The sequence below is a fragment of the Sceloporus occidentalis genome, unplaced genomic scaffold (assembly GCF_023333645.1).
Source record: "Sceloporus occidentalis isolate IW3139 unplaced genomic scaffold, rSceOcc1.0.p SCAF_86, whole genome shotgun sequence".
Lineage (NCBI taxonomy): Eukaryota > Metazoa > Chordata > Lepidosauria > Squamata > Phrynosomatidae > Sceloporus > Sceloporus occidentalis.
Window position 1 is genome coordinate 2,219,578 of NW_028317066.1, and position 72,089 is coordinate 2,291,666.

At 44.6% G+C, this 72,089-nt stretch overlaps 1 protein-coding gene across 1 annotated transcript; it reads right to left on the minus strand.

Annotated features, from left to right (window-relative positions):
- Window positions 1-12,745: 12,745 nt before the first annotated feature.
- On the minus strand, window positions 12,746-53,485 carry LOC149285004 (uncharacterized). The gene is made up of 4 exons (XM_089495922.1): window positions 53,432-53,485; window positions 51,586-51,957; window positions 23,750-23,754; window positions 12,746-13,781 (listed from the first exon to the last, which is right to left on the minus strand). The coding sequence occupies exons 1-4, from the start codon at window positions 53,483-53,485 to the stop codon at window positions 12,809-12,811; spliced, it is 1,404 nt and encodes a 467-aa protein (XP_089352048.1). The 3' UTR covers window positions 12,746-12,808.
- Window positions 53,486-72,089: the final 18,604 nt, after the last annotated feature.

The following is a 72,089-nucleotide window of genomic DNA, read 5'->3' on the forward strand; positions in this document are numbered from 1 at the left end:
TTTAGGCAGTATGTTCATTTTAACTGCCGCGATCCTTCCCAACAGGGACAGGTTGAGTTTAGCCCATCTATTGAGACCTTGTTTGATATCACCCCATATTTTCTTGTGGTTGTTTTTAAAGAGGTTATCGCTTTTTAGAGGTGAACTCAACACCTAGATATCTGACCCTTTTCCCTACTTTAAAGCCAGTCTCCTCTTGTAGATTTTCCTGATCATTCTTTTGTTAAATTCATTGGTAAAATGTTTGTCTTATCCCTGTTAATCCAGAAACCTGAATGCTGTCCATATTCCTTTAATTTATAAAGCAGGGGATTAACACTTTCTATTGGGTCAGATAAGTAAATCACCACATCATCCGTGTATAGTTTAAGTCTGTACTCTTCCTGTTTTATTTTCAGGCCTTTAGTCTTCTTATGTTCTTTAATGCTAGGACTCAGAGTCTCTAAAGGGGCCATAAATAACAAAGGTGAGAGGGGTATCTCTCATTATAGGTAACGCCTTCGCTTTCCCCCCATTAATAATAAGTCTTGCTGTTTGTTTTCTATAGATTGCATCTATCCAGCTTATAAAGTTATCTCCTAGAACCATGTTTCTTAAGGTTTCCAGCATGAAGTTCCAATTAACTTCATCAAACGCCTTTTCGGCCTCAAGAAAAATCATAGCTGCTTTTTAATCTGTTTTCTTCTCATAGAAGTCTATAATATCCAGTAAATTCCTCGTGTTGTTTCTAAGGTGCCTTTTTGGGAGGAAGCCCGTTTGGTCTCCGTTTATGATATTTTGTAGGGTTTTTAAAAATCTTTCTAAGACCATTGCACAGATTTTATCATCGTTGTTAAGGAGAGAAATCGGTCTGAAATTTTTGACCTCCAGCACTTCTTTGCTTTCTTTAGGAATCAAAGGCGGGTTACATACCGCCATTTGGGACGTCCCCAGGACATCCCAGTTTAAAAAGGGGGCATCTCTTCTAGATGCCCCTACTCCTGTTACGGACTCTGTCTGTAACAAATGGCAGCGGCCGTTCCACACAGCCGCCGCCATCTTGACGTAGCGGACGCTGTGTGTCTGCACGTCACGCAGTGCTTATGACATTTTTGGACATTTTGGAGCTTCTTTTTTGCTCCGCAAGGGAGTCACACAGTTTGGCTGCTGCGGCTCCCTCGCGGAGCAAACAACAGCGGCGGTCTGTAAAGCACCAAAGTCTCATTTAGTCTTCATATCAGTTCCTTAGGTTTATTCTTCAAAGACAATAAAATTGGATTGTGATCCAATAGGATTTTTGGTAAGGTTTCTACTGCTTCCACCATTGTGCTAATAGTTGGGGAAGTCAAGAACATATCTATTCTCCACCAGGATTGATGGGTGTTTGAAAAGAACGTGAATCCCTTAGACAGACCCTACTTCATTCTCCAGTATCTTCTAACATGAAGGCTTCTTTTAATTCAAAGAAAGATTCCGGCAATTTCCCTTTCTTATATAAGTATATTTTGTTGTCTGCTTTTTTATCTATCTGCGGGCATATCACCCCACCCCAATCTCACATCATTAAGGTCCTATAGCAAATATGGTCTGGCATTTGTTTTTTCCGTTTTCCAAAAAACAGGCCATTATTTCCTAAGGGTACATAAACTCCCACCATTAGGATCCTTTGGTCTTGTAAAGTAACTTCTACACCAACCAAGTATCCATTGGGGTCTGAGAATACCTCTTTAGATTCTCATTTATCCTTTACATATATCTCTACACCTTTTTTCCTCTTTTTTGAGGCTGCTATGTATTCTTTCCCCAATTTGGCATTTTCCAACAATCTTATATCCTCTTCCTTTATATGGGTTTCCTGAAGGCAAATGACATCAAGTCTCTGTTTCCCTCAATAATGGAAAAGTTTACCTCGTCATTTTGGGCTGTTAATTCCTTTAACATTCGATGATAGGAGGTCCGTCTTTTTCCGTTTCATCTTCATATTCTCCATCTATATCGTCCTCTCTTGTGTTTGGATCTGGTTTCCTAAGCAATTCTCCTTCTTCTGTTTCTTCTTCTAAGCTCTCTTCCTCCTTATCCTCTTATCCTTTTCTGGGGTTGTTTCTTTCTTCTTTCTGACTGTCTCCGTTATTAAGTTCTTTTTCATTCTCATGTAGAAAATGTCTTTCTTTTTGTACCGAGTTGATTTGGTATCTTTTTTGCTTGAATTTAAAAGATAGGCCCTGAGTTAGTTCCCATTTGTAGTAGATCCCATTGCTGCGCAAAACCTTAGTCAGTGGTCCATATTCCTTCCTCTTCCTTAACACTTTCCCAGAGATATCTTTAAACAATAAAATTTCATTTTCTTCAGTTCTGAATCTTGTATGAAATTGTTGTTGAAGAATTGCTTCTTTCATTTGAGTCCTAACAAAATAAATCACGATATCTCTGGGCAGTCTCTTCTGTTTTGCGACCCAGGAGCTTACTCTAAACATCTTCTCCACCTCAAGGAGAAAAGTTTCATTATCTAGGTCCATAAATTCAGCCAAGGCTGGTACTATCCTTTTATATAGATCTTCGTCCTTCTGTTCAGGAAGACCTCTTATTCTAAGACATCTCTCCCTAAATCTTTGCTCTAATTTAATTCTTTCTGCTGTATCTTCAGTATGTTCTTTTGTTAATCTCTCTATCTCTTTTCCCAATTTTTTATTTTCTTCCTCCAGGAATGTCACTCTTTCCCTGGTTTGTGTTAATTCTGATGTTATCTTTTCCAGAGAGTATTTATGTTAAGCAACGGGATGGACATTAAACCAACAGAATCCCCACACTTTCCCTAGTCTTTAAGCTGAGGCAAATACATTTGATGTGGTCCATCTTATGGATAGGTATCCTGGCCAAAGCAAGATTGTCTTCGTGGACCAAAGTGACGTCCCTTTACCTGCTCAAAGACTGAGAACTCGGCTGGTAAGGCCTGATCCCAGGTGGCTGAGCTATCATCACCCAGCCAGGTCTCCATGAAACAAGCCAGGTCAGTCTCTTCATCCAGTAGGAGATCATGGACTATGTGCGTTTTATTTTGGACTGACCTGGCATTCCACAAGAGAAGGGAAAGGTTCTGTGGCTGGTTTGGTATGCTCTCCAGCTCTTTTGGGATAGCTGGGTGAATGGAAGGGGAGAGAGATATCTGTCAGGGTCCTAATTGCAGCCCCTCTTGCAACACAAAAGGCAGTACTTTGAAAAAGGAACAGCTTGTATTGAAAAAAAAGATACATGCAATAGAAGTGACTTTTTTTGTTAGGAATGAAAGAAAGTATGTATATACATTTCACTTTTATAACCATATCAATTAACCCCATCCTATAACCAATAAAGCTAATTAATTAGATAGCCCTTCATCCGGGATTCTGGCAGTGTTTCTAAAAACAATTAAGCTCTCATGTGCCTTTTCTCAACCACTGCACCTGTGGCCTTGTACCACAGAACTCAGCGACACAATAGTTTTAATTAACATTATGGCTTAACAATAGATATATGAAACCCCATCAATCCCAATCTAATATGATACCATATGAAAATATAATAAGCATAAACCCATGACAACATATTACAATATAAAAATACCAATAACTCTCTATGTTCCCCCTCCTTTTCCAGAGACCAGTCTTTTAAACTCCAGCTTCTGTTAGAAGGGTGATTCCCACACTTTCCAATCCTAGCAAACAAGAACATACTTTTAGCCATGATCGCTCTACCTCTTTCTAGTATCTTCTATTAAAGCACATATTCAAACATATTATTTCAACCCACCATAAATCCCATTTATCTTAACTCTAATTTAATCCTAAACCCTTATGGCATGAATCCCTATATTAATAAATGCATGAATAAAGGGATTCGTGACATATAGCAACCTCAGGCTGGTGCTCCTTGCCTGCAGCAATGAGATGGGACCATTGTGAATTTAGGCTAATGCTACTTACCTGAACGTTTGAGACTTGACCATTGCAACCTGAGGCTGATGCTTCTTGCCTGAAGGATTGAAACTGGCCCATTGTGATCTCAGGCTGATTCTCGTTGCCTGAGAGACTGAGTCTGGCCTATTGTGACTTCAGTCTGATGCTCCTTGGATGAAGGATTGAGACGGTACTATTGTGACTTCAGTCTGAGCAGGTGCCTTCTTCAGAGGAACTAGGGCCAAGCCCAAGACTGGGAAACCCCCTGAAGCTCACAGCACCCAGGCCACCACTGGAGGATTTGGGTTTCCGGCCCCAAACTGGGGAAAGGAAGGCTGTCAGGGGGGGAAAGTGACAGCCTGGGACCTGGCAGTGGGGGAGTCGCTTGATAGCCGCCCCAGCAAAGAAGAACCCCAGGTAGAAGTTTATTGAATGGAGGAATACAGAAAGGAATTAAAGGACCGTATGAAGGGGATGGTGTCCAAGTTAAAGATGTAAGACAAATGTGTGAGTTGTGACTTAAACCCAGAGCTGAAGAACCAAAGAACCAAGGAATGGTGTTTTAAAACAAGCTAAAGAACTAAACAAGATGGTTCTGCGCAGAGCATTGATGTGAAGGAGGGATTTGGCAACTGAGATGAGGAAAGGCTGAGGAATTTGGAAGCTGAAGCCGGGTGTTGTTCAGGTGTGTCGAACTATGACCTGGAAGGTGCTTTTTCTCCTGAGTCGCAATAAAGAGGAACTGACAGGACAACGGACTAATTTGAACAGAACGACCTGCCTTTGAACAGCTGTCTCCTCCCGAAAAGAAGAAGTTGAGTAATGGGCTGCAATATTGCCAGACTTCAGCAGCCAAAAGCCAGAGAGAAGAAAAGTACAGTGGTACCCCGGGATACGAATGCGCCGCCTTACGAAATTTCCGGGTTACGAAAAAAATATATTTAAAAAAACTGTTCCGCGTTACGAATGTTTTTTCGGGTTACGAAAAAACTTTTGGTGCTTTTCGGCGCTATTTCGCACCAAATCGCGGCTTTTCCCCATTAGCGCCTATGGGTTTTTCGGATTACGAAGCCTTTCGGGTTACGAAAGCGGCGGCGGAACGAATTATTTTCGTAACCCGGGGTACCACTGTATAAGGATCCTTGGCTTTCACCCTAATTTTGTTGGCACCAACCACGCAGCAACGATGTCATCCCCAGCCTTTGAGGACAAATGATCTATGTCCGGTGGAAGGAAAGTGTGTGTGAGTATTGTATGGATGTGTGAGTGAATGAAAGAGCTCTTGATAATCAATGCTTGTATTATGTTTGTGATTTAATAAATGTTACATGTATAGTGTTTAAACCCAAATTTGGTGTCTCACTATCTGTGTTAGCCCTGCTCTGAACAAGTCCACAGAAAGAGAAATTTTCATTACACGCTCTCAGGTTAAACAGGTTTCCCTTACAAACTTGGGCATAACAAAGATGTGCAGGAGGAAGATGTCAGAGGCGAACTGGGGGCAGCTGATGCTCCTTGCCTGAAGCATTGAGACTGTCCCATTGTGACTTCAGTCTGATGCTCCTTGCCTGAAGCATTGAGACTGTCCCATTGCGGTTTCCAAATCCTTCACCATTTTAGTCGCCCTCCTTTGGACGTGCTCCAGTTTCTCAACATCCTTTTTGAATTGGGACACCCAAACTGGACACAATATTCCAGGTAAGGCCTGACCAGAGCAGAATAGAGTGTCACTATTACTTCCCTTGATCTAGACACCATACTTCTATTGATACAGCCTTAAATCGCATTGGCCTTTTTAGCTGCTGCATTGCACTGTTGACTCATGTTCAACTTGTGCCTACTTGATTCTTAGATCCCTTTCACATGTAGTTTCATTCAGCCAGGTGTCCCCCATCCTATATCTGTGCATTTCATTTTTCCTCCCTTAATGCAGTACCTTACATTTCTCTGTGTTGAATTTCATTTTGTTAGGTTTGGACCAGCTTCTTAGTCTATTCAGGTCATTTTGAATTTTGATCCTGTCCTCTGGGGTATTAGCTACTCCTCCTAATTTGGTATCATCTGCAAATTTGATAAGCATGTCCCCAATTCTGTCCTCCAAGTCATTGATAAAGATGTTGAATAGCATATAAAACAAAAACATGAAACAAGTTAGACAAGGCAACTGTTACATGGATTTGTAACTGATTGACCGGCCGAACCCAAAGGGTGCTCAAGAATGACTCCTTTTCATCCTGGAGAGAAGTGACCAGTGGGGTTCTGTCCGGGGCCCAGTGCTTGTTTAATTTGGTTAACTGCTATTAGTGAATTGCCAAGAGTGGCCACCAGGTGGCGATCCAGAATAGAAGTTGGTGAGAAGCCCAAAGAGGCTGCAGTGCCCTGAGTATCCACCAGAGGGCAGCGTTGTATTAGGAATGTTCTTTATTGATTAAAACATTAGTCTATGGGGACTAATGTGATTTTCCATTGGCTCCCCATTCCTGAGGGGGTGTGGCCTCCTTCCCATTACCTGGACTTTCCTCCACTCCCATTGGCTGCCTATTCCCCACGAAAGGTTTCAGCCTTATCCCAGCAACAATGGAGCGAACAACGCACCCCCCTGGTTGCCCTGAAAGTGAAAGGAGCACCGGAAGGAAATGGGGGGAATTGCAGCGCTGCATCATGGGAAATTTGCAACCGGGGGGTTTGCGGTGGTGAAACAGAGCAGAAGCGAAGCTACATTCCACACCAGACCAATTCGGAGTGGAATCGGAGTGAGCTTGGAAGAGATTTCTGTGCATTCGCTTGTTACCGATTTCAGCAAAATGAGGGGTCACTTTGGAATCACTTCGGAAGCCCCACGGAAGGAGCCCCATAGAAAGGAATCGCGTGTGATAACACAAAACGTTGTCGCCTGAATTCGCATCATTGGACCCGCAGTGGCTTCGGATCTGAGCTGCATAGAGCTGCAAAAACCTCCGTGTGATAAACACAGTCTTTGAGATTTCACAAGGCTCTGTGGTTTTGGGAACAAGACACTAATTATCATTGTTGATAATAATAATAATAATAATAATAATAATAATAATAATCATCATCTCATTCTCCCTCATAAAGGGACACAACTGGAATTACAAGTTTAAGACAATAAACTCTCTTTCCCTGGAGTTTGCACCCATTGCTCCGTCTCCCGGTCTCCTCTGCTGGGAGGAGGGAGAGCGTGGAATTCTGGGAAAGGATGGCGGTTGGCTTGGAGCCTGAATAGGGTTCTAGAAGGCTGGTGGCTTTTGCCGTTGGCTGCTTAGGAAGAAGAAGAGCTCCTTCTGGGATTCCTTGGCAGGGAAGGAAAGGTGGGGGCCTCGAGAGGGTGATGGGGGACCCCCAAATTTGGGTCTTCTGTGAGAAGGATGGCTAAAGGGAAGAGCCCCCATTTTGGAGCCAAGGATGGGGTCTGGAGGGTCTTCTGTAGGGAGGCAGCCTTTGGGGGCTGGAAGCAAGGAAGCCCCCCTCCTCTTCCCCTCTTCTCCAGCTGCCAGGCCTCCTCTCCTCTCTTGGGAGTCTCTGTGGGGCCCTGAGATTTTGGAGAGGGATCCAAGAGAATCAAAGGGAGGCTGGTACGAAACAACCTCAGAATATGATCAAGACTGCAAGGTTCTTTCTGAGGAAGGAGAGGCAAACTAGGAGAGGCTGCAGCTGTTTGCTTTTGCCTGAGCCTCTGGGAAGGGCCCCTCTTCTCCTTTCTCCTTGGCTGTCTTCATGGAGGGCAGACTCCTTTTGCCCTTTGGACTCAGTTTGCAGCAATGGCAGTGAGCTCAAGAGAAGGGGAGAAATGGCAGCAGGAGGAGGAAACTGTGGCCTTTGAAGAGCAGCTGAAAAGGTGGGAGGGCACAGGATGAACAAGGGGAGGGTCCCTGCCAAAGTGGGAGAGATGGAGGGTATGCAGAAGGACCTGGGCCTGGAAATGGAGGAGGAGAAGGGGGCTTGCAAAATGACCTCCATGGATGAGGAAGCTGCCCAAGTCCATGGCATACAATGGTCCAGTGAAATGATGTCCATGATATAGGAGCCAGTGTGGCCTAGTGGTTTGAGCATAGTGGAACTACAACTCTGGAGATCAGTGTTTGAATCCCATCTCCAACATAGAAACTCTCTGGGTGACTGGGCAAGCCACACTCTCTCAGCCTTAGGGGAAGGCAATGGGAAACATTAAATATAGACATTTAAATATTGCAATTGCTATGGTTGTTGTTATTGCTGTCTATCTATACATTATGATTTTATGTAGATTATTGGAAGAAAAAAATTAAAAATAGACCCATTAAAATCAATCAGACCCATGAGTCCTACCCAGCCCTCCTCCTATTGACATCTTTGGGAGTGATAAAGGCTGGGGCCAACCCTAGGACTCCAATCCTAGCCCCATTTTCTGGAAATTAAGGGGATGTACAGGCCGCCCCTTTTAGCGCCAGATCAGGGCCACGACAAACACGCTACTTTTTGCAGCTCCTTTTTCCACTATGATAAAGCTACGCTGTGGCCCTGATGTGGCCTTTCCGTGGGGCAAAAAGGAGCTCCTTTCTGCGCCAGGGAAAAAGTGCCATATCTGCCAATGGTGTGGCTTTTCTCCACTCCTTTTCTGCATCATCAGGATGTAGCGCCAGAAGAACACTGTGATGTCACCTGTGATATGGTGCAATGTGCAGCATCACACATGCGGGAAGAGTCAGGGAGTGCGCTGTGCAGACTCCATCTTCCCCCTCATGCCAGCCAACGATGCTGGTCTCTACGCCCCGAAAGGCCCAGTGAACTGTCTTAGTCTTTCAGTATTCACAATATTCTCTCTCTGAGGGTTTGGAGGCAAGACTAATAATAGTAATAATAATAATATCAATAATTAATATCCTGCTTTCCAATGGATTTATTTTGAATTTTAGGGAAGGTTCAGGCTTGATTTGCCCTTAGCGCTGTTGAATTGTATTTTCTGTGGTCCATGAAAGATTGCATAAATGTGTGCACATAAAAACACTTTGTATTTTCTGCAGGTGTGGAAAGAACCAAGGTGCTTCCAAAGGAAGGGAGAGAAGAGAAACAACCCTCAATTCCTCCTTTGTGGAAGAAACTGGAGGAAAGAAGACCTCCAGACAGGTTAGTGTCCAGACCTCCTTTTTTGTGGTGGAGCCATTGGGAATTTGACTGACTAGGATGCAGTGGGGGTGTTATTTACAATCCTCTGTCTTTCAGCAAAGGGTGCTTTCTATTGCAGATCACCTTTTGAGATGTGACAGTGTTCTTCACAGAGGAGGAATGGCCACTCTTGAGTCCAAAGCAGGAATTTCTGTACAAAGAGGTGATGATGGAAACCTATGAAAATGTGTCCTCTGTGGGTAAGGACACATCACCCTTCCTATAGAATGGGGGCAAGTGCTCTAGAACACTACATTGCATGCAACACTGGTCCGAATTCAATTTTTATAGCAACATCCTGTGAAATCATGGAATTTGTAGTCTGTAGTTTCTGGAACTGCCCACATTACACCGGATCTTAAATCCCTCCATTGGCTGCCCATTAGTGTCTGGGCAAGATACAAGGTGTTGGTTGTAACCTTTAAAGCCCTACATGGCTTGGGTCCTGACTACTTGCAGGAGTGCCTTCTTCCACACAATCCTCCCTTCACTGGAAAAAGTCTCCTAAAGCCTAAGAAGACTAGATTGGCTACAACAACCCAGAGGACCTTTTATTCTGCCACTCCTAGGCTTTGGAATGACCTGCCAGAAGAGATCCATCACATCTCCACCTTAGAAGCCTTTAAAAAGGCTGTTAAGACAGATCTCTTTCAGCAGGCCTTTCCAGATTAGGGCTTTTCACTGTCACTGACACTTTTATTGCTACCAATACCTTGGCTACCTTGCATAGATAGAGGTTCTCCCCTCAGCCTCTCCACCCTCATTTTAGCCCATTTTTCCTTTTTCTTATCTGTATTGTAATTTATCTTACTTAGAGCCGATATAGACAGGCCAAAATAAAGCTGCTTCTGGTCACTTTGGAGGTATGCTATTTAAATGATGCATGTGTCCTAAGAGGCCAGAAGCCATGACAAAGCCACACTACAATCCTAAGGACAGGAGCGCAGCTTTGGTGCAGCTTCTGGCCTCTTAAAATGCATGTGTCATCTGAACAGTAATAATAATAATAAGAAGAAGAACAAAAATAAGAACAAGTGTGATGTATGTTTGAATTGTAATTTTATTGATTGTATGGTGGAATTTGAACATTATTTACAGTTTGACCTCAGTATCTGCTGAGGTTTGGTTTCAGGACCCCACTTAGTAACCAAAATCCCTGGATGTTCAAGTCCTATTACAAACAATGGGGTTGTAGTATGATGTGCCTTGCATAAAATGGCAAAATCAAGGCTGGCTTTTGGGGGATATATTGAGATGCAGAATCTGTGGATACTGAGAGCTGATTGTGAAATGTTAAAAAGCAGTTGAAATCATCCTATTAAGAGAAATGCAACCCATGTCATTGGACTCATGGAGAAGTGGTCAGATGGAACCAAGGAGAATGTGTTTCTTTGGTTGGTTTCCCTGGAAGCAACTGAGAATCTTGGCCAAGGTGGGAGTTGAGTCAGTTGAGGCTGAGAGAAGGAGGAGAGAACTCAGGAGAAGAGCATTTCTCTGGGTTAGTTTGCCTGTTTCCTATTTTGTGTTAGTGTTTTGAGTACTGTCTTTCTTACAGTGGAACCTACTCCTGCTTTGTGAAGGCATCACAAGTTGGACTGGTTGATCTCACCTGAAAGCATCCTTCTTATTAATTCCTATTGTATGATCTTTGAACTGTATGGTTGTGTTATTTACTACATTTCATCCCACCTTTCTCCCATGGGTGGGTCTCAAGGTGGCTTAGAATACAAAATGTAGAATCAACAAAAGCATCTTTGGGTCTCCATTAGTCCAAAATGACTTGGAGACACACCAGCACCACCAGCAGCAGCACCACAACAAGGCAATGTCACACCTTCTTCCCCTCCTTTCTTTCAATGGTCAGATCCCTGATTTTGTCACATCCCTAATTTTGCTTTAGGACTAATCTGCCCAGTTTTCTTCTTTCACTGGCCAAAGACAGTGAGGCCAAAGTTGGAGATAAAGGGAACCCACCACAGGGCCCTGTCTACGTTGCAGATGGGAGTGAGCCCATAGCCATTGCGGAACAGGAGGAAGAAGAGGAGGAAGAGTATATAACCAGGAAACATTTGACATTGTACGTTTTCTGCCACTCTTATCATGCTGAAAACATGCAGAAAAGAGTATCTATTGAACTCTTCTCCTGCATCACATTTTAGATGAGCTGATTTTCCTCTTTACTTAGCTGTCCAAAGCAATAGGCAAGTTAAAAAAATTCCTCCCACCTTCCCTCCAACCCTTCACTTTCACATGGCTCCTCTCTGTTTGTTCCCCTCTTCAGTGCAAAGAGAAGATGCAGCCAGTCAGGAAGGCCATACAAGATCTGGACAACCCAGGCAAGGGGCACTTGGTGGAAGAACTGGAGAATCTTATGCTCAGCTGTCTGTTGAGATAGGCGACCACATCGGCGAGTGCTTGAAAGCTTATTCCAACAAGCAGGAAACTATACTTTGGCGAAGGTAAGCCTCAGCTACTTTCCTGCCAGGCCTTTTACCATGGAATCCAATGACCCCGACGGAAAACCCAGGACAGGGCTATAGAAAGGGAGCTTGTTTGGCTCTCGGTGGCTCCCCTTGAGGTCCAATGGACACGGCAGATTGCAGTCTGGAACATAGTTGAATGCAGGAGCAATCATGGGTCTTGGCTTCCATGTCGACCTGTTCTCAGTTTTAATACCCTCTCAGATGCTGAGTTTGAGGGATATGGTTCAGCACCGTCAATAGTTGCCTTAAAATCTGAGACTGCGCATGCGCACATACATCCAAAGGCCCCTTTTGATCATGTGCAGGGATCACCAGGGCCTTACTGCTGCTGCTGTTTACTCCACTGGCAGCCTTTGAGGGAAGGGAAGGAGCGCGCCGGGGGTTCAGCAGCCTCCCCTTCCTTCCTTCCTTCCTTCCTTCCTTCCTTCCTTATTCCTCCCTCCTTTCCTTCTTTTGAGGAGATTTTGAAGAGGCCACAGTGGTGCCCAGGAAAGGCAAGAAAGGAAGACTCTGCTTTGGAAATAGCTTCTCTGTGTATACTGTATGTATATAGATATAGATATATATAGATGTATGTGTGTTTGCCTCTGCTGTTCTTATGGCTGGGAATGTTGCTGAGGACTGAGGGGAGAAGAAAGGGTCAGTTTTGTGCAAATTCACAACTTCTGGGCATCAAAGAGTCCAATGTGTTGAAATAACAAAGACCTTTATTGAAAACACAGCCAGAAATTCAGTGTTTAAGCCAGAACTCCCTCCCCAAACCAAAGAATATACTGAAACTCCAAAACCTAAAACTCCACCTTCTACCAAACCTAGCCCCCACCTACAATTACCATCATCTATCCCCCACTATTAACCAGCCCCACTTTGCCATCCTTCTCACACGCACAATCTCTCCCCGCCCCAGACATTCGAAGAAGCCAGTTCTCTTTCTGTTGCTACCGGTCCCCAACTTTATTCAGCCAACATCCCACAAATTCTGAATTGCTATCATTGCTATTCTAGCTAGCTGCAATAAATCCCAGTCCCCCATCTAACTTACCTAAACCACAGCCCATAATCCCCAGCCAAATTTATAACCCAAAGCGATTATCTATACTAGTAGCAATGAAAACCTAAACTTAGCAAAATATAACATAAACAGACATATGGACATAAAAACCGTACAAATAAAATCATGAGGGCCTTTTCTTAGCACTGCTGGATTGAAAAAAGATTTTTGTATTCCTTCTTTACAAAAATAAAGTTCGTTCACTGCTTGGATTTGTGTGGCTTCTCTCCTGCATAGCCTCTCTGGTGATTGAATAGGCCTGACCTCCAAGAAAAGGATTTTCCACAATGCTGGCATTTGTAAGGCTTCTCTCCTGAGTGGATTCTCTGGTGTGTCAGTAGGTGGGACTGCCGAGAAAAACAGTTCCCACAATGCTGGCATTTGTATGGCTTCTCTCCTGAGTGGATTCTCTGGTGTGTCAGTAGGTGGGACTGCCGAGAAAAACAGTTCCCACAATGCTGGCATTTGTAAGGCTTTTCTCCTGAGTGGATTCTCTGGTGTGTCAGTAGGTGGGACTGCCGAGAAAAACAGTTCCCACAATGCTGGCATTTGTATGGCTTCTCTCCTGTGTGGATTCTCTGGTGTGTCAGTAGGTGGGACTGCCGAGAAAAACAGTTCCCACAATGCTGGCATTTGTATGGCTTCTCTCCTGAGTGGATTCTCTGGTGTGTCAGTAGGTGAGACTGCTGAGAAAAACAGTTCCCACAATGCTGGCATTTGTAAGGCTTCTCTCCTGAGTGGATTCTCTGGTGTGTCAGTAGGTGGGACTGCTGAGAAAAACAGTTCCCACAATGCTGGCATTTGTATGGCTTCTCTCCTGAGTGGATTCTCTGGTGTGTCAGTAGGTGGGACTGCCGAGAAAAACAGTTCCCACAATGCTGGCATTTGTATGGCTTCTCTCCTGAGTGGATTCTCTGGTGTGTCAGTAGGGTTGACTGCCGAGAAAAACAGTTCCCACAATGCTGGCATTTGTAAGGCTTCTCTCCTGAGTGGATTCTCTGGTGTGTCAGTAGGGTTGACTGCCGAGAAAAACAGTTCCCAGAATGCTGGCATCTGTATGGCTTCTCTCCAGTGTGGACTCTTTGATGCATGACAAGGATAGACTTGTACGTAAAATGTTTCCCACAATTCTGGCAGTTGTATGGCTTCTCTGATGTGTGGACTCTCTCATGACTGACAAGTTCTTCTGTAAAGAAGAATAATGACAGATAATACTGAAATTCAGAGTTAAGAGAGGAAAGTGTTAGCCCAACATTTAGCCCTACGTTCACGCCTCCCTATTTGAGATTAAATTAATAGAGTTGGAGTGGGTGACCTGAGCATGATTCTGGTGCAGGTGCCCCAAATCCATGAAATGATTATATCCTTACTCAGAGGAGCTGGCAAAGAGGAGATTGTGGGGAACTACCTTGAGGTAATCAGTAGAAGCAGATAGTCATACAGACTGTTGAATAAATATTCATTTAAACATGCGTAAAAATATCTTGATTGAAAAGTGGCATCATATCCTGTGAGATGGCCAGAGAGTGCTGAGTCAGAGCACATGGCATGATGCAAGCTAACTGCAGAGGACGCTTCATAGTGTGGCATCAGGAAGTGAATCACAACCAATACAGTATACAGGTCACATGTGGATTGCTGTGGATAGGATTTAATTGTATTTGTTTATACAAGAGACAGTGAACATGATGGAAGTCAGAGAGGAGAGCTTGCAAATATTTTTTATTTTGCAACTCAAGATAAAAAACCTCCAAAGATTCAGATGAAATCAACTGTGTCTGTGACTTATTTTTAAGTGTGAAAAGTGGTCAGTGCATTACCAACACCTGTATCTGGAAATTTCTTTCCATATTCTGCTATGTTATTGTTGAGCTGCATCTGGGAGCATCGTGCTCACATTGCGTTGTACATTAGCTTGTGAACGGGACTGGAATTCAGAGCCAAGAAGGACCTGAGAACCGGGGTGCTAATCCCTTATGTCTTAGGTATTTGTACCAAGCACCCATTTTATTCCATTTGGTTTTGGACCATATTTTCCCCAACCAGGAAACTTTCTGAAACGATTTAAACCTTATAGAAACTCAAGTTCTGCCCACTAGCAACAATTGCAGTATAAATATACCAACTGGCTGTTCTTTAGCGTCAGTCCAGTTGCAGACAGACACTCTGTTGGTTTACATTGCTAAACACCTCAGTACACTTGCCAGCTACACTTGCCATGAGAGTTACTGATTTCTCTCACCATTCTGGACTGTCAGCACTTGGAATCAAGTTCTGTCTAGGTTATGTATTATCATTAGCAAAGCCTAACATCTCCAGTCCCACCTTTGTTACCTAGTTCTTGTTTTTGTGCGTGAACACCTATATATGTGTGCCTGAGTGTAGAGTGCACCTGCGTCATACGCGGGCATGCCTTACATGGATTTCAGCATACACTAAAAGTCACACTGGGAAAAGGGCCGGCATGCCTCATAAGGGTTAATGGCGCTTCATTCATTTAAATAGGGCTCGGGAATATACGGAATTTGTCTAATGCCGGGGGGGGGGGGGGGTCCGGAACTACTGAGGTCCCTGTTGCCCCAATCTCTCCTTTGAACTAAGTATGAAATTCCCCTAAAAGCATAGCACTTGGGGGTGTCCTCCCCAGACTCCAGCAATCAGGTAATAAAGGTCCTCTGGAATCAACCATGGAACTAAGCAAGCTCAGATTGGAAAAGAAACATTAGAGAAAAAGGGATTTTTGTGTCACCCTTTCATCTCTTCATGGGCCAATAGTGTGATGCGGCAGCTACAAAGGCCCATGTGATTCTAGGCTGCATCAATGCAAGAATAGTTTCTAGATCAAGGGAAGTAATAGTGCCACTCTATTCTGCTTTGGTCAGCCCTCACTTGGAATAATCCTGTGTCCAGTTCTGGGCCCCACAATTCAAAAAGGATGTTGACAAATTGGAGCATGCCCAAAGAAGAGCAACCAAAGTGGTGTAGAGTCTGGGAACTATCAAGTTCTGTGAGGAACACTTTTAAGAGCTGGTTATGTTTAGCCTGGAGAAAAGAAGATAAAGAGTGGATATTATATCCAAGTTTAAATATTTGAAAGGTTGTCATGTTGCGCAAGGAGCAAGCTTGCTTTTTGTTGCTACAGAGAAAAGGCGACACCAGAATAGATGCAAGCCATGGGGAAAGAGGTTCCACCTAAACATTAGGAGGAACTTTGTGACAGTAAGAGCTCTTTGACAGTAGAATATACTCCTTTAGAGTCTGGTGGAGTTCTCTCATTTGGAGGTCTTTAAAGAGAGGCTGGATGGCCATCTCTTGGGGGTGATTTGAATGTGTATTCCTACATGGCAGAAGGGGGTTGAACTGGATGGCCCTTGTGGTCTATTCCAACTCTATGATTCTATTATTCTAGTGGAACCATAGAAACATAATAATACAGTGTTACCTCGGGATACGAAATACCCAGGTTACGAAATTTTCGGGATACGAAAAAATCCCATAGGGAATTATTGTTCCGGGTCACGAATGTTTTTTCGGGTTACGAAAAAACTTTTGGTGCTTTTTTCGGCTTTTTCGCACGGAATCGCGGCTTTTCCCCATTAGCGCCTATGGCAATTCGGCTTACGAAGGCTTTTCGGGTTACGAAAGTGGCCGCGGAACGAATTACTTTCGTAACCCGAGGCACCACTGTATAGGATAAAAGGACCCTCAGTCTTTATAGAAAGAGCCATGGATTCAGGTTCCTTACCTACAGAAGCCACATTCTTATAATTGTCCATCATTACATAACTGTACAAATGTTTCTGTTTCTTTGTCAACAGATTCCATTCATCCTCGGAGAAATATACTGCCACATCTGCAAAGGTCACCTGAAATAGAAAATAGCCCTCATCCAGAGAGTGACTAAACAAAAGGGGAGGAAAGCACATGGTGCATCCCAAATATTAGTATTTCATCACTTCAGAAATCAGTCCAGGAAATAAACTTTAAATTTTGGCTGGGATATTGAGGATGGATTAGGATACTCACTATCCCAGCACATATAGTACATTTAGCCACCAAAGAATTGTGGTGCATTTAGATATTTCTTGCCAAATTTCAGAGGCAAACGTCATTTTAAATAAGGGCCACTGGGCCCACCCCCAATTTAGATCCAGAGACATTCTCCCATATCCCTCAACATTTCACAGATTGGAAAAGCAAGACACATATGGACAAGGAATCCAGAAGGGGGTGAAGATGGCCAAAGTTGTTTATGAGGAAGATCACACAAGCTAGGAAGGGCACATCAGTTTGCTTTTGCTTCAGCCTCTTGGGAAGGGCATATCCTGCCTCCTTCTTTCCTCTCCTCTCCCCACTTTTGAGTTGATGGGCTGCAAACTGAATGGCACTCAGGAACTGAAATGAGCTGAGAAGGGGGAAAGTGAGAGGAGGAGAGATCAATGGGGTATTTTTAAAAGTCCCTGAAAAAGCAGGGTGACATAGGATTAACCAGGACTGTCTCTGCTAAATTGGGAGAGTATGTTCTCCGCTTGCTTTCATGAACTGGCCCAGCAGTGACACAGATGAAACTAATAGTCAAGAACCTAGACTCACCAAAGAGTTCTTGTACCTCTGCATCCTCTTTCTCTTGGAGCCCAACTCTCTCCGCTTGGCCTCTGTGTCGGCCATCAGGTGGGCAGGGGTCCTGGTGGTCTTGTACTTGGGTCACTTCCAGAAAGAGAGGCCCAAAGCCGTGTACGAAGAGGCCGAGATGAAGTTCCTGACAAAAGGGACCAGGGTTAGGGTAGGCTTGGTAAGAAACCCAGCAGCGCTCAAAGACACAGAGAACGGCATCCTACTGATGACATGCGCAGGTTATATATGCCTCCTTTGGGCCGATGCAGAGGTGGGTATCCCCTTCCTCCCTCTGCACCAAACAAAGCCCCCTGGACCTAGCATAGATTCACTGCAGTTCCCCTACACAACAGCTATTCCATGCCTTGTGAGAGTGGTGGGGGATTAGGGGATGGGGAATTGGAAAGGGCCTTGTCTACGTCCCTGTAGCTAGATGTGAAATGAGTGCATCATCTCCAGAAGTACCCAGTGGTCCTCAGAGGAAGATGTCTTCATTTTGCTTCTGGCTACAGAAACACGGCTGGATGCTTCTCTAATACCTCGCACCCGACACTCTCAGCAGGCATGGAATGGCCATGCAGGATGGCATCCACAACTCTATGGTAGGACCTGGGTCAGTGAATGGCCAGTTTTAGCCTCATTCCACCCAGAACAACACTGGAGCGTGGAGGGTTTTGCTGAGTCAGGCTGTGTGGCCTAGTGGCCCCTCATTCTCCCAAACCAGTTGCCCTCCATCCCCCAGAGAGGACCCTGGTCAGGCAGGGCAGGAAAGGAGCTCTCTCTTCTCTTCTTGCTCCCCTTGCATTGTATCATGCCCTCCTCCCAGGGTTGGGGGGCATCAGAGGATTGAGCTGATGGGAAGAGAGCACCTGATTTACACATGCAGGACTAAATCCTAACCTCGAACCTATACTATGCTTTGTACTGATCAGAGGAGAATCACTGAATCAGTTGGATTTACCTATAGGTTGACTCGCCAGTCACTTATGGATTCAGTGGGTCTAATCTCTAGGGTTAACCAACAGGATTCATACCACCTCAGTTTTTTTTAAATGAAGAAATGCTGTTTCAAAGTCACGGATGAGAATTAGACTACTCTTTCATGTAGAGGAGGAGGAGGATGACCTGTTTTATGTCCCACGAAGAGAAGATCTAGCTCCTGGACTGGATAAGATATGCACTACTTTACGGATCTGATTCACAGCCTCCCCTCATCATGCCCCCATCCCCATTTTGACACTGGTGAAAATAGTTATTTCATTATTACAAATGAGCGTGTTCATCTAAGTTTAACTGCTGTGTTTCTGTCTGTCAGTCATAGATAGGGCATGAGGTGTGCACCTCCTCTCTCTGCTTGCTGAGGCCATCCAGAAATCCTTATATGTATATTTGTGTGCAGTGTTTCTGAACAGACCCATTGTCAAAATCACATTCATTTTCACTTCTTTTTGTATATTTTTAAAAGGTATGCACACCACTTGATACAATAAAATTCTATAAATGTATAGGTTTAAGATTAAAGATTGCATCCTGGATTATGCTTATTTTTGGGAAGAGAGGACATATGTAAATTCATTTTATAAACCCAGTAAAACAAATACCTCACAAAGCTCTAGTAAACAACACATACACATATATTCCCCACACAAAGGACCATGTGTCTGGGGTCTGGAAATCTCACTTCCACTTTCTGGGAAGACAATGCTGCCAGAGACTGAATTTGGGGCTTTATGCCTGCAAAGCATGGGCTCAGTCTCTCAGCTGCAACTCTTCCACACAATCCTGGACTGAACCATTTAAACAAAGGTCCTCTTCCATCTCCAGGAATAAAGGCCTACCTTCAGTACAAAGACACAAATGCTAGCAGCCCCAGAAAGAGCTTTTCTGCAGTCCTTTATGGCCGGAGCTTCCCTGGGTCAGAGTCCGTCTCCTCAGCCGTAGAGAAGGGTTGCTCTGAGTGCGAAGGAGGAGGAGGTCCAAGGGCTGAGGGAGGGAAGGCAATGGGAAAAGGTCAGTGCCAATGGCCATGGAGGGCAGAAGGTGGCAATGCCTAGGAAACTCCTCTGAGTCCCAGCCATTCTAGGAATGAGTGGCAGGAGTGAGTCCAGGGGGCTGAGGGGTCTCCTTTTCCAAAGGGGGAGGCAAGGACCGGTGGACCCTCCCCAGCTAGGGCCTCTTTCCCAACTCTCTCTTCCAGTCCCCAAAGCCCAGGTTCCCCACTGACCCTGAGTCCCTGCCTCCCTTCCTCAGACCCCCACTGGCCCCTTCCTTCCTTCCTTCTCCCCAAAATGGAGGGCCAGAGGCACAAAGGGACACACTTCCTTCCTTTTGGCCCAAGGAGCCTGGCCTCCTTCTGACTCTGGAGCCTCAGGAGAGAAAGAGAGGCCTCTGTTCAACTGAGGCCTCAGAGAAGGTTCCGGAATATTATTCCCCACAGTCACAAGCAGCACAAAATGGACGCTGGAACACAAAATGGCCACCTCTGGCTCAGCACTTGGAGGCCTCAGTGCAGTAGTGAAACCTACCACTTCCAGGCCTTGTCCCTCTGCTCCCTCTCCCCTCTCTCTCTGCCTCCTTCCTTCCTCCTTGTCTCTGTCTCTGTCTCTGTCTCTGTCTCTGTCTCTGTCTCTGTCTCTGCTTCCTTCCTTCCTTCCTTCCTTCCTTCCTTCCTTCCCTCCATCTGTCTCTCTGTCCCCTTCTCACTCACTCTTCCGCGTGCAGAGCTAAATAGAGAGGCAGAAGCTCCTCCCCTTCTTTAATCTGGCCAATGGGAGCAGAGGAGCTGGGAGGCCCCGCCCCCTGCCCCACCCTCACAGGCTCCTCCTGCAGTTAATATGGAACAAGGCAGGAGGGACTGAGGGACCCTGGAGCCCCAGCCACACTGGCGGCCATTTTGTGTTCTGGCAGCCATTTTGTGTGCTGTTTGTGACTATGTTCTAGAACCTTCTCTGAGTCCTCAGTTGAACATGCATAAACACACACAGATACACAGAGAGAGAGAGAGAGAGACATACAGACACACATATACACACATTATATATACACACACACACAGAGAGACATATATACACATACATATACTGTATATATACATACATGTCACAACAAACTACAATTCCCAGGATTCCCTGATTTGAGAAGGGAATTGCCTCCACGCTTCCAGATCACAGCCCCAGAGAAAAAGTCTCTACAGTATATCAGCATTGCCAATTTAAGTCCACTTTTTCAGCTGCATTTGAATTTAATAATGATAATAATAATGGTGATGATGATGATGATAGATAGATAGATAGATAGATAGATAGATAGATAGATAGATAGATAGATAGATCGTGTAGCACCTTTGAGACTCACTAAAAGAAAAGTTGGCAGCATGAGCTTTCCTAGACTTAAGCGTACTTCCTCAGATGTATGGGAATTATAGTTTATTGTGGCACCAGAGCTCTTTCTCACAAAACTACAATTCCCAGGGTTCCCTAGCACTGAGCCACGGCAGCTAAAGTGGTCTTGAACTGGATTATTTCTGCAGTGTGTCTTGGAACCAACTCAGGCTGCATCTTCACTCCAGAGACAATCCAGTTTCATACCGTTTTAACTGCCATGGCCCAGTGCTATGAAGTCCCAGTAATTGTAGTTTGTTATCATACCAGAGTTTGCTGAGAGAGAAGGTTCAATGTCTCACAGAACGAGAATTCCCAGGATTCCATAGTACCGAGCCTGGGCAATTAAAGGGGTGTCAAACTGGATTATTTCTGCAGTGTGGTTGCAGCCAAACACGTTTCTATTTTGCATAAATCTTCCTGGCCCCCCTTCATGTCCAAATAAGTATCTTAAAGGTATTAGAAGGACTGAAAGATTCTTTGTTTGGTCCAATGGTAATTTTGAGAGTTGAAATAAGTTACAATTATTTTTATTCAATTAGGTTTACATTTATTTGCTAAAGATCCACCATATTAATAAAAATATAAATAAATCCTATTATTATTATTATTATTATTATTATTAACATTACGGGAACTTTCAAGGGATTTTGACTGAATATTCCGTGTAATATGGGGTGGATTCCATGGATTTTGGTAAAACATGCCGGGAAATAAGTTCAAGGCTTCTTACCAACACTGGTCCTGCCCTGCAGTAAAGCCCCTCCAATCCCTCTCAACAGGGGACTACAACTCCCAAGTCTTCTTTCTTTCTTTCTTTCTTTCTTTCTTTCTTTGTTAGTTTCCTTCTTCCTTCCTTCCTTCTTTTCTCCCAAGCTGCCTTGTGTTACTGCTGTTACTGCTCTTGTTGTCGTTGTGTGCTTCTAAGTTGTTTCTGACTTATGGTGACCCTAAGGGAAGTCCATTGAAGGCTTTTCTTGGCAAGATTTGTCCAGAAGTGGTTTAGTAAGTGCCTCCCTCTGAGGCTGAGAGAGTGTGACTTCTTGCCTAAGGTCACTCAGTGGATTTCCGTGGCCAAGAGGGCATTCGGACCCTGGGCTCCATGGTCATAGTCTAATGGTCCAGCCACTAAATCACACTGGCTCTTTCTTGAGGCTTTGTAGTTTTTTTGTGGAGTGGCTCTAAGTGATTGCCGACTTCTGGGGAGCCTTCCCTGGGGTTTTCTTGGCAAGAGTTGTTCAGAGGAGGTTTGCCATTGCCTTTCTCTGAGGCTGAGAGAGTGTGACTTCTTGCCCAAGGGACCCAGCTGGTTTCATGGAGGAGTGGGGCACTGGAGCCTGGACTCCAGAGTTGTAACCCAACACTCAAACCACTGTACCACACTGACTCCCATTCCCATGTACAACCTGAGTAATAATAGCAGACTTTTTTCTGTTCTTCATGTGTGTCTTCAAGTCTAATCCAATTTATGGCAACCCTAAGGCAAACTTATCATGGGGTTTCCTTGGCAGGTTTATTCAGAGAGGGGATGCCATTGCCATCCTCTGAGGCTGAGAGAGTGTGACTTGCCAAGGGTCACCTAAGTCCAAAACACACTGCAGCAATAATCCAATCTGAGATTGCTTTAACTGCCCTGGCTCAGTGCTAGGGTATTGTGGGAGATGTAGTTTTGTGGGACATTGAGCCTTCTCTGTCAGAGGGCTCTGGTGCCACAATAAACTCCAGTTCCCGGGATTCCCTAGCACTGGGCCAGGGCAGTTAAAGCGCTCTCAAAATGGACTATTGCTGCCGTGTGTTTTGGACCTTACTTGGCCACAAACTGTCCATAGCCTGCAATGCATCTCCTAATTCTGTTGGCAGTCCCTCCCTCCCAACACTTTCTCATTTCCCCCAAAACCAGCACAAAGCTGGCAGATGGAAAGAGGTTTTAAAGCAGCATTTAAATCTGCCATATTTGATTTTAAAAGACTAAATTTCCCAAATGCTATTATCAGTTTTGTAGCTATTATTACAGAAAGACGTAGAGTACAAACTCCTCAAGTACCTTTATTTTCTGGAGTGAGATGGGCTTTTCCAACTGAGTCACTGTGATGATCTCCGGTGGTCCAAGCAGCCAAACTGCGGCCCTGTAGTAATAATAATACTAATAATAATAATAATAATAATAATTTTATACCTTTCTATTCAGCCAAAAGGCTATCAGAGTGGCTTACAAATTGTTAATTAGACATTTAGACATCATGGCTTTTAGTCCAGCAGACCCTTAAATTCCTGAAATCCCATTATCCAGTGAATTATAAAAGGGTTTCCCTTAACCTACACTGGGACCAGTTAAGGAACCTTATTTCTACTTCTTTACTGATCTTCCCAAGCATCAACTGAGCCAAGACACGTGGAAAAGGAGCGTTGAGTAGAAGATACTCCAAGGAGATATTTACTATAAATAACAAAATATAACTGAAATATAAGTCATACAAGATATTAAGAATCTTTCAGGTACAATATTTGTAAGTATATAATATTCAATTCATGCAAGCTTTTAAAACAAATAAATAGACCTAAGTGTCCAATTCTGAGACTGACTTCCAAGATCCGCTCTTTAACTCTCTCTCTCGATCTCCAACCGACACAATTCCCCCAACTGTCTCTTGGTCTCTCAGGCCTTATATCTCCTTCTCACGGAAGCTTCCAGAAGGACCTTTATCTTGCTCTCTGATTGGTCAGGAGAGCCTTCCGTAGCAGTGATGTCATTCTGTGTTGGATGTGGGATTCCAGCCAATCAGAGCTAGGGATGGTGGGAGGGACTGAGATTCCAGCCAATGGCAGCCCTCAGAGTGTCCTCTGGAGGACTTCTTCTGTTCCTAAAAGAGCATTGCACTCATGGCTTTGAGACAGGACTGGTCCTCCATTTTGATGCAGTGAGGCTCCTGGTTTTGGAGCCATGATGAAAGGCAGCCATTCCTAATGACTGAATAGTGGTCTTCCTATTTCTATTCCTAGGGAAGGGAAGAGGGCCCTGGAGTGTTCTCTGCCCTGGATCCAAAGAGAACTTGACCTCCAGACAGACTACAAAGGCTGCCCTAGACTTCTGTCAGTTCATTGAAGCAGATTGGGAAGACCTCCAGGGAAGAGCCTCCATTGCTAAACACAGTCTCCATCAAGGAGAAATCTAGAGGTCCAGGGACCAAGATTGCAGCCTTGTCTTCCCCTCTCTCCCCATTCATGAAGATCCAGGGAGCCAAGGAAAAGGAAGGGAGGATATCAAAATATATCCCACTCTGTTGATATTCTGAAGGGATCAATCATATTTGGATGCTCCATGTTCTTCCTCCCCTTTTGCTCAGTCAGTCTCTGGATGAGGGCTACTTTCTGTTGCAGATCTCCTTTCCAGACGTGGAAGTCTTCTCTGAGGAGGAAGGGCCTCTCTTGGGTCTGGAGCAAAAATCTTTGTAGAATGAGGTGATGATGGAAATCTATGGAAGTGTGTCCTCTCTGGGAAAGGAAACTGGACCCATTGCCCTTCTTACAGAACAGGGGGCCTTGCATGCTACATACATGGCTCTATGGTTCCACTTTAATGGTCAAAGCAACATCCTGGGAATCTTGGGATTTGTACTTTACTTTACGGAGCCACTAGAGCTCTCTAGTTGATGACTGTAAATGCCCTTTGCTAAACTGCAAATCTTAGGATATCCTAGGAAAGAACCATGGCACTTGATATCTTTTGGCCCCAATGCTCTTCATTACATCCCTTAGCAAGGTTTGAGGCCTTTTTGATCTGTGTTTCAGTGTTTCTATGTTCTGGAGAGGCCTCCAGTATCCTCTTGGGAAGAAGGCCAAAGTCTAGCTCTGTTTGGACAGGAAAGTAACTCAGGGAAAGCCCTCAATAGAGCCAGAAGAGGTGTCCATAAAACAGCTAGAAGAGTATTGTCAGGCAGCCATGAATCTGAAAAACTAACAACTAAACAAGTAAACTGGTGGGAACCAGCTCAAATCCTTGTTTTGAGACATTTTAAGGTATTCCATGTAGCAGTTATGACTAATATCTATGAGGGCAAGGAAAGGGAACACTAAACATCCTTTATCTCGCTTGTTTCTTTTCATAGTAGAGCTTGCTTAGATCCATTGTAGATTCCAGAGACCTCTCCTCTCATGATGCTGAGATGAGTATTTTCTGACTTTCCTCTTCTTTGTAGAAGAAGTTGTGGCTCACCAGAGAATCGACATTCTGGAGAAACCATACAAATGCCAGCAGTGTGGAAAATGATTCGCTTGGAGGTTTCACCTTGTTTTACATCAGAGAGTCCACAAAGGAAAGAAACCACACAAATGCCAGCAGTGTGGAAAATGCTTTGCTTGCAAGTCAACACTTTTCAGGCATCAAAGAGTCCACACAGGAGAGAAACCATCCAAATGCCAGGAGTGTGGGAAATGATTTCCTCAGAACTCACCTTATGGAAGATCAGAGAGTCCACACAGAAGAGAAACTTTACAAATGCCAGCAGTGTGGAAAATGCTTTGCTTGCAAGTCAACACTTTTCAGGCATCAAAGAGTCCACACAGGAGAGAAACCATCCAAATGCCAGGAGTGTGGGAAATGATTTCCTCAGAACTCACCTTATGGAAGATCAGAGAGTCCACACAGAAGAGAAACTTTACAAATGCCAGCAGTGTGGAAAACGCTTTGCTTAGAAGTCAGACCTTTTGAGACATCAAAGGGTCCACCACACAGGAGAAAAACCATCCAAATGCCAGGAGTGTGGCAAGTGTTTTGATTCGATTTGATAAGGTACCAACCTTACACAACACCATAGCATTCATATAGAAGAGAAGCTATAGAAAAGAAAGACTGTGGAAAATGTTTTTCTCAGAAGTTACACTTTTAGAGGCATGCAAAAATCCACATTAGGGACAAAGTGTGCAAATGTTAGTGGTTGAAAATACTTTTTTGGAGAAGCAGCCTTCATATATTTTGTTGTATTTTTTAAAGGTCTTCATTTATACTACTTCTGCTACAAAATTGTTGGTTTGAAAGTATCTTGCCCTTATAGGGACATTCAATAAACCTTTGCATTAATTGAAGCATTCTCATTCTTCATTTCATATCTTGAATCTGTGAAAGACAGCATTAATTATGGAACATCAGTATTTTTTAAAAATATATTTGTTATTAAAAGTCAGAAACAATAAACATAAAACTTAACTCATCAGACAACAAACATACAAATAAAACATACTAATACCATGGAAATATATCACTTCCACTCCTCTCTGTTGGTTCTTATATTTATGTATACTGGCTTTTATAGAAACCTTATTCATAATAAAAATTTTAATTGTTTTGCATATATATGTCTTAAAATGGTGGTTTCTATATTTCCTTACTTTATTTTATATCTATTATTCCTTTATTTCCTTATCTATACTTCTAGGTCCTTATCCTTGATCATATATATGTACGTATGTATCTGAAGTCGAAATCTATATCGCAGTCTATCGTATTACGTTATCTCAGTCTATCTAACCCCCTAAATTACACCACCATTGACATTTCTTGTTATTTAATTTATTTTGCATATCTTTCTTTGTATACCTTTTAAATCTTATCTATCACAACATAATTTTATATATTCAGATATTCACATACTTACACGGATCTCAAGTAAATTGTTATTTTTCACCAAGTTCCACCTGTGCAGAACCCTTTACTTAACCCGACAAGAGCCTGCTGTGATGTTTTTAACAACTACTTCGCAGATAAAATCTCTCAGATAAGAGCTGACCTGGATGCCGGGTTTGCGGCAGAATCGAATTATGTGGTGTCCAGTAAAACTGTTATTGATGTTAAGCTAGATCGGTTTGAGTTCGTGATTACTGATGACGTGGACAAGATCCTTGGAAATGTGAAGAAGACGACATGCCCCCTCAATCCCTGCCCATCATGGCTGGCCATCCAGGGGGGTGATGCCTTGATGGCATTTCTTAGAGATGTCATCAATGCATCCCTTAGGGAAGGTTGTGTTCCAACTTGCTTAAAGGAGGCGGTTGTTAGACCACTCCTGAAAAAACCCTCTGTTGACCCCCTGGATATGAACAACTACAGGCCTGTTTCCCATCTACCATTTTTGAGCAAGGTGATCAAGAAGGCTGTTGCCCTTCAACTCCAATTCATCTTGGATGAAACCGATTATCTAGACCTATTTCAAGGATGGGATATGGGGTGGAGACTGCCATGGTTGCTCTGGCCGATGATATTCCTCTAGGCATTGACAGAGGAAGCGTGACCCTGTTGGTGCTTCTAGACCTCTCGGCGGCTGCTGTCAGCTTCGGCTGATATGCCAGCTGCGCCCCTTCCTGGAAGTAAAGGACCTAGAAACTGTTGTACATTCACGGGTAACTTCACGACTTGATTTCTGTAGTGCGCTCTACATGGGGCTACCCTTGTGCCTAATCCGGAAACTTCAACTAATGCAAAATATGGCAGCCAGGCTAGATGCCGGAAAAACTAGGAGTGACCGAATAACACCCGCCCTAAAATCTCTTCACTGGCTGCCTATTAGTTTCCAGGCACAGTACAAGGTGTTGGTTATAACCTTTAAAGCCCTACATGGCTTGGGTCCAACCGATTTGAGGGATCGTCTGCTCCCACATAATCCGCCCCACACCCTCAGGTCCTCTGAGAGGAATCTATTGCAGCCTTTAAAAACCAGACTAACTGCTACCTCCCAGAGGGCCTTCTCTGCAAATGCTCCCAAATTATGGAATGGCCTGCCGGATGAGATCCCTCAAATTGCCAGCGTAGATAGCTTTAAAAAAGCTGTCAAGACAGATCTCTTCCGGCAGGTCTTTCCTGAATAAAAGCGCTCGGCCACAGAATGACCGCCCCCCACATCATGGATTAGCCCACCACTCTGTCCTCGCTGTATTTTTATTGTGTTTTTAATAGATGTTTTAATTGTAGCTTGTTTAATTCTGTTTTAAGAGGGGGAATGTGGGACATAATGTTGTAAATGTGAATATTTTAATATGTTGTGAGCTGCTTTGATTGTCACAGAAAAGAGGGATAAAAATACAAGTTTTATTTTATTATTATTTATTATTATTTCTGTAATACAGATGCTGCCCCAGACATCATAAACCTAGGTTGGAGCTTGGAAAGATTACTTTCCTTTTAGATTACAGCTTCCAGAATCCCCCAAGCAACCTTTCCAAGCTCCAACCTAGGTTTACGATGGCTGAGGCAGCATCAATACTGCAGCAATAATCCAGTTGGACACCTCTTTAACTGCCATGGCTCCATCCTATGGAATCCTGGGATTCATAGCTGTGGCACCAGAGCTCTCTGACAGAGAAGGCTAACTAGCTCACAAAACTACAATCCCCAGAATTCCATAGCATTGAACCATGGCAGTTAAAGGCATGTCAAGTTGGATTATTTTTGCAGTGCAGATGCAACCTGGGCTTTGCTCCTTGGAAATCTGGACCTTCCGAAACTTCCCCGGGTGCTTCTCAAAATATCCCAGCTGCCTGCAAATTCCCTGTTTGCTGGAACACAGTCCCTGGCAGGAAACGGAGGAGTTATTTTCGTCCCACTACAAAGGAAATGGCCATTAAAAATAAGATAACACCTTGACCTTCTTGGCCCAGTCACACTGTGCTAATGTCACACCTCAAAGAACCTCTTAGCCTTTGCTTCAACTAAGCTGAGATCTTTTACGTGCCGACTTTTTGTCTTTCATTGAGAAGATAAATATGAAATCTGATTTGTGAAATACACAAAATTTATAAATGATCTCACCAGAGAACAGGACCAGGAGCAATGGATCCAAGCTGCAGGAAAAGAGATTCCACCTCAACATTAGGAGGAACTTCCTGACAGTAAGGGCTGTTCGACAGTGGAACAAACTCCTTCCTCAGAGTGTGGTGGAGTCTCCCTCCTTGGAGGTCTTCAAACGGAGGCTGGATGGCCATCTGTTGAGGATGCTTTGATCTGGATTTCCTGCATGGCAGGGGGTTGGACTGGATGACCCTTGCCGTCTCTTCCAACTCTATGATTCTATGATTCTAACCCTGTTGTAAAACATTCATACAATGCACTTTGTTTGATCCAGCGCACAGAATTAATGTCTGTTTCAACCAAATGCATCATTCCACGTGTGACATGAGCGGTCAGGACTTGTTCGGCTAGTCTACATATAAGTGTACTATGCAAATTTGTGAGTCTTTTCACATTTGCATTGACGGTTAACTGTCTTCACTTTCCTGTGTAAAATTGCATCTATTCAAACTCCCTCTGCAGAAAATGTGCTTTCATTCAGTTCCTTGATTGTTTGTGTTAACTTTTTCAATAGAGCAAAGTCTCATATTCTTACATGCCATGAAATGACATTTAATACATTTCCTGATTTCCACTACTGTACTATTAGCTATGTAGCAGCTAAAGGTAAAAGTACAATTGAACCCAGTTATGTGACAACTGAGCATTAGAACCAGAGGAAATGTTCAACAGTGCAAAGTCTGGAACAAATTGAGCCTGTTGGCTTATCATGTTATATATATATTTGAAATAATATAATTTTTTGAAACCCACTACTGAAGGCAAGTGATCAAAATTCACCTCCCATCCCTGCACACTGGAATGAACCTTTACTCAGCCATACTATAATGCAGTGGTTCCCAAACTTTGTTTCTCTAGATGTTTTGGACTTCAGCTCCCAGTATTCCTGACTTTGGGCCAAACTGATGGGGGCTTCTGGAAGCTGAAGTCCAAAACACTAGGAGGACCAAGGTTTGGGAAGCACTGCTATAATGGATATCAGTTCTTGTAAGGCCAATGGAACCTACTCCTACTTAAGCAAGCCCTGGATTGCAACCTCAGCCACGAATTCAGACATTCACTGGTACTATCATTTCAATGGGAAGTAACCTTAAAGGTAACAATCAAGGCAACAAATAAAAAATAGGAAAATATATATTTTATTGGAAATAAATAAATGCGAATATGCTTTAAAAATACTAATGAAACTAAAGGCAGGATAATTTTCCAAGATTATGAATGAAAGGATAGACAATCACGGTTGCCCTGAGCCTGCAGGACCTAAGCAAGGTGGTTGATAAAGAAGGTGAGATTCGGAGGTCTGTCATTTATAGGGTCCCCATAAGTCGAAGTTGACTTGATGACAGTTGACCACAAATGAACTAATGTGTCCCTAATTGTAGGATGGGAAGCTATTCAGTGCCTAAATAGAGTTCTTTTAGTTTTAAGAGTCCTCAGCCTAAGGGTAGCCGAAGTGGTTGGCAATCGCGATTTCTTTCTCCCTTTCCCTAAACCTCTCTCTGCCCAGCTTGGTCCAGCAGGCCGCCTCTGCCCTCTCCCTCTGGGCCTGGCGCTTCATCTTCTCTCGGATGGGCCACTGCTCCTCCGTGATGGGCTTGGAGACCTCCAGGTCAGGAGGGGGTGTCCTCCATGGGATGAAGGTGTCCCCTTTGTAGGGTGGAGATGGAGGAGGGTCAACAGGGAGAAGGTCACTTCTTCTGGCTGGGGGCGAGGAAGATCTGCAGGTAGGCCTCCGAATCTTCTCCATGGTCAAAGCTGGCCCAGAATAGAGAGTTGTTGTTTTGGGGTGGCGCACTCTGTCTCTTCTGGTTTGGAAAGGCTGAGAAGAAAGCAGCTTGGGACGAGGTATCTGGGTTGCAAACAAGGGTATGTCGGCAGGCCTGAGTAGGGCTGGCTTCCTTATTGCTCGTTGTGGCGACTGGGAGCAGAGAGCTTCTGGTAGCCTCAGCTGTGTGGCTTTGGTTGAGGTCCCTGCGTACGGCCGTGATGGCACAGAAGGGAAAGGCATCTGTTTCGGCAGAGCCGGCTTCATTTTGGGTAAGGTTGGCTGAGGCAAGGAAGATCCTGGTGGCTCCACTACTGATCTTGAGCTTGGGATCCGTGGTATTTTGGGCAGTGGCTTCCCCATGCGTCCCCCCCCCCCCAGAAGGCCAGTATAGGCAGGTGTTTCTCTGCAATGGCTCCCAATAGTGGCCTCTTTTCGGGGTGAGTCCTTTTCCTGCGGACACTTGGAAGCTTCTTCCCCAAGGGGTAGAATACATGGACAGACTCCATCATTTGCAGAGCCAGACTGCTCTTGGGGATTGTCTTGGGCGGTTCTGCTTTTGCCATTTTCATGTCTCTCTTCTTCCTTTGAACGCCTCTGACAGGAGCGTTAGGCTTCTCTTTGCCTTGATCAACAGTCTTAGACAAACCTTTCTCAGATTTTAGGTCTTGGGGCTTTGCCTTTGGAGCAGCCGTCACCATCGCCTTGTCCTTGGCGCCTTGTTTCTGCTGGGGCAGCTTTTTCCTTTGGAGATTTCCTTCCTTGTCTCTTGGTTTCTCAGAACAAAGGTCCTTTTTCTCACTCTGCAAAGAGATCAGTGGTGGCTCTGGAGATTTAGGAACCTGGGACTTATCTGGGTCCATCTTTGGCTTTTTTGGTAATGTCTCTCCTTCTGTGGACATTGTTTTTCTTTTCTTGCTGATCTTAGATGGTTTTGAATCATCTGTTTTTTTGTGAGTTTTAGAACTGAGTTGCTTTTCTGCAGCCGAGATGTCTTTGATTTCTTGAGGCTCCGGAGCAGGTGTTGGGGGTTTCTGAAGAGAAATGCCGTCAGGTTGAGGAGATGCTTTCTTGGCTAGAGATCCATGTGGCTTCTGGCTCACCTTTCCAGCATCTTGCTCCTTATGCTTTGCCCCATCTGAGTCCACAAGGAGGCCTCCATCACAGGAATGCTCTTCCCCAGAAGAGAGCCTTGCTGCTGAAAGAGAGGAACACAGAACCATTTTATTCCAGTTCCCTATCCCATATCTATCAGCAAAGGCCCATCAGGGCAAAGCTCTGAGGGCAAAAAAGGCATGTAGGACAAGGCTGGAAAACATGCCTTTCTACGGAGATTTTTGTCACTCCCAACCCCACACCTCCCTTATGTAGATATTGGGGGGGGGGGCATTCATGGGATCTTGCTACAGTCATGATGACATATTGTTAGTGAATATGGAGCAGTTACTGATCAGTAATTCTAAGTTATGGATCTATAATTGCATTACAGAAAACCAGCCCTATTTTTCAGAACTTGCAGTGCTCTTCCAGCCATGTCCTTCTATACTTATTGCAGTGTGTGAAGTGGTGAGTCTTTGGTATCGGCTGGGAGTAAGTTCCTCCATGGATACCAAAATCCCTGGATGCTTAAGTTCCATTATATATAATGGTGTCCCTCATAAAAAATTTCAAAATCAAGCTTTGTTTTTGGATGATGATGATGATGATTTTGGAATAATTTCAAGCTGTGGATGGTTGAATCCATGGATGCAGAATCCACAGATATGGAGGGCTTGCAGTGTATGCACACACATACAGAGACACACACACACACACTGTGTTTTAATATGTTTTAGTGTTTTAGCCATTTAAATCATATTTGTAATAAAGCTGACATTTACCATATATACTTGACTATAAGTCGATCTCATGTATAAGTTGAGGGGCCAAAATGATGGACTTTGATATGACCCATGGATAAGTCGAGAGTAAGACTTAGGGTCATGTACTAAAGGCTCTAAAGGATGAAGCAAGGGAAAATAATGCCAAAGAGCTTACAATATTGCAGTATGCATAACTGTTTCTGTTCACACTAAAGGATAGATGGATGAGAGACTAGAGGAAGATTGGTGCTTCCAGGAAGATTACACTCTTATGTTTCCCCAGGGGATGGTTTCTATTTTTATGAGAGTTAAAGTACAGTATGTACTTTGATCTGTGAATAAGGCGACTCAGATTTTTGGGGTCATTTTTTAAACTAAAATTTCTAGACTTATACATGAGTATATACTGTAATTCCTTTTTTAACTTTTGTAGATTAATGTTTTAGTTGGGTACTTTTAAAAATTATTCTAAGCCACCTTGGATCCCATTTGGGGAGAAAGGCAGGATATAAGTACAACCAATCAATCAATTATCTGGCTCTTAGAAGGTCTCAGCAGAAGGAAAGCACCCCCTGGACCAGCCCACATCTCCCAGGCCTAATCTATATTTTCCAGAAAGAGAGGCATCTACCTTCAGAGTCTTTCACATTCATGGCTTTTGATGATGAGGCTGCAGAAGGTCCACTGGTCGCAGGAGGGCTCTGGACAAGGTTGGGTTTTGCTTCTTCCAGAAGGGAAATGACGCTGTTGTTTGGGACAGGTGGGACGGGGAACACCTGCAAATTGGGATTTCCCTCTGCGAGGGGAATGGGGGCCAAAGTTGCCTGGGAGTAAAAAAAGAGGCCTGTCTTGTCCTGGAAGGGGGCTGGCTGAACTGGAAAGTGTCTTGGAAGTTGGATCAGTACCAGTTGGAGTCTGGGTACGGGATAAAGGTGGCAAACATACAACTGCTCTATGATACGTCCAACTATTGGAAGCTTTTCACAGGGAAACATCCTAAGCATAGGCCTGGGAAGCCGGCGTCTTCTCCTTCTGTCCTGGAGGGAAAGATAAGGTGCAGCTTGGGTAGGAAAATGAAGCCCGAATGCTCTTTACTGCTGAGGGTGAGGCACATAATCAGAGCTAAAGGCTTCTTCAGAGTTCAGCGGAATGGACTCAACCTGGACAGAAGTGGCACTCAGTGATGGAGGTGAAGTTGCACTAATGCTCCAAAGAGCTTGCCCTCCGTTTTCTCTTGGCATGGTCATCACCACAAAGGAGATGCTCTGAGATGTTTGGGTTGAACCCTCGGCTGGCTGTGTGTTTGGCGACTCATCTGAAATACACACAAAAGAAGAAGACAGGCGCATCAATGGTGGCCCTTCCTGATCAGCCATAAGAAGACACATGACCTAAACTACACCAATTGATTATGCTATTGCATTTAGTGGGACTTGAGCATCCATGGATTTTGGTATGCACAAGGTATTCTGGAAACCAAACCTGAGTGGATGCTAAGGTCCCACTGTATTTCTATAGTGTAGACCCATCCTAAGAGAAAATAAACCAGGGGGATTGGGTCGATCCATCTTGCAACCAAGAGACCCCATAGAACTAGGACCACCTCATCATTCCAGAGTAACCCCCGGATCCTAGGAGGCCAGAGAATGTTTTGATGCAACATGGATTCCAGAGCAACAGTCAGTTGGCTAGAACTGAACTGAACTGAAAGTGCCTGGCGGTCTAATGTCTGTTATGCAACTCAAACCAAAACAAGAGTAAAAATCAGCATCTGAATTAAATAGTCTATTAGTTGACATCAGAACTACTCTTCAATGAGTCCGTTGTTGTGTGCTTTTCAAGACATTTCCAACTTACGGCAACCCTAAGGCAAACCTGCCATAGAGTTTCTTGGCAAGATTTGTTCATAGGAGGTTTGCCATTGCCTTCCTCTGAGGCTGAGAGCAAGTGACGTGCCCAAGCTCATCCAGTGGGTTTTATGACTGAACTGGGACTCGAACCCTGGTCTCCAGAGCCATAGTCAAACACTCAAACCACGACACAACACTGTCAGTCTTCTAAATTCAAGGGCCTCCAAACCTCCCGTCACCTTTCAAAGACACTTCAGTACTTCCCCTGTGCTATAAATAAATAAGATAACCCCCTTAGTTCTGCTGTGTCTTTGCTCCTCTTCCTCTCAATTCTTGGTGTTTTCACTCAAATTTAACATATAGAGATTCAGTACTTCTTGTCTTCTTGGTCAAGGCAAGGTCCTACTGAACCTGGAAGGTTTTGGTCAACCTAAGTCCTGCCAATCTTATTGGGGCAGCACTGTGTCCTCTAGTTCTGGATCTCCTTTACCCCCCCCCCTTTTATTGAGTTACTGTCACCCTTTTCTCCTTCCGTTTCCAAGAGTTTCCCCTTCCCTAGGCTAGCCCTGTGACTTTATCCTTTCTCCAAACCTTTTTCCACCGCTAGGTTTTAACCGCAATAAATGAATTGATGGTCCATCTGAACATCTAGGTATCCTCATTGCCTACCTGCCATGCTGAAACCAAAGATCCTCTCAGTTTCTTTTATAAATGGCTGGAGACCTGGCCTCCTGGCCTCCTCACTGTTGAAGTGTCCAGTAAGGAATGGCCAGTAGGAATTGTTTAGTTCTGTTTCTATGGTAATTCTGGAGGTTGTGAAGGTGGGAGCATGGAGACAAAGAACCATCTATGAGGCAAGATTCTACAATGGCCATAGGAGGAGGAAGAGGAGACCTAGGGCAACTTCCAAACACTGGGGGAAGAAGGTGAAATTGGGATCATATCACCCTTCCTGGTGGACAACTCCGTTTCACAAGCTTTTTAAAAAAATAAATTTTATTCATACACACACACACACACACACAACAAATAATACATAGAAAAACAAACAAATCACTCATAAAGTACATTTGATACTTCCTAAAACCAACCTTTCACCGATTCATTTACTCACTCTTCATATTTGCATATCTTCTTTAAATAGTTCTTTTTCCATATTTTAATCAGCTTGCCTTTCCCATGTCTACATGATCGTCTTATCCTCTGGTACTCTGATTTCTGCTCACTTTATTTCTCCCCCCCCCCCCCCAGATACTTATAAATGGGATATCCTCCCCACTTCTTCTTTATGTATACATAGACTTCATCCCACTTTTCCAAATAAATGGGCTCCTTGAGGACACAATGCAAATGTTGGAAGGGTTCCCCCTCCTTAATTTCAGCATAAGGGACAGATGAAAGGAATAATTTAAATATAGATCCAGCAAGAGGTTGTTGCTAGTAAAGTACGACTTTAAACATTTGCCTTGCTCAGAGTTCTATAGGTATATTGCAAGCCAACAAGGCATTTTAATGAAGCTAGCTGCATCAGAAGAATACAGTTGAGTACATAATAAAAAAAGATAATTAAATAATTAAAAATGAGAGCTAGCTTGGCTTAGTGGCTTGAGTGTTGGACTAGGGCACTCATGGCTAGGCTATAGAAGCCCACTGGGTGACCTCATGCAAGTGACACTCTCTCAGCCTCAGAGGATGGCAATGGCAAACCCCCTCTGAAGAAAGTTGCCAAGAAAACCCAAAGATAGGTGAATGTCTTAGGGTTGCCATAAGTCAGAAACAACTTGAAGGCACACAACAACAACAACAACAACACATAATAAAATATAGTACAGTATATGCAATATAGCTGTCAATAAGCCATATGAAACTAATGTATGTAATACTGTACATTTTCTTGAATGTTCTGTCTGTTGCAGTGCCTTGTTGTCCTTTGCCGTTATGACATTGGGTCACTTCTTTGGCGTGCGGTGTAGTCTCTTCTTTGGAGGTTTTTAAACAGAGGCTGGATGGTCATGTCAGATGTGCTTTGGTTGTGAGTTCCTGCATGGCTGAATGGGGCTGGACTGGGTGGCCCTTGGGGTCTCTTCTTCCAACTCTAGGATTCTATGATCAATTCTCTGTCCACCAGGTAAAAATAATAGACACATTTACCAGCATGATCACTGTCCAGAGTGTTGGATCCATCAAATGGATTAAGCTAGTCTTTTTGTGTAAGCATAGTTGGAATGGAGGCAGATGCACCCTCAGAATTCCATAGTGTTCAGCCATGGAAGTAAACATGGTGTCAAACTGCTTTATTTATGCATCCTTTAATCTCTTTCTTATGCTTCTCAGGAACAATTATTTGCAGGCTCATTCCATCCAGTCGATTGTTGTGGGCCTTTGAGTCCAATGTAAAGTCGAAGGTGAAGTCAAAGGCTTTCATGGCTGGCATCCATAGCTTTTTGTGGGCTTGTGGGTGAGCCTAGGTGACTCCAGCAGCAGCTCCAAGACAAGTTGTGTCAGATCGGCTAGGGAGTCTGTTAAGCAATGGGGTGGACGGTATACCAACAGAATCCCCAGACTTTCCCTAGTCTTTAAGCTGAGGTTAATACATTCGATGTGGTCCATCTTACAGATAGTTATCCTGGCCAAAGCAAGATTGTCTTTATGGTCCAAAGCCACTTCCCCCATCGCCCACATCCCTTTACCTGCTCAGTGACGGAGAACCCGGCTGGTAAGGCCTGCTCCCAGATGCCTGAGCTATCATCACCCAGCCAGGTCTCCGTGAAGCAAGCCAGGTCAGCCTCTTTGTCCAGTAGGTGATCATGGACTATGTGTATCATGGACTTATTTTTGACTGACCTGGCATTACACAAAAGCAGGGATAGGTTCTGTGGTTAATTTGGTATGCTCTCCAGCTCTTTTGGGATAGCAGGGTGAATGGAAGGGGAGAGAGATATCAAACATTGATCTCTCCTTCCTCTGTAACGACATTTCACCCTCTTAGCGCCATATCTTCCGCTACCCCACACAACTTGTATAGCCACTCCATAATCAATATCTCTTGCCTCCCCCAAGTCGCCATCTGAATGATATTCTCCTTGTCCATGCCCATCTCCCTCCAAGTGTCCTACCACAGATCTGTCCAAGAACATAAGAAATAATAGTACACAAGGAAAAAGAGAACAGCCAATTGGCATCCTCTGGCCTTGGACCGGTGAGGGTTGTTCCCGGGGCAGGCTGAAGGGACCCTTTATAGTGGCACCCACAGCCACAGCCACCAGTCACCACCATGTTCCTGCCACCGGGAACCAGGGATGTTAAGGGAGAGAAATCACAATAGTACCGTCTCAATTCTTCAGGCAAGAAGCATCAGGCTAAAGTCACAATGGGCCAGTCTCCAGGTATGGAGCACCAGCCTGCACTCATAATAGTCCCGTCTCAATCCATCAAGCAAGGAGCATCAGCCTGAGATCACAATGGATTAGTCTCAATCCTTCAGACAAGGAACATCAGTATGAGCACCCAATGGTCCTGTCTCAATCCTTCAGGTAAGGAGCATCAGCCTGAAGTCACAAAGAACAAGTCTGATTTTACTATTGTGACAGGCAATCCTGAAGTCTCTATTGTGACAGGCAATCCTGAAGTCACTATTGTGACAGAAAGAAAATTCAAAATGACCTGAAAAAACTGCAAAGCTGGGCAAAAGCTAATGATATCATCCTTGTGGGAAATGCTTTGCTCACAGTTCAAACCTTTCAGTTCATCAGAGAGTCCACACAGGAGAGGAACCTTGGAAATGCCATGGAAGTTAAAGTGGTGTCAAACTGGATTACTTCTGCCGTGCGGATGCAGCCTATGTGTTGCCACCTGGCCCACCGTATAAGCCACCAGATGGCAATGCTCTCCTGGCTCCCTTTGTCACAAGACCCTCTTTTCTCCTCTCTGTCTCCTATTCCCCAGCTCCTGGTGAAGTTTTTGGGGCCAGGATTAAGAAGCGAAGATGCATGTGGGGTATGGAAGGAAACTTGGCAAGCAATTGCACTGAAGCCAACTTGTTTATTTCAGCCTGAGCTCCATGGATCTCCATCCTCTTCTTCAGACTCCTTGGTGAAAGGCAGTCTTCCTAGCAGAGAAGGCCAGGTCCTCCTATAGACTGGGATGTTTGGACCTCCTCTGCTGGAAATGGAGGCATCATCGTCCCAGGTGAGGACCAAGGTTCATCCTCTTCAAATCCCACAAAAGGCTCCTGTGAAATGCCTGAGACTGAGAAGGGAAGGGTCTCCCTTCCTTCTCCCTACAAAGAGAGACAGACAGACAGTGGGGCTGGACTGGGAAGGGCTACTGGATCCCAGGCTGAGGAGGGGGGACTGAGCATCCTCTTCTTCCTTTTGGCAGCCATTTTCCTCCTGGGAATGGCCTAGCCCCCCCCCCCCCCTCCTCCTTCTTTCTCCTCCTTCTTCTGGAGGGACTGAAGAGACAGTTTTCTGGCAGAAACTCTTGTTTTTACAAGGAAAAAAAGCTGGTCACTGGGTACAGATTTTTGGATGATGCTATCTATCTATCTATCTATCTATCTATCTATCATCTACTGTTTCAGGCTCTATACGGATGTTAAGAATGGAATTGCTCAATTCAGCACCATAAAACCAATATTTTCTTGGAGAAAAGATCTCAAGATCTATCCATCCATTCAAGTGTGTGCATGGAGAGAGTGATAGGTACATGCAAGGCAGGGGCAGAGTGTGGAATTCTGGGAGAGGAGGCTGGTGGTTGGCTTAGAGCCAACCCCTTGGCTCTAGAAGGCTGTTGGGTTTGTCTGTTGGCTGGTTAGGAAGATGGGCTCCTTCTGGGTTTCCTTGGCAGGGCAGGGAAGGTGGGGGTCTCCCCAATTTGGTTCCTCTGTGTGAATGATGATTGAGGGGGAAGAGCCCCCATTTTGGAGCCAATGATTGGGGGCTGGAGGGTCTTCGGTAGGGAGGCAGCTTTGGGGACTTGAAGGAGGGAGGGGGCTCCTCAAAGCCCTTTTTACCTTTGGATCCTCCTCCCCTCCATGGCCATGCCTTTCTCCAAGGGTCATCCTGCCCTCTTTTCTCATAATAACCCCCCAAGTACCTGGGTCCCAATGAATCCCCGAAAGCAGGGGCAGGGAAGGAAAGAGGGAGAGGAGGCCTGGTATGTCCCCTGACTTCTCTGAGGGGGAGAACAGTGGCTTCCTTCTTTCTTATAACCCCCAAGGGCCCCCAGACGACCCTCCAGCCATTCCTCTGAATTAACAAGGGCTCTCCCTACTTCCCTCAGATCAGACTGTGAGGGCAGCAATGGCTTCAGGGGCTGAGACTGCACATGCGCACATGCCCCCAAAGGCCCCTCCTCAGCATGCGCAGGGATTGGCAGGGCCTAGATGCTGCTGCTGCTTATCCCACTAGTGGCCTTTGCGGGAAAGGAAGGCATGTGCCGCGGGTTCAGCGGCCTCCCCATCCTTCCCTCCTTTCTTCCTTTGAGGAGACTGCAATGGAGCCCAAGGTGCAGAGCTGGACTCAGGAGGGAAAGGGAGGAAAGGAACATTATTCCCCACAGTCACAAGCAGCACAAAATGACCTCCAGAATACAAAATGTGAGTCTGGGGCAGGGGGCAGGGTCTTCCAGCTGCTCTGTCCCCATTGGCCAGCCTCAAGAAGAGGCAGATCTTCTGCTTCTCTAGCTCTGCGTGCGGAAGAGTGAATGAGGAGAGAGTAGCAGAGTTTTAGAGGGAGAAAGACAGACAGGAAGGAAGGAAGGAAGGAAGGAAGGAAGGAAGGAGAGAGGGGGGAGTGGAGTGAAGCGACAGCAGAGAGACAAGGCCTGGAGCCACTAGGCTTCACTGCTGCACTGCGATCTGGCTGGGCCTGGCTTGGGTCTACTGCTGCTGCTGCTATCCATTAAGGTGGAGAGGAAGGAGGCCCAGCAGTCCTTCTAGGCATGGCCCACTCTCTCTGAAGGTGGGAGAGTGGGACTCCCCAAAGGGGATTTCAATGCTTTTAATGGTGGCTCTCATGCAGTAGCAAAGATGATGATGATGATGATGATGATGATATTATCAGGTCTGGGGGAGGGATGGAGCTGCCGCCTTAATCATCATTAGTGCCACCATCACTAGGCATTCTTGCTTTGCACCACTGTAATGGCCATGGCTCAGTGCTATGGAACTCTGGGAATGTTCTTTTGGTTTGGCATTTTAGGTGTTGTTAAGGTTTGGAAATCCTGTTTGAGGACCCTTCCGACATTGGGGCCCTTTCATCCTCCATTTTGGGTTCCCTGAAGGCCTCAAACTGCCAAGTGTTGAGACAGAGGCAGCCATTTTGTGTTCCGGCGGCCATTTTGTGCTTCTTGTGACTGAGGGGAATAATGTTCCGGAACCTTCTCTGAGCCTCAGTTGAACAGAAGCATCTCTTTCTCTCCTGAGGCTCCAGAGTCAGAAGGAGGCCAGGGTCCTTTTGCCAAAAGGAAGGAAGTGTGTCTCTTTGTGTGTCTTTTGTGTCTCTTTTCTGAGAGGGTTTTCTTATTACAAAGCTCTGCTCCTTCTGGGGAACAAGGGTTTTAAAAGGGATCAGAAATGGGAGGATAGTTTTAATACAAGCCTTATTCTTCTTCTTCACAAACATTGCGCTTTGGCTTCTAAGAGGAGGACTGTCCCCCCAAAAAGGCCAAAAAGAGCTCCTTTGGGAGGTTTTAAGTCTCCCCAGTTTCCTTATTAAGAGATTTTTATGCACAAAGGAAGTTGACAAACCAGACCATCTCATATTACCAAGAATGAAACAATCAAATATAGAAACAAACAAACAACAACAAAAATAAGGATTAGACAGAAAATCAAAGTGCTTATTTTTTGAAAGTAAAACCATTATTAAGAGGGTAAAACCAGATTTTGGTACTTCTACCCTTTTACAACCAGCTCAGGCTGTATCTACACTGCAGAAATATTCCAGTTCTAAACTGTGTTAACTCTCCTGACTCCATCCTGTGGAATCCTGGGATTTGTAGTTTGTTTTGGCACCAGAGATCCAGAGCCACCCCAAGGCAAGGCTCTCCAGGGCTCTCTTGGCCCTCCTTTGCTTGCGAATACTGACTATCTCAGGAGTCTCTATATTAGAGCATCTGGAAAACCTTTAGGTATTGTTAAGGTTGGGAAATAATGTTTGGGTCACTTCTGACTTTAGGGACCTTACATCCTCCATCATGGGTTTCCTGAAGACCTCAAACTGCGAACTGCGAAGCACTGAGGTTGAGGTGGCCATTTTGTGTTTTGGCAGCCATTTTGTGTTCCAGTGGCCATTTTGTGTTTTGGCAGCCATTTTGTGTTCCAGCAGCTGTTTTGTGTTCTGGAAGCCGTTTTGTGTTCCAGCGGCCATTTTGTGCTGCTTGTGACTGTGGAGAATATTGTTCCAGAACCTTCTCTGAGGCCTCAGTTGAACAGAGGCTTCTCTTTCTCTCCTGAGGCTCCAGAGTCAGAAGGAGGCCAGGCTCCTTGGGCCAAAAGGAAGGCTGTGTGTCCCTTTGTGCATCAGGCCATCCATTTTGGGGTGAAGGAAGGAAGGAAGGGAGGGGCCTTGATTATCTGAGGAAGGGAGGCAGGGACTCAGGGCCAGTGGGGAGGCTGGGCTTTGAGGGCTGGGAGACAGAGGTGGGAAAGAGACCTTCCCTTTGGGCCCTAGCTGGGGAGGGTCCACCGGTCCTTGCCTCCCCCTTTGGGAAAGGAGACCCCCTCAGCCCCCTGGACTAACCCCTGCCACTAGGTTTGCCATAACCCTCCTGCCAGTGGGACATTCCCGGTTTTTCACCACTAGGGGGCGTCCCTGCACGGTATTCTCCTTGACTCAGGTTTGTCCTGGGTTCCGAACCCAGTGTTGCCAATCTGGTGACTTTCACACCAAAATGGGTACTTTTCAAAGCCTTTGGTGTGATTTTGGTGCTCGGTTTTAATGGTAATTTTGAGAGTTGAAATAAGTTCCAATTATTTTTATTCAATTAGGGCTACGTTTTATAGCCATATTAACATTACAGGGAATTTTCAGGGATTTTGACTGAATATTTTGTGAGACATGGGGGGGATTTGGTGAGTTTTGGCCAAACGTTTGGGGAATTATCTTCGAGGCTTGTTGGAGGTTGCCAGACTCAGGAAGAGGAGCTCCTCCTCTGTTTGGTCCCCACGTGGACCGGTCCAAGCAAGGCAGCAGAGGGGAGAGGGCCATTTCCTTTGGCACCGAGGCGAGATTGATGAGGAGGAGGAGGAAGAGAAGGAGGAGAAGGAGGTGCATACTTCATGCTCCTGCTATGACTGACATAACAAAAACAGCAGTTAAGCTTAGAGAAATAGTATCATCTACAAAAATGAAATAATTATTTTGACCAGTGTCTAAATGGGGAGGGGGCCATGATGAGGGGAGACCAGATCTCTAAGGTAATGTAGCTTTTATGCAGCCCAGGAGCTACAGCTTCTCCACCTGGGACATAAAGCAGGTCCTCCCGCTCCTCCTCTTTGTGAAAGAGAAGTCATGATGATACAGTGACTTTGAGTGCTGCAGGGTTTCTAGCCAAACCAAGCCTAACCCTTGTCTCTTTTCTCAGGAACTTCATCTTGGACACCTTGGACACGGCTTTGGAGTGTCTTTTGTTGGAAGTGACCGAAGTGCAGGGCCACCAGGATCCCCCTTCCCACATGATGGCCAACACGAAGGCCAAGCAGAGGGAGCTGGGCTCCAACAGAAAGAGGCTTCAGAGGTACAACAACTCTTTGGTAAGTTGCCATCCTGACTGTTAGTTTCATCTGTGTCTGGGTCGGCTCATGAAAGCAAGCAGAGAACATACTGTCGCAGTTTGGCAGAGAGAGTCCTGGTTAATCCTCTGTCACCTCATTTTTTGAGGGGGCTTTGAAAATGTCCTATTTCACTCTCCTCCTCCCACTTTCCCCCTTCTCCTCAGGTCAGTTCAGCTGCTGCAAAATGTGTTCCAAGTTCAAAAGAGTGTGCGTCCCATCAACTCAAAAGAGGGGAGAGGGGAGGAGGGGAGGGGGCAGGATCTTTCTGTTGACAGGAGTCGGAGCAAAAACAAACTTCTGTACCCTTCCTCACTTGTGTGATCATTATAATTAACAACTTTGGCCATCTGGACCGCCTTCTGGTGTTGCTTGTCCACATGTTTCTTGCTTTCCCAATCTGTGAAATGCTGGTGGATATGGCAGAATATCTCTGGACCTAAATTGAGTGTGGGGCCAGTGACCCCAAGCCCAGAGTACTCCCCAGAACTGTTTTTTAAAAATGAAATTTGCCTCTGAAATTAGGTGAGATATGGCTAAATGATTCATTGGTGACTAAATGTACTATACATGTTGAGATAGTCAGTATCTTAATCAATCAATAATATTCCAGAAATGGCCTAAATTATATTGTTTATCATATTGTATATTATATTGAAAGGATTTGAGACAAACTAGATCTCAGAGGATGTAGCTTTTTGCTTGTCTGCAGAATTTAAAGTTTATTTCCTGGACTGAATTCTGAATTGGTGAAATAATATTTGCAATGAACCATGTGTTTTCCTCCGCTTCTGTTTAGTCACTCTCTGGATGAGGGCTATTTTCTGTTGCAGGTGACCTTTGCGGATGTGGCGATATATTTCACCGAGGAGGAATGGAAATTGTTGACAAAAAAGCAGAAACTTATGTACAGCTCTGTAATGATGGAGAATTATGAGAATGTGGCCTCTGTGGGTAAGGAACCTGAATCCATTGTCCTTTCTATGAAGACTGAGGGCCCTTTCATAATTCAGAGTGCTATGATTCCACTTTAGAATTATAGAATCAAAGAGTTCAAATAGACCACAAGGACCATCTGGTTGAATCATCTGCCATGCAGGAAAAGCACCCCCAAGAGATAGCTATCCAGCCTCTCTTTAAAGACCTCCAAAGAAAGAGACTCCACCAAACTCTGAGGGAATATATTCCACTTTTGAAGAGCCCGTACTGTCAGGAAGTTCCTCCTAATGATTAAGTGGAATCTCTTGTCCCTGTGGCTTGCATCCATTGCTCCATGTCCTTTTCTCTGGAGTAGCAGAAAGCAAGCCTGCTCCATCCAGAATATGACATCTCTTCAAATATTTGAACAGGGTTATAATATTACCTCTTAACCTTCTCTTCTCCAAGCTAAACATACACAGCTCACTAAGTCATTCCTCAGAGAGCATGGTTTCCAGACTGTTCACTATTTTGGTTTCTTTCATCTGGACATGGTCCAGCTTCTCAATATCTGTTTGAACTGTTGTGCCCAGAACTGGACACAGGATTATTGCAAGAGAGCCCTAACCAAAACAGAATAGAGTGGCATTATTACTTCCCTTGGTCTTGACACTATACTCCTATTGATACAGCCTAGGATCACATTGGCCTTTTTAGCTGCTGCATCACACTGTTGACACATGTTCACCTTGTGTTCTACTACCATTCCTAGTTCCCTTTCACACGTAATTTAATTGTCATAACAACTTCCTGTGGAATCTTGGAATTTCTAGTTTTAGTGAGGCAATATTGTTCTCCACTTTGTAAGGATTCTAAATATCCAATCCTAAACTGCCAGTTCTGGAATTTTGTGGGAAGGAGCCATGGAGATTAATGCTTCTTGCCCTTAAATGGTCCTCAGCCCATTCCTGATCAAGTTTCCTGGCTTTTGAGGCGCTGGAGAGGCTTTGTGGGAAAAAGGCCTCCCTTGGCCCTGCAATGGCTCAGAGAGGGCCCAACAGTGGCAAAAAAGCCTCCATTCCCGAAAGGGATGCTGTGGGATATTGAGGGGCAAACTATTATGCCAAATTTTTAGGCGACACAATGTGGGGTTGCCTCTGAGATCTCCTGGGGTCCAATGTGACCACCCCACTTCCCAAGAGTAGTCCATCCCTTTCTTAGAGATGCCCTAAGGTTGTTTTAAGGCCTCTCCCTTGCACTTGACCCTCACTAATATCAAAAACGAGGTCCCGGAGCCCTTGTTCTGCCTTCCCTAATGCATTAGTTGTAGTCTTGCCAAGAAATGACCTCAAAGTGTCCCTTTTGTGGATCACACTCTGTGGGTGGGTGTCTCTGATAGAGAGATGGTGGCAATGTGAAAAACAATGTGAAAAACCAATTCCCTCAGAGATTTTGGTGAGTCTTCCTCCTTGGAGGTCATTGCGGAAGCAGAGGCTGGATGGCCATCTGTCGGGGATTCTTTGATTGAAAGTTCCTGCATGGCAGAATGGGGTTGGACTGAATGACCCTTGGGTCTCTTCCAACTCTACGAATCTATGATTCTATGATCAAAAGTGTTAAAAATCAAACAGGAGAAAGGCATCGCTCTTTTGTACATTTTGGATGTTATTGTTTACAGTGTGGCCAAAACACCTTCTCCTGGATATGCTTTCTAGACACTATATTTTTTTTAACTTTGGTGCTAAAAGAAAAAAAACCCACATAGGACCAACAACAATAACACAAATACAATTAAGAGACTTGACAAATACAAATATTTACAAGCAAAAGAACTTATGAAACATACTAAGGCGGGGTACAGGCCGCCAGAGAGAGGCGCATCCCCGGCGCCACTCTTTCCTCTGCAGAAGCACCGCAACAACCAAATTGAGCAGCGCTGTTGCAGAGCAAAAAAGGAGCGCACGGAAGCGTCTCCTTTTTGCGGCGCACTTCTGCCACCCCAAAGCGCCAGCGATGGCGCAGGTACGTTGCAGTTGTGCCGCCCCATTTGGAGGTGGCACATCTGCAGTGTCATCGTTATGCGCCGTGTATGGTGGGTGCACTGCAGCTGCGACGCCCTCGTCACATGCGAGGGTTGCTGGCTGTGTGGTCACTCCACCTACCAGGCAACCCTCACACGTGACAAGGGTGCCTCAAAGGCTTCTAAAGGCTTCTAAAAACCGATCAAAGCAGCTAACATTAAAAGCACTGGTGAAACACAATAACAACTTGTCATTGTTGTGTCCCAAACTCTCCCAGTTCCTCCCATCCATAATAAAATATAATTAATTCTTAAACAATTATTAAAACAATTATTAAAAATAGGGCAGAAGCAGTTAGAGCAGTTGCTGAACAATTCAATTAATAAGAGATTGCTGGAATGCTAATCTGGAAAGAGATATGTCTTAATGAACTTTTTAAAGCCTTAAAGACTGGTGATATATCAGATCTCTTCCGGAGGCTGTTCCATAACTTGGGAGAAGGTCCTTTGTGTAACTGCAGGGAGCCTTGTTATTGATGGCTGCAGTAAGTTTTTACTAGAGGACCTCAAAGTGTGGGGCAGATTGTATGGGAGAAGGGTATCCTGTAAGTAAGATGGACCCAAGCCATGGAGGGCTTTAAAGGTTATAACCAAGACCTTGTACTGTCCCAGGAAATTAATGAGCAGCTATTATAGGTGTGATATGGACACCTCTAGATATTCCAGTGACCACTCTGGCTGCCATATTTTGGATTTGTTGAAGTTTCCGGACTAAGTGCAAGGGTAGCCCTATGTAGAGCTCATTGCGGAAGTCAAGACGTGAGGTTACCAGCACATGCATCATAGTTTTCACGTCCTCAGGTTCCAGAAAGAGGTGCAGTTGGCGTATCAACCAAAGCTGATAACAGGCACTCCTTGCTGTCGCATCTATCTGAGCTGACATCTGGAGCGACAGATTCAGGAGCACCCCCAAACTGCAAACATAGTCCTTTAGGGGAAGTGCGACCGCTTCCAGGACCGGTTGGAAAACCTCCATACCTGGATTAGGACCCCCAACAATCAGCACCTCCGTTTTACCTGGATTCAGTTTCAGTATGTTTTTCCCCATCCACCCCATTACTGCCCCAAGACATTCATTCAGAGGGGAGATGCCTTCCTTAGTTGACGCTGAGATATCTCTGGGTGTCATGAGGATACTGATAGCACCCCGCCCCATGCCTCTGGATGATCTCTCGCAGCGGTTTCATGTAGATGTTAAACAGCACTGAAAGAAAGCATTCTTAAAGTTGTGCATAGATGGTACCTCACACCATACAACTTGCACGCCTTACTAAGAACCCCATCTATGCTATTGGAGAGGATGTAATACTAGAGGTACCTTCCTGCACATGTGGTACGGTTGTCCAAGTGTATATGAATTTTGGCATTCAGGAGTTAACTTAGTTTCAGAAATCACTTATCAAAAGATTGTCCCTTCTCCAGAACTTTTATTGCTTTCAGTGTTTATTAGTGAAAACAAGACATTACACAATAAAGATAGTGTGGCATTTTTATTGGCATCGGCCAGGATTGAAATTGCCAGGGCTGGGAAAACTGGAAAGGTCAATATGACTGATTGGTGCTCTCGATTTTGGGATTTTTGGTTTATGGAAAAGCTCACTGATCAATCCAGAAGGTTGCGGGGGGGAATCTTCCTCTGCCTTTTGAAGAATGATGGTCCCCACTTATATCTGATCTCAACAACATTGGAGCAGAAGTGGGCCTTTCTTTGTAATAGGATTCCCTTTCGATGACTGAACTGGTGCAAAGAAGGTATCTCTGTCTTCTGAGTCCATCCCTGTTTTTATGTAATGTTGCCCTTTTACATCCCATGTGACCTTGAATTTTTGAAGTTGGTTTTTAAGGTTTAAGAAAAAACAGCATTAGTGACAGGACGACGCCCCGAGGAACGCCAGATTTAAGCTCCCTTTTAGAGGAGCAACTGTCCCCAAGCATCTCCATCTGGAATCTGCTTGAGAGATAGGTCCAGAACCACCGCAACGCATTGCCCCCAATCCCCAATTCCCTCTGGCTTTCCATAAGGATTCCATGGTCGATGGTATCGAAGGCCGCTGAGAGATCCAAAAGCATCAACAGGGTCACACTTCACATGTCGATGCTCAAGCAAAGATTATCTACTAAGGCGGCCATAACAGTTTCAACTCCGTATCCCACCCTGAAGCCAGTTTGAAATGGGTCCAGATAATCCATTTCATCCAAGACCGCTTGGAGTTGAAGAGCAACTGCCCTCTCAATCATGTTGTTTAGAAATAGAAGCTGGGAGACCGGTCTGTAATTGTTCATCTCCAAGGGATCTAGGGAGGGCTTTTCCATAAACAGCCGTAACTCCGCTTCTTTGAAGCAAGATGGAAAATAGCCCTCCCTAAGAGATGCATCTATGATATATCTCAGGTGAGTCCTAAGTGCATCTCCTCCTTGGAGGACCAGCCATGAAGGGCAAGGATCCAGAGGGCAAGTTGTCTTCTTCTCATTTCCAGGGAGTGTGACCACCTCCTTAGTACTCACAGATTCAAATTGATCCAGTATGATCTCTTTCAAAGAGTCACTGGACACCTGACCTATGGCCTCTGCAATAATGCTGGCATCTAAGTCAGCTCTTATCATTTAAAGCAGGGGACCTCAAACTCCAGCCTTCCAGATGTTTTGGACTTCAGCTCCCAGAATCTCAGATCATTGGCCAAGCTGTCAGGGAGGGCATTATGAGGTAGGAAGGAAATTTGCATGTGGATGGTGATTGGCTGAGGGACAAAGAGGGAGGAGGAGCCTTTGTGGGGCTCTGGAAGTCTATTCAGATTGACTGTAGACTACTGAGGTAGGAAGGAAATTTGCATGTGGATGGTGATTGGCTGAGGTACAAAGAAGAAGGAGGAGCCTTTGTGGGGCTCTGGAAGTCTGTTCAGATTGACTGTAGACTACTGAGGTAGGAAAGAAATTTGCATATGGATGGTGATTGGCTGAGGCTTCTGGGATATGAAGTCCAAAACACCTGGAGGGCTGGAGTTTGAGGATCCCCGATTTAAAGCATGACAGTGAGCTGTAATAGCTCTTACAATGGGTCCTGGGGGGTGGGTACATCAGTCTGGTCCAAGATACCCCCACCTCACTCCAATAGTCCCACTATGCTTCTCTTCCCTTGGCCCTTTCACTCCTTCTTCCCTTCCTTCCCTTCCTTCCTTCCTTCCTTCCTTCCTTCCTTCCTTCCTTTCACCTCCAGCCAGCCAAGCAGAGAGCTGAGCCAAGCCAGAAGCAACCCTTTCTCTCCCCCAATTCCTCCAGGGGCCAAGGAAGGCAGCAGAGGCAAGGCAGCAGTGAGAGGGGCATGGCCAGGACTTTAGACCCGACCCCTCCCCCCCGAAGCCAGAGGACACCAGCCAGGAGACAGCCTTCTCCCTTAACATCCCTGGCTCCCAGTGGCAGGGACGAAGTGGTGAATGGTGGGTGAGGCTGTGGGTGCCACTTTAAAGGGCCCTTCAGTCTGCCCTGGGAACAACCCTCACCCGTCCGAGGACAGTCGATGCCAACTGGCTGGTACCTTTTTCCTTGTGTACTTTCATTTCATATGTACTTGGACAGATCTGTGGTGGGACACTTGGAGGGAGATGAGCATGGGCAAGGAGAATATCATTCAGATGGCGAATTGGGGGGGGGAGAGATATTGACTGTGGAACGGCTATACAAAATGTGCATGGTGCGCTAACGGGGTGAAATGTCGTTACAGCGGAAGAAGAGATTGATGTTTGATATCTATCTTCCCTTCTATTCACCCTGCTATCCCAAAAGAGAAGGAAAGCATACCAAAACAACCACAGAACCTTTGCCTGCTCTTGTGTAATACCAGGTCAGTCAAACATAAAACGTAGATAGTCCATGATCTCCTACTGGACGAAGAGGCTGACCTGGCTTGTTTCATGGAGACCTGGCTGGGTGATGATAGCTCAGCCACCTGGGATCAGGCCTTACCAGCCGGGTTCTCCATCAGTGAGCAGGTAAGATGACGTCGCTTTGGTCCATGAAGACAATCTTGCTTTGGCCAGGATACCTATCCATAAGATGGACCACATCTAATGTATTTGCCTCAGCTTAAAGACTAGGGAGTCTGGGGATTCTGTTGGTTTAATGTCCACCCCGTTGCTTAACAGACTCCCTAGCGGAGCTGACACAACTGGTCTTTGTGCTGCTGCTGGAGTCGCCTAGGCTTTTAGTCCTGGGCGACCTCAACATCCCTCTCAAGGCCAGTTTAACGAACGTATCTGGTGCAGATTGGGAGTCCATGGTCAGCTTGACAAACATGGGCCTTTCCCAGATAGTCTCTGAGCCCACACACTGTGCAGGTCGTACTTTCGATGTTGTCTTCTGAAGGAAACAGGCACATCCGTGGGTGGAGGTAGTCAATATCTCCACATTGTCATGGACCATGGATCATTTCCTGGTCAAGGTTGGGCTGAAGGCCACTATTCCCCCCCGTCAGGGGTGGAGGACCTATTAAAATGGTCCACCCTCGAAGGTTGATGCAACCCACTAGGTTGCCAGAGGTAGAGGGTATGATGGCTGGTAATGCCTGCGATTCTGTTGAAGCTCTGATCAATACTTGGAACAATGGTCTTACACTATTGCTCCCAAGTGCCCTTTTTCAACCCGCTTCAAATCGCAATTTGTGGTATACTAAAGATCTCAAATTAATGAAGGGGTTGGACAACGGCTAGAGTTCCGCTGGCAGAAATATGGACTGATACCTGATAAGGGTTTTTTCTTAAATCCTATGGAGTAGCAATAGATGCAGCTAAGAAGTCCTTCTACTCTGCATCTATTGCATCTGCAAAGTCTCATCCAGCAGAGCTATTCAGGGTGGTAAGGGACTTGACTCAAATGCCCCCACCCTGAACTCTTTATTGGAACCTACATAAGTCGGCTCTGATGCTTTTAATAACAACTTTGCAGACAAAATCTCTCAGATAAGAATCAATTTGGACTCTGGCTTTACGACAGAGGCGACAGGAGAAGTATCCGGACCCTCCGCTTATACAGTTCTTCTGGATGCGCCGGGGGTTCAGGAGCCTCCCCTTCCTTCCCTCATTTCTTCCTTTGAGGAAACCACAATGGAGCCCAAGGTGCAGAGCTGGAAAGTCAGGAAAGGAAGGATCTAGTTTGGAAATATAGCTGTCCCTGTGTATCCTGTATATTTGTGTGTGTGTGTGTGTGTTTGCCTCTGCTGTTCCTATGGCTGGGAATGGAGCTGAGGACGGAGGACTGAAGAAAGGGTCAGTTTTGGGCAAATTCAGAACTTCTGTGCAACAAAGAGTCCAATGTGTTGAAATAGCAAAGAACTTTATGGTGAACACATAGAAATTCCGTGTTTAAGCCAGAACTGCCCACTCCAATCCAAACAATACATTAAAACCCCAAAACCTAAAACATCACCCACTTCCAAACCTAGCCCCCACCTCCAATTCCCACAGTCTATGCTCTGCAGGTATCAAGGACCCTTTGCCATTCCCACAAACTAACCCTTTCTGTTAATACTGGCCTCCAACCTTCTTAGGCCAAAATCCCACAAATTGCAAAAGCTATCATTCCCATAACTAATAAAGCCAGCTGTAACAAATCCCAACCCCCCATCTACTTAACCTATACCATGACCCACAATCCCCAACCAAACATACAACCCAAAGTAATTTTCTTTACGATTAGCAATGAAAACCTAATCTTAACAAAGTATAACTTTAAAACATAAACAGACATATGGACAGACAAACCTTACAAACAATATCACAAGGGCCTGTTTTGGACTGTTGGATTGAAAATAAATTTTTTGTATTCGTTATTGACAAATATAATGTTAGTTCACTACGGAGATTTTTGTGGCTTCTCTCCTGTGTGGACTCTCTGATGTCTCACTAGGTCTGACTTCTGAGAAAAACATTTCCCACAATGCTGGCATTTGTATGGCTTCTCTCCAGTGTGGACTCTTTGATGCATCACTAGGTTTGAATTCACTGAAAAACATTTCCCACAATGCTGGCATTTGTATGGCTTCTCTCCTGAGTGGACTCTTTGATGCATCACTAGGAGTGACTTCCTAGTAAAACATTTCACACAATGCTGGCATTTGTATGGCTTCTCTCCAGTGTGGACTCTGCGATGCATGACAAGGATTGACTTGTAAGCAAAGTATTTCCCACAATGCTGGCATTTATGTGACTTCTTTCCTGTGTGAATTCTCTCATGACTCAAATGTTTTTCTGTAAAGAAGGAGAATGACCGATGAGACTGAAAATCACAGTTAAGAGGGGAGGGTGTTACCCCATGATTTAGCCCTCATTAACCTCTCCTTATTTGCGATTAACTTAATAAAGTTGCTGTGAGTAACTTAAGCATGGCCCTGCTGCTTATGCCCCTAAACCCACTGAATAGTTGTATCCTTACTCATAGGAGCTAGGAAAGAATGGGGACTGCCTTTAGGGAATCAGTGGAAGCAGATAGTCAAAGGACTGTTGAAAAAATATTCCATTAAACATGTGCAAAAATACTTTGATTGATAGGTCGCATCATATCCTGTGAGACTGCCATAGAGTGCTGAGTCAGAACCCAAGGCATGATGGAAGCTAACTGCAGAGGTCCCTTCATGCTGTTTGGCACCAGGAGATAACTCCCAACCAAAAAAGTATACAGCTCACATGTGGATTGGTGTGGATTGGATTGGAGTTGTGTGTACAAGGGATGGTGAAGTTGATGGAAGTCGGAGAGGATTATTTTGTATTATTTTGAAACTTAACATAAAGAATCACCAAGGACCTGAATGATATCTACTGTGTCTGTGACTTATTTTTAAGTGTGGAAAGTGGTGGGTATTGCCACTACCTATATCTAGATATTTGCTTCTGTACTCTCCTATGCTATTTTTGAGTTGCATCTGGGAGTGTCACCCTCAGATTGTAGTGTACATTGGCTTGTGAACACGGTCAAAATTCAGAGCCAACAAGGACCTGAGAGGCGGTGTGCTAATCCCTTTTGTCTGAGGTATTTGCATCAAACAGCCACTGCATTCAGTTCAGTTTCATGCCATTCTTTCCCCACACATGAAATATTCTAAAGTGATATAAACCTTTCTGAACCCTCAGTTTCTGCCCCCAAGCAACAATTTCAATCTAAATATCAGCCCCAACTTGCTGTTCTTTGGTGTCAGTCTAGTTACAGACAGACACTCTGTTTGCTTTCATGGCTAAGCACCTCAATGCATTCACCAACTCCAATTGTCGTGGGAACTATTGACCTCTTCCCATTCCAAATTCTCAACAATTGGAATAATGATCTGTATACGTAACGTATCACCATTAACAAAGCCTTACATCTATTCACCACTCCCACCTTTGTTACCTCGTTCTTGCATGTGTCTGTGAACACTTATATGTATGTGTCTATGTGTTTTGCTTTCCCCCTAAATAAAACACAAAAACCTATTTCAAATGCCTCTGAAGATCTGTTTGATTCAGGAATTGCTATAGCTGGGCTGAATCTAGAGGTCACTATTGCCCCAGTAAACCTAATTCGTTCTATTGAGCTAAGTACCAAATTCCCCTAAAAGCATAGCACTTGTGGGTGTCCACCCAGACTCCAGCATTTTGGGTAACAAAGGCCCGTTACACACGGGCCTTAAAGTATGAACTTCCGGACACCCCTAACCCTAATACAGACCCAGTCCGTACAAAATGGCGGCACTCTATGTAGACTGCGCCACCATTACAGCGTCATGAGCACGCTGCCTCAATACGGGGTGGTGCGGACGTGACGTCGTCATGCTACGCCAGGGCGCATAGTGTGCCCTTTCCCCAGCCTCAGAATGATCTCCAAAACGGAGCTCCTTTTGCCGTTTGTGTCGCTGGGCGCAGCATTTAGATGGCTGCGCAAGCGACGCAAAGGTGAAAGGGGCCAAGCGGCCCCTTTCTCCTCCTCCCCGTCACCGCCGGGTGTCCTTGGGGCTTGAAGCCTCAACGACACCCTTTCCAGGCCGCAGGGAAGTGGCCTTTTGCCGCTTCCCCGCAGCCTGAAAAGCGGCGGATCGGGGCCTCGGAGGCTGCCGTTCTGTAACCCGCCAAAGGATGTCTTGAATCAACCATGGAGCTAAGCAAAAGAAACATTAGAGAAAAATGAGTTTTTGTGTCCCCCTTTCCTCCCTTCATAGATGTTACACATAATTGCTAAATGGAACCCCTAAATATGTCTAAAAAGAATCATAGAATCGTAGAGTTGGAAGAGACCACTAGGGCCATCCAGTCCAACCCCCTGCCATGCAGGAAATCCAAATCAAAGCATCCCTGACAGATGGCCATCCAGCCTCTGTTTAAGGAAGGAGACTCTATCACCCTCCGAGGGAGTGCATTCCACTGTCAAACAGCCCTTACTGTCAGGAAGTTCCTCCTAATGTTGAGCTGGAATCTCTTTTCCTGTAGCTTGTATCCATTGCTCCGGGTCCTAGTCTCTGGAGCAGCAGAAAACAAGCTTGCTCCCTCCTCAATATGACATCCCTTCAAGTATTTAAACAGGGCTATCATATCACCTCTTAACTTTCTCTTCCCCAGGCTAAACATCCCCAGCTCCCTAAGGCATTCCTCATAGGGCATGGTTTCCAGACCCTTCACCATTTTAGTTGCCCTCCTGATAAAAATCTGATAAAGAAGACCCTCTATTTTTTCATGATGATGAGGAGGAGGACGATGATGGACCTCTCTATCTAGAGATTTCTTTACCCATGGATTGAACCATCCAAAGCTTGAAAACATAGAAACACAATGTAAATTCCAAGAGCAACTCTTGTTTTTGCCATTTTATAGACATTGCTTTGTTGTTGTTATTATTGCGTGTCTCCAAGTCGTTTTGAATTTATGGTGACCCTAAGGCAGACCTATCACAGGGTTTCCTTGGCAAATGTCTTCAGAATAGTTTTCCCATTGCCTTTCCCTGAGGCTGAGAGAGTGTGACCTGCCACCCAATGGGCTTCCATGGCAGAGCTCGGATTCTAAATCTGATCTCCAGAGACATAGTTCAGCTGTGCTCAAACCACTATGCCACACTGGCTCCTATATTATGGACACCATTTCACTGGGCCATTTCATTTCATGGACTTGGCCCAACTTTCTCATCCACGGAGGTCATTTTGCAAGCCCCCTTCTCCTCCTCCATTTCCAGCCCAGCTCCTTCTGCAACTCTCCCAGTTTGGCAGGAACCCTCCCCCTGATTCATCCGCTGCCCTCCCACCTTTTCAGCTGCTTTTAAAATGTCCTGGTTTCTTCTTCCTCCTCCTCTTCCAATTTCTCCCCTTCTCTTGAGCTCACTGCCATTGCTGCAAACTGAGTCCAAAGGGGAAAAGGAGTCTGTCCTCCATGAAGACAGCCAAGGAGAAAGGAGAAGAGGGGCCCTTCCTGGAGGCTCAGGCAAAAGCAAAAGGCTGTAGCCTCTCCTAGTTTGCTTCTCCTTCCTCAGAAACAACCTTGTAATCTTGATCATAGTCTGAGGTTCCATGGTTTCTCTGGGATTTCCACCCACCAAAAAAAAAAATCTCATGACCCCACAGAGACTCCCAAGAAAGGAGAGGACTAGACACACAAAGAGACACACTTCCTTCCTTTTGGCCCAAGGAGCCTGGCCTCCTTCTCTCTCTGGAGCCTCAGGAGAGAAAGCGATACCTCTGTTCAACTGGGGCCTCAGAGAAGGTTCTGGAACATTCTCCATAGTCACAAACAGCACAAAATGGCCCCTAGAACACAAAATGGCTGCCTCTGCCTGAGCGCTTGGCAGTTGGAGGCCTTCAGAGGAGAGAGAGAGACTGAGAGGAAGAGTGGAAGGGGGTCCTGGAGGGAGGGGGCCTTGGGAGATATTGTCAGAACCTGTTATTGAGATCAGTTATAATGCTGTATATATTCAGTTCATATATAATCACTTCATGTATGTCTTGAGATATCTGATCTATATTGTTCTGTTAGCTAAGATGTTGGGGGATGGAGAGTATATGGGTAGAATATTAAAGTTGGTGTTAGTTTCTAAGTGGGGCCCTATTAACTGCTTTGGAGTGTTGTTTTAGACAACTAGCTGGCAATGTTGCAAATGTCTTGAGTGAGGCTAGGTTGTGATGGGGACCGGCTAAGTGTGTGTGGGGTGGGGAACTAGCAGGGGGGAGAAAGGAGGGGGCGTTTTTGTATGTACAACGCTGTGTAAATTTACAGCGCTTTATAAATAAAGGTTAATAATAATAATAATAATTTTAAAAGTGTACATTTTTCTCTGAAGCCTCAGACTCTGCAAAGAAGTGTTACTGATCACTACTGCAATGCTCTTACAATAGACTTTCTACTTTTGGTATACGTTTGGTTGTGGGCCATTGATCAGAGCATCCCAACCCTCACAGATATAGAGCCTTCCTGAGATATTCGGTGTTCGCTTCCTAACAAAGGGGTTTTTGGCCTCATAAAGGATTTGGGTCAAAAGAGGAGGGGTCTCTAATAGGAGGGCCAGTAAGACAATGATTGTTCCCCAAACTACGCCAAAAGTAGCTCCTTTGGGAGGTTTTAAAATCAAGTGAATGCACATGAACTGAAAAGATATAACCTTATAACTGATCTTAATAACAGGTTCTGACACCTAGTGAGACATCAGAGAGTAGTAGTAGCCTTTCCTCTTGCCAATGGGATTTACAGTGCATTCCCTGGACTGGATCTCCCAGCATCCACAGGGCCAGAGAGAGGAGGGTCCTGCCCTGCATAGGGCTGCCATTTCATGGGTCTTAGGCTCTGGGAATGTGTGCCTTTGGCCAGTGTCTCTGTGGCTGGGGCTCCAGAGCCCCTCAGTCCCTCCTGCCTTCTTCCATATTAACTGCAGGAGGAGCCTGTGAGGGTGGGGCAGGGGCGGGGGTCTTCCAGCTCCTCTGCCCCCATTGGCCAGAATGAAGAAGGGGAGGAGCTTCTGCCTCTCTATTTAGCTCTGTGTGGGGAAGAGACAGTGAGGAGCAGAGAGTTGGAAGGGGATAGAGAGAGACAAGGAGGAAGGAGAGAGAAAAGAAAGAAAGAAAGAAAGAAAGAAAGAAAGAAAGAAAGAGTGTGTGGAGTAGAGCGGAAGCAGAGGGACAAGGCCTGGAAGCGGTAGGCTTCACTGGTGTGCTGAGGCCTCCAACTGCCAAGCAACTGCCAAGGCTATTTTGTGTTCGGCAGCCATTTTGTGTTCTGTACTGTTTGTGACTGTTGGGAATAATGTTCCAGAACCTTCTCTGATTCTCAGTTGAACAGAAGCCTCTCTTTCTCTCCTGAGGCTCCAGAGAGAGAAGGAGGCCAGGCTCCTTGGGCCAAAAGGAAGGAAGTCTGTCTCTTTGTGTCTCTTTTCTGAGAGGGTTTTCTTATTACACAGCTCTGCTCCTTCTGGGGAACATAGGTTTAAAAAGGGATCAGAAATGGACAGGATAGTTTAAATACAAGCTTTCTTCTTCTTCACAAACATTGGGCTTTGGCTTCTAAGAGGAGGCTTGTCCCCCAAAAAAGGCCAAAAGTGGCTCCTTTGGGAGGTTTTAAAAGCCTCCCCAGTTTCCTTATTAATAGATTTTCAGACAAGAAGGAAGGAGGCAGACCAGAATAACTCATATTACCAAGAATGAAACAAACAAACATATAAACAAATAACAACAAAAATAAGGATTAGGCACTAAAACAAATTACTTATTTTTTAAAGGAAAACCATTATTAGGAGGGTAAAAAGAAGAATTGGGTGCTTTCTATCCTTTTAAAACCGACTCATGCTGTATCTACACTGCAGAAATAATCCACTTTGAAACCGCATTAACTGTCCTAGCTTCATCCTATGGAATCCTGGGATTTGTAGTTCATTGTGGCATCAGCTATCTGTCACCGAAGGCTAAGTGGCCCAAAGGTAAAATCCCAGGATTCCATAGCACTGAAAGGTTTAAGTGGTGCCAAAGTACTTTATTTCTATAGTGTGGATGCAGCCTTCTTGGGAAAGTGGCTGATGCTGGGGAAAAGCACTGGGGACCTCCAAAGGTTTCAGCAGATTATTTATTTATTTATTTATTTATTTATGGAGCACTCATTTCACATCTAGCTACGGGGACATAACCAGGGCCCTCTCCAATTCCCCATCCCCTGATCCCCCACCACCCTAAGAAGGCATGGAGTATCTATGCTAGGTCCAGGGGGCATTGTTTGGTGCAGACAGAGAAAGGGGATATCCACCTCTGCATTGGCCCAAAGGAGGCATATGTCACCTGCGTATGTCACCAGCAGGATGCTGTTCTCTGTCTCTTTGAGTGCTGCAGGGTTTCTTGCCAAGCCAATCCTAACCCTGGTCCCTTTTCTCAGGAACTCCATCTCGGCCTCCTTGTATACGGCTTTGGGGCCTCTCTTGCTGGAAGTGACCAAGTGTAGGGCCACCGGGACCCACTGCCCACCTGATGGCCGACACAGAGGCCAAGCGGAGGGAGTTGGGCTCCAACAGAATGAGACTGCCCAGGAACAACAGCTCTTTGGTAAGTTGCTATCCTGACTATTCATTGCATCTGTGTCTGGGCTGACTCATGAAAGCAAGCGGAGAACATACTGTCCCAGTTTGGCAGAGAGAGTCCTGGTTAATCCTCTGTCACCTCATTTTTTCAGGGGCTTTGAAAATGTCCTATTTCTCTCTGCTCCTCCCACTTTCCCCCTTCTCCTCAGGTCAGTTCAGTTGTTGCAAAATGTATTACAAGTTCAAAATAGTGTCCATCCCATCAACTCAAAAGAGGGGAGAGGGGAGGCGAAAAGGTGGCACGGTCTTGCCAGGAGTCGGATGCACAAGCAAACTACTGTACCCTTCCTTGCTTGTGTGATCTTCATTGGCCATCTTGATCCCCTTCTGGTGTTGCTTGTCCACATGTGTCTTCTTTTCCCCGTCTGTGAAATGCTGGGGGCTATAGAAGAATATCTCGGGACCTAAATTGAGGGTGGGCCCAGTGGCCCTCAAGCCATGAGTACTCCCCAGAACTGTTTTTTAAAAATAAAATTTGCCTCTGAAATTAGGTGAAATATGGCTAAATGCACTATAATTCAGTAGTGACTAAATGTACTATACATGTTGGGATAGTCAGTATCCTAATCAATCAATAATATCTCAGACATGGCCTAAATTATATTCTTTATTATATTGTATATTATACTGAAAGGATTCAAGACAAACTGGATCTCAAATGTTGTAGCTTTTTGCTTGCTTACAGAATTTAAAGTTTATTTCCTGGACTGAATTCTGAAGTATTGAAATAATATTTGCAATGCACCATGTGTTTTCCTCCACTTTTGTTTAGTCACTCTCTGGATGAGGGCTATTTTCTGTTGCAGGTGACCTTTGCGGATGTGGCAATATATTTCACCGAGGAGGAATGGAAACTATTGACAAAGAAGCAGAAACTTATGTACAGTTCCGTTATGATAGAAAATTATGAGAATGTGGCCTTTGTGGGTAAGGAACTTGAATCCATTGCCCTTCCTGTGAAGACTGAGGGCCCTTTCATAATCTACTGTCAGAGCGCTATGATTCCCCTTTAGAATGATAGAATCAAAGAGTTGAAATAGACCACAAGGAGCATCCGGTTGAATCCTCTGCCATGCAGGAATAGACATTCAAAGCACCCCCGAGAGATGACCATCCAGCCTCTCTTTAAAGACCTCCAAAGAAAGAGACTCCACCAAACTCTGAGGGAGTATATTCCACTGTTGAAGAGCTCTTACTCTCAGCAAGTTCCTCCTACAGTTTAAGTGGAATCTCTTGTCCCTGTGGCTTGCATCCATTGTTCCATGTCCAAAGCAAGCTTGCTCCATCCTGAATATGACATCTCTTCAAATATTTGAACAGGGCTGTCTTATACACTCTTAACCTTCTCTTCTCCAAGCTAAACATATCCAGCTCCCTAAGTTGTTCCTCAGAGAGCATGGTTTCCAGATTGTTCAACATTTTGGTTTCTTTCTTCTGGACATGCTCCAGCTTCTAAACATCTGTTTGAATTGTGGTGCCCAGAACTGGACACAGGATTATTGCAAGTGAGCCCTGACCAAAACAGAATAGAGTGGCACTATTACTTTCCTTGATCTTGACACTATACTCCTATTGATACAGCCTAGGATCACATTGGCCTTTTTAGCTGATGCATCACACCATTGACACATGTTCAACTTGTGCTCTACTACCATTCCTAGTTCCCTTTTATATGTAATTTAACTGTCATAACAACTTCCTGTGGAATCTTGGAATTTCTAGTTTTAGTGAGGCACTATTGTTCTCCACTTTTTAAGGATTCTAAATATCAAATCCTAAACTGCCAATTCTGTAATTTTGTGGGAAGGAGCTATGGAGATTAATGCTTTTTGCCTCCAAATGGTCCTTATGCCATTCCTGATCAAGTTTCCTGGCTTTTGTAGCCCCTCTTCCAGCCTTTTTTGGCTCTGAAGAGGCTGTTTTAATGCTCATCCCTGGCACTTGACCCTCACTAATATCAAAAACCAGGTACCAGACCCCTTGTTCTGCCTTTCCTAATGCATTAGTTGTATATTGATTGCCCTGCCTTTCTCAAGAAATGAACCTCAAAGTGTCCCTTTTATGCATCACACTCTGTGGATGTGTGTCTGTGATAGAGCGATGGAGGCAATGTGAAAAACAGAAAGGCAGGAAAGAGATGCTGAGGGTTAAATGGTAAAGCAGTGCAGATGGGCAAGAGGGAAGGTTGGAGATCGGAGGGAGAAAGGGAAGGGGATCAAGCCTCTGGGAGCCAGGAGGGGAAGGCAGGAGCAAAGCCAGGATTGCCTAGCTCTGTGCGGAGAGGAAGGGACCTCTGGGAAGGGCCAGAAGAGGGGCCTTGGGGATTGGGAGGCAGCCACCAACCATTCAGATAATAATAATAGGTTTTATTTGTATTTACCTGTAAAATAGCCACAAAACAACAATAGCATCTTTTTACACACAGTAAAAAAACAAGTTGCTTAAAACTCAATTTGGGACAAATAAAAACATTGTATAAAATGCACAATTGCGATCAGAAGTGGGATTTCTCCTTAAGTTTTTTGCAAGAGGTCGGGTGGGTAAGCCTGCCGGAAGGGATCTGTCTTAAGTGCTTTCTTGAAAGCATCCAAGGTGGTGATAAGACGGATCTCCTCCGGCAAGTTGTTCCATAACTTGGGGGCCATGGCTATGTACGCTCTGTGGGAAGTTGTTCTTAGCCTGACCTTTGGGTAATCTAATAAAGTCTTCCCAGATGTTCTGAGAGTATGGGGCATATTGTGTAGGGAGAGGCCTTCCCTCAAGAAGCTCGGGCCCAAGCCATGTAGGGCTTTAAAAGTAATAACCATCACTGTGTATTGCACCTGGAAGCTAATTGGCAGCCAATATAGAGATTTTAGAACTGGTGTTATATGGTCTGACCTAGATGTTCCGGTGACCAATTTGGTGCAGCATTTTGAACTAATTGAAGCTTCCGAACTTGGGACAAAGGTAGCCCCTTGTAGAGCACTGAACTTAAGAACTGAACTTGAAATCAGGCCCTTGTTTTCATACATATTAAGGGTTCCATTTAGCAATTATAAGCAATGTCTATGAAGAGAGGAAAAGGTAACACAAAAACTCCTTTTTCTCTAATGTTTCTTTTCCATCCTAAGCTTGCTTAGCTCCGTGGTTGATTCCAGAGGCCCTTTGTCACTTGAAATGCTGGAGTCTGGGGAGGACACTCCCAAGAGCTATGCTTTTAGGGGAATTTCATACTTAGTCCAAAGGAGAGATTGGGGCAACAGTGACCTCGGGATTCATCCCAACTATACCAGGTCCAGAAGCACACAGAACTCCAGAGGCATTTCAAATAGTTTTTTGTGTTTTATTTACGGGAAAAGCAAAATACACGCATACATAGACATATACACATATAGGTGTTCACTCATACACACAAGAACTGAGTAACAAAGGTGGGTGTGGCGAATACTTTGAGGCTTTGCAAATGGTAATACATTACCTAGATGGATCTTGATTCCAATTGCTGAAGGTCCAGAAAGGGGAGAGAGGTTAGTAAGTCCTGTGGCAAGTGGGGCTGGCGAGTGTAGTGAGATGTACACCAATGGACTGTCTGTCTGCAACTGGACTGAAACTAAAGAACAGCCAGTTGGGGCTGATATTTATACTGAAGTCGTTGCTTGGGGGCAGAAACCGAGCATTCAAAAAGGTTTAAATTGTTTTAGGATGCTTCCTGGGTGGGGAAAGAATTGTCTGAAACTGAAATAAGTGCAATGGGTGCTTGGTGAAATACTTCAGCCAAACAGGATTGTCACTGAATTCTGATCCCATTCACAAGCCAATGTATAGCACAGTCTGAAGGCGACACTCCCAGAGCTCAACAATAACATAGCAGAGCACAGAAACAAATCTCCAGATATAGGCACTGGCAATGCACAAACCACTTTCCACACTTAAAAATAACTCACAGACACAGTTGATTTCCTCCAAGTCCTTAGAGGTTCTTTATCTTGAGTTGCAATATAAAACAAATATTTACCAAGTCTCCTCTCTGACTTCTATCCATTTCACAATCTCTTACACACCCAACTCCAACCCACACCAATCCGCATGTGAGCTATATACTGTATTGGCTGTGAGTCATATCCTGGTGCCAAACAGCATGAAGCATCCTCTGCAGTTAGCTTCCATCATGCCTTGGATTCTGACTCAGCACTCTATGGCAGTCTCACAGGAAATGATGCCACTTTTCAATTGAAATAGTTTTATATACATTTAATGGAATATTTTTAAACTGCCTGACTATCTCCTTCCACTGATTTCTTCATGGAAGTTCCCATTCAATCACTTCTTTGGTAGCACCTATGAGTAAGAATACAGTCATTATATGGATTTGGGGGCATCTAGAACAGGGTCATGCTCAGGTCATTCACACCAATTCTATTAATTTAATCTCAAATAGAGAGGGGTGAACGTGGGGCTGAATTTTGGGGTAACCCTTTCCTCTCTTAACACTGATATTCAGTTTTGCCTGTCATTGTCCTCCTTTACAGAAGAATTTGTCAGTCATGAGAAAGTCCACACAAGAAAGAAGCCACATAAATGCCAGCACTGTGGGAAATATTTTGCTTACATGTCAGTCCTAGTCATGCATCTGAGAGTCCACACAGGAGAGAAGCCATACAAATGCCAGTGTTGTGAGAAATGTTTTTCTTCGAAGTCGCACCAAGTGACACATCAGACAGTCCACACAGGAGAGAAGCCTTACAAATGCCAGCGTTGTGGGAAATGTTTTTCTTCAAAGTCATACCTATTGGCACATCAGAGAGTCCACACAGGAGAGAAGCCTTACAAATGCCAGCATTGTGGGAAATGTTTTACTTGGAAGTCAGTCCTAGTGACACATCAGAGAGTCCACACAGGAGAGAAGCGAAACAAATGCCAGCATTGTGGGAAATATTTTGCTTACATGTCAGTCCTAGTCATGCATCGGAGAATCCACACAGGAGAAAAGCCTTACAAATGCCAGCGTTGTGGGAAATGTTTTTCTTCAAAGTCATACCTATTGGCACATCAGAGAGTCCACACACGAGAGAAGCATTACAAATGCCAGCATTGTGGGAAATGTTTTTCTTCCAAGTCAAATCTATTTGCACATCAGAGAGCCCACACAGGAGAGAATCCATACAAATGCCAGCATTGTGGGAAATGTTTTTCTTCCAAGTCATACCTATTGACACATCAGAGAGTCCACACAGGAGAGAATCCATACAAATGCCAGCATTGTGGGAAATGTGTTTCTTCAAAGTCATACCTATTGGCACATCAGAGAGTCCACACAGGAGAGAATCCATACAAATGCCAGCATTGTGGGAGATGTTTTTCATCGAAATCAAGCCTAGTGAGACATCAGAGAGTCCACACAGGAGAGAAGCATTACAAATGCCAGCGTTGTGGGAAAGGTTTTTCTTCAAAGTCAAACCTATTGGCACATCAGAGAGTCCACACAGGAGAGAAGCCTTACAAATGCCAGCGTTGTGGGAAAGGTTTTTCTTCAAAGTCAAACCTATTGGCACATCAGAGAGTCCACACAGGAGAGAAGCCTTACAAATGCCAGCGTTGTGGGAAATGTTTTTCTTCAAAGTCATACCTATTGGCACATCAGAGAGTCCACACAGGAGAGAAGCCTTACAAATGCCAGCGTTGTGGGAAATGTTTTTCTTCAAAGTCATATCTATTGGCACATCAGAGAGTCCACACAGGAGAGAAGCCTTACAAATGCCAGCATTGTGGCAAATGTTTTTCATCGAAATCAAGCCTAGTGAGACATCAGAGAGTCCACACAGGAGAGAATCCATACAAATGCCAGCATTGTGGCAAATGTTTTTCATTGAAATCAAGCCTAGTGAGACATCAGAGAGTCCACACAGGAGAGAAGCCACACAAATCCCAGAAATGAACTAACATTATATTTGTCAATAAGCAATACTAAAGAATATATTTTAAATCCTGTGGTGATAAGAAAAGGCCCTTGTGATTTCGTGTGTTAGATTTGTGTGTCCATATGTCTCTTTATGTTTTTCAGTTATATTTTGTTGAGTTGAGGTTTTAATTGCCATGAGTATAGCTTATTGCTTTAGTTTATAAATTTGAGTGGGGATCATGGTGGTGGAATAGGTTAGTTAAACAGAGGGGTGGGATTGGCTATAGCTGGTTAGAATAGTTATGGGAATGATAGCATTTGGAATTTGTGGGATGTTGGCTGAAGAAAGTTTGGGACAGGCATTAACAGAAAGAGCTATTTTCTGGGAAGGGCAAAGGGGGCCTTGTTATCTGTGGGGCATAGACTGTGGGAATTGGAGGGGGGGCTAGGTTTGGAAGAGGGTGATGTTTTAGGTTTTGGGGTTTTAATGTTTGGTTTGGGGAGGGCAGCTCTGACTTAAGCGCTGAATTTCTGATTATGTGTTTGCAATAAAGTTTTTGTTGTTTCAACACACTGGACTCATTGGTGTACAGAAATTCTGCATTTGCACAAAATGTACCCTTTCGTCTCTCCTCAGCCCTCAGCTCCATTCCAAGCCATAGAAACAGAGGCAAACACACACACACACACACTCAGAGAGACAGAGCTATATGTACAAAGCAGAGCCTTCCCAGCCTTTCCCTCCTGAGTCCAGCTCTGCAGCTTGGGCTCCATTCTGGAAGGAAGGAAAAAAGGCCATAGTCCTTCCCTTCTTCCAAAGGCCGCCAGCGGAATAAGCAGCAGCAGCAGCAAAGGCCTTACGATCCCTGCGCATGCTGAGAAGGGGTCTTTGGGGCATCTGCGCATGCAGACTCTCAGCCCCTGAAGCTGCTCTGAGGGCGGGAAGTGGGGAGAGCCCTCATTCATTTGGGGGAATCTCATGGTTCTGGGATCACGCTGAAAGGGCCTTGGACCCCCTTGAAGCAATGTATGTTAAAAGAGGAGAAGGAAGGAATAAAGGAATGAAAGTGCCAAGGGAAGAGAAGCATAAAGGGACTGCTGAAGTTGGGGGGGGGGGGGTTGGATCTGGGACCTGTTTCAGGCACCTTCCTCCCGGAACCCTTTATTGGAGCCTTCCACAGCTCACTATGATACTTTAAATGACTATTTCACAGATAATATATCTCAGATAAGAGCCAAATTGGACATCAGCATTATAGCAGATGCTGTAAGTGAGGTGTCCATGAGTAAGATCATACTGGATCAATTTGACTCTGAGTACTGAGGATGTGGACAAGCTCCTTTTAAGTTTGAAGAGGAGAACTTGTCCTCCCGACCCTTGCCCTTTTTATATCACCTGAGATATATCATACATGCATCTCTTAGTTAGGGCTATTTTCCATCATGCTTAAAAGAAGCGGTGCTACGGCCCTTTCTGGAAAAGCCCTCCCTAGATCCCTTGGACATGAACAATTACAGACCGGTCTCCCATCTTCCATTTCTAACCAACATAATTTTGAGGACAGTTGATCTTCATCTACAAGAGGTCTTGGATAAAACAGATTATCTGGACCCATTTCAAACTGGCCTCAGGATGGGATACGGAGTCGAAACTGTTATGGTTGCCTTAGTAAATGATCTTTGCTTCAAGGTGGGATGTAACTTACCAAACTTTAAGCTGTATTATTATGCAGCTTGTTTCAAATGGTTAGAAGAATGGTTCAAATTAGAAAACAAGAATTTATTGAATATAGAAAAAGCTAACCTGAATCTTGGTATACATGCATATATGTGGTATACAAAACCAAAATATAATAATGCTTTTAACCATCATGTTATAAGAAGATCATTGCTTAAAGTATGGTATAAAATAAGACATCAATTTTGGGTGTCACTGCAAGAAGCCTATTACAATAGAACAAAGGACAAAGATACTTCATGGCTAAGATATGGAGATTTAATGAACAAAACACCAGAAGGAAAATACAATATGAAATCTACGGAAGAAGTTAACGAAAGAGGAAACATGAAGGATTGGTTTTTATACAACTAATTAAACAATTGTTTTAAGGCAGATAATAAAGCTCCTGAGTTAACGATGGATAACAATGAAATAGATAAAATTATGATGGACCAAAAAGGTAAACAAATATCCAAATGTTATAAACTATTAAAAGAAAGAGATCTAGAAGATGAAATTATTAAACACAGCATGGTAAGATGGGCACGTGATATAAATAAATCTATAACTATAGAGGAACGGGAAAATCATGGAAAGGAACAAATAAACAGGGCCAAGTGGGAATGGGGCCTTTGTGAAGGTGGGGAACTGACCTTCCTGGTGCTGGCCCTCCAGGTGAGCGATGCATTGGGCAAGGAGTCCCTCTCGCTCATCGCCTGCAGCCTCTGGTTCCGCTGGAGGCAGGGTCTCTTCTCCAGCATCACCTGGAACAACGAACCAGAACAATGGACAACAATAGATGGATGTGTGCATATATGTATATATGTGGAGGCATCTCTATCTAAGTGCACTCAGACTTATACCTTAATCTGAACACCTAGTGGCTGCAGAAATGAGCTCCAGTGCCTGAAGGCAACTCATAACCGTTGCAAGTCTCTAAACATAAATCTTGCATAGAACATGTCTTTGCATACATAACCATAGATATCTGTCTGAACGTGTGCATCTTCACACACACGTACTTACATACATATGTGTATGTATATATAATTATATTTTATATATACATAAATGTGTGTGTATATATATATATCATATATGTATATATATTAACTCTGTGTGTGTGTGTATGTGTGTGTGTGTGTGTGTGTGTATACATATATATATACAGTATATATTCATAAGCCAACCTTCAGGGTGATGGCGTGGACTCCCATTGTCTTCCTCCTCTGGGCGAGGTGGACTCCGCATGGCCGCCCTGTGTCGCCTCCCCAGGTGTTCTGTGCGGAGGAAAGAGGAACAGGAGACACAAGTGCAGAAATTAGCTCAGGTGCCTCAAGACAACCAATCATAGCACCCCAGTACAGGAAATGTCAACAACCAAGACTCACCCGCAATGGCATTGAGGTCCAATATAGGATGCCCAGCCAGCATCCAGAGATGCCACATCTCATAAAAAACCGGAGGTTTGTGTCATGGTGCGCAGCTGTTGCCATGCTCGCGCATGGCAAGATAGAAGGCTGTCCTCATCACCTTCACTTTGGAGGCCACCTGCTTCTGTGACCTCTCAGACCCCTTCTCCTCATCTTTCTGGCAATCTTTGAGTAGTTTGCCCTCTTAGGGTGGGATGTGGACCCCATTATGAGGTCCAGGTCCACATTCCTCTCCAGACAGTGATAGAGGTACTGGGCCTCCCCATCTGTCCAGCGATTCCACTCTCTGGGCATTGTCTCTGGGCAGAGTAAAGCAAAGCACACTACCAATACTCCCAGCCTTAGGACCCAAAACTCACCTCAGGAGTTTGGGCCTGTGAGGGTCAACCTTTCTATTGTGGCAGGTGTTTGGGACTTTTGTTATCCCACCACTGCCACCAAAATATGTGTGAGGCACACCAAAGATTTTAAACTATAGGTAGCATTGCTGTTTTTAACCTCACCATGAATAGGGTTGCCATAACCCTCCTGCCGGCGGGACATGCCCGGTTTTTCACCACTAGGGGGCGTCCTTGCACGGTTTCCTCCTTGACTCCTGGTCTGTTGCCAATCTGGTGACTTTCACACCAAAATGGGTACTTTTCAGAGCCTTTGGTGTGATTTTGGTGCTTGGTTTTAATGGTAATTTTGAGAGTTGAAATAAGTTCCAATTATTTTTATTCAATTAGGGCTATGGTTTATTGCCATATTAACATTACAGGGACTTTTCAGGGATTTTGACTCAATATTTGGTGAGATACGGGGGGATTTGGTGAGTTTTGGCCAAACGTTTGGGGGATTATCTTCGAGGCTTGTTGGAGGTTGCCAGACTCAGGAAGAGGAGCTCCTCCTCTGTTTGGTCCCAGCAAGGCAGCAGGGGGGAGAGGGCCATTTCCTTTGGCACCGAGGAGGAGGAGGAAGAGGAGGAGGAGGAGGAGGTGCGTGGCCATTTTCAATATTTATGTTTTCCCTGTGTATTTTTTCTAACTTTGACTGCCAGGGCTCAATGCTCTGGAAGTCTGGTGTCTGTGAGGCATTTTTAGCCTTCTCTGTTGGAGAGCTCTGGTGCCACAATAGACTACAATTCCCAGGATTCCATAGCACTGAGCCCTGGCAGTCAAAGCAGTGTGTTTTAGACACAGACATCCTCCTTTTGTGAGTTAATGAATGAATCCAGTCCCTAGCCTTTCTATCTCTCTCACACTCTGCAGGAGTAATAACTCACTTTGAGACTGCTTTAACTCAGTGCTAGGGAATCTTGGGAATGCTAGTGTTTGGGACACATTGAGACTTCTCTGTCAGAGATGGCTCTGAGGCCACAATAGACTACAATTCCCAGGATTCCCAGCACTGAGCAGTCTCAAACTGGACCATTTCTTCAGTGTGTGGATGCACCTGGTGAGGAATTCTGGGCACTGCAGTTCAACTACGTTTGGAGGGTTATGGGACTTCCTGTCAGAGATAGCTCTGGGGCCACAGTGTACTACAATTCCCAGCATTCCCAGCACTAACCCAGGACAGTTAATTCACTCTCAAACTGGATTATTTCCTCAGTGTGGATGCAGCTTTGGTGAGGAACTCTGGGCATTTCAGTCCAGCTATGTTTTATTTCTGCAGTGTATTTTGGACCAGAGACAAGGTGACCAGGCATCCTCCTCCTTTTCCAGGACATGTCCTCTTCTGTCAAATTTCAAAATGTCCTCCATTTGGATCATGCCTAAGAAACATGCATTTATATTAACATTTTTAAAAAAGCATCAATTTTTTCGCCTGTCCTCCATTTATTAAAACTGTGTCCTACATTTGTCCTACATTTGTCCCGGTTTGGAGGTCCTGACTTATGGCAACCCTAACCACGATCCAAGTGATGTTTAAAATAAAAACGAAGGCTTATTGTAATACAGGATGGAATAAATATAACTCCTTTCAAAGCTTGTTCAATATGAATAAATAATTAGTGCTACCAAATTCCCTTCTAGGGCCCAAGCCCCATAGACTATCAGCACAGTTAAGGTACGCAACCCATCCCTCTCTTTCCTAGAGTCTGTTTGCGACCCAAGTCCTTCCCTTTGGACTCAAGGAAAACCCCGTTTCCAGTCCCTCAGGAGGACTGCTAACAACCCAAGCCCTCACACTGCCTTGCCTAGAACCTTCCCCTCAGAGTCCAAAGTCCCAACTGGACTCTTCTCCAACTGACAGCCACCGGTTGGTTTTCATCTCTTCTCATCCAGCACCTGATTGGCTGAGCTCTAGCTGCCTTTTCATTGGTCAGCTTGAGGCTCTATTCGCCACAGGGTCTTCCCACGCAAACCTTTTGCTGGACAGCAGATGGCGGTGTAGGAGGCTTTTGCGCATGCGCCAAAAAAAGCCACTATTGATGCGTTTTAACGAGAAATATAGATATAGATATATGGATTATATATGATGATAATACACACACACACACACACACAGAGTGGACCCTTGTTGTAGGTCGAGGTTTGGTTCCAAGATCCCAGTTGTATAACAAAATACGGGGATGCTCAAGTCCCATTGACTATAATGAGAGAGCAAGATGGAGTCCGTAATAAAAACTGGAAAATCAAGGTTTGATATTTTATATTTATATTGTTGTGGAACTTTTTCTGGCCGTGGATGCTATAAAAAATCCATGTTTAAGAAGGGCAGACTGTATAAGTATAATATATAGAAGAATATATAAGTACATATAATATTATCAAAGTCAGTCCTAGTTAGGCATCAGAGAGTCCACACGGGAGAGAAGCCATACAAATGCCAGCATTGTGGGAAATGTGTTTCATTGAAATCAAACCTAGTGAAACATCAGAGAGTCCACATAGGAGAGAAGCCATACAAATGCCAGCATTGTGGGAAGTGTTTTCATTTGAAGTCATACCTAATGACACATCAGAAAAGTCACACTGCAGAGAAGCCACACAAATGCCAGCATTGTGGGAAATGTGTTTCTATGAAGTCAAGCTCCGTCACCTCCCTTGATCTTTTTAGGAAGGAATTAAAGACCTTTCTCTTCCGACAGGCTTTTGCCCATGTGCCCTGATTACATGCTGTTCTCCCCTGATATGCAATGGTTCTAACTAGCTAGTTTGTCTTCTTTGGTTTTAATGCTTGTTGTAGATTTTATAGTGTTTTAAAGTATTGGGTTATTTTTATGATGTTTTTATACTGTATGTTTTTATATTGCATATTGTGCTACATTTTTTTCCTTTGCTGTACCCCTCTTTGATCTATTTTTGGAAAAGTGGGTTATAAATAAAAATTATTCTTATTCTTATTCTTATTAGTGAGACATCAGAGAGTCCAGACAGGAGAGAAGCCACAAAAATCCCGGTAGTGAACTAGCATTATTTTTGTCAGTAAGGAATGCAAAAATTATGTTTCCAATCCAGTGGTGCTAAGAAAAGGCCCTTGTGATTTGGCTTGTTAGGTTTCTCTGTCCATATGTCTGTTTATGTTTTAAAGTTATATTTTGTTAAGATTAGGTTTTAATTACTAATAGTAAAGATAATGTCTTTGGGTTGTAAATTTGGCTGGGGATTGTGGGTCGTGGTATGGGTTAGGTAGATGAGGGTTGGGATTTGTTGCAGCTGGCTAGAATAAACACACACATTTATATATACTCTTCTACTTGCATACAATTTAAACATAAGCAAATGCATGGAGAAATATGGAGGTACATATGAATGCACATGGATGCACCTGCGCATGTATACACCCCCCATGTTCTGGTCAACATCAGCATGTATATATAATCATAATTATATATATGTTTACTTCCGGTCATAACAGCATAACTGCCCTGCAATTACTGTAATTGGAAATTTATACTTTGTGATGTTTTTATGATATGTATTTTACACATGATTGGCTCCTGAGGACACTCTGAGGGCTGCCATTGGCTGGAATCCCCTCTCTCCCTCCATCCCAGGCCCTGATTGGCCGGAACCCAAGCCCCCATCTTTGGCCCTAATTGGCTGGAATCCCAGTCCCTCCCAACATCCTTGGCCCTAATTGGCTGGAGTCCCTGTCGCTCCCATCATCCCTGGCCCTGATTGGATGGAATCCAATTTTGTGTTCTGGCGGCCATTTTGTGCTTCTTGTGACTGTGGGGAATAATGTTCCAGAACCTTCTCTGAGTCTCAGTTGAACAGAGGCTTCTCTTTCTCTCCTGAGGCTCCAGACTCAGAAGGAGGCCAGGCTCCTTGGGCCAAAAGGAAGGAAGTGTGTCCCTTTGTGTGTCTTTTGTGACTCTTTTCTCAGAGGGTTTTCTTATTACACAGCTCTGCTCCTTCTGGGGAACATGGGTTTAAAAAGGGATCAGAAATGGGGGGATAGTTTTAATACAAGCCTTATTCATCTTCTTCACAAACATTGGTCTTTGGCTTCTAAGAGGAGGCTTGTCCCCCAAACTACGCCAAAAGTAGCTCCTTTGGGAGGTTTTAAAAGTCTCCTCAGTTTCCTTATTAAGAGATTTTCAGGGAAGAAGGAAGCTGACCGACTAGACGATTTCATATGACCAAATAAACATAGAAACAAACAAGAACAACAAAAATAAGGTTTGGAGACTAAAAGAAATTACATATTTTTTTAAAGGAAAACCATTATTAGGAGGGTAAAAACAAGAATTGGGTGCTTCTGCCCTTTTACAACCAACTCAGGCTGTATCTGCACTACAGAAATAATCCAGTTCTAAAGGTAAAAGCCCAGGATTCTATAGCACTGAGTGTTTAAAGCGGTGTCAAAGTGTCTTATT

What these genes read in the sequence shown, in the direction of transcription:
- LOC149285004 (XM_089495922.1), bottom strand. Translation starts at nt 53,485, where the DNA reads ATGACGACGTCACGTCCGCACCACCCCGTATTGAGGCAGCGTGCTCAT. An exon ending in GGCAGCGTGCTCATGACGCT is followed by an intron (nt 51,958 to 53,431) that starts GTAATGGTGGCG and finishes TGTGATTTTCAG; the next exon opens with TCTCATCGGTCATTCTCCTT.